Source organism: Dama dama, chromosome 19 (genome assembly GCF_033118175.1).
Source record: "Dama dama isolate Ldn47 chromosome 19, ASM3311817v1, whole genome shotgun sequence".
Classification (NCBI taxonomy): Eukaryota; Metazoa; Chordata; class Mammalia; order Artiodactyla; family Cervidae; genus Dama; species Dama dama.
In genome coordinates, this window is record NC_083699.1 from 76,168,272 (window position 1) to 76,222,066 (window position 53,795).

Below are 53,795 nucleotides of genomic sequence, written 5' to 3' on the forward strand. Positions count from 1 at the left end.
CTTTCCACGGGATTTTGAAGAGTCTTCTCCAGTACCACAGTTCAAAAGCATCAATTCTTTGTTTTGAAAAATCATTAATGTACCAGCTGTGCCTGCATTCTCTGACTCTCTGCAACCCCATGGACTGCAACCCACCAGGCTTCTCTGTCCATGGGATTCTCCAGGCAAGAATACTGAAGTGGGCTGCCATTTCCTTCTCTGAGGGATCTTCCCTGCCCAGATATCAAACCCACATCTACTGCATTGCAAGCAGATTCTTTACCACTGGGCCACCTGCAAAAGCCCATAATGTACCAGCTATTTCATTTTAAATGAATTAACCCCATAAATATTGGTGTTTGAGCCATCATTTTGCTGTGATTAAAGAACCTGAACTCATAATCCCCTGAAAATCCACTGATCACTTGGATCCACTGAACCTTGGAAAGCCAACGTCAGTGCCCCATTAGCTGCTTTTAAGGCTTCCTGGTTTACCAGTTGGATTGGATTCCTTTCCTCCCACACAGTAGCTGACTGTGGGGACTTTCCTGGCTGGCTGCTTTTGCCTTTGCTCTTTGCTCCAAGAAGGAAAGTAATAAAGGTAGGTGCTCCATAGCATCTTAGAAGATAAACAAGCAACCAGAAAGTCATCTGGACATGTGCCTGGCATCTCCTATGCCCACTCCCCCCCACAGCATTTATTAACCACCAGCAGACCCTGTGTTCTGGAAAACCGAGACTTCCTGGTTCTGTCACTTCAATGTTGTCTAGTTCCTTGCCTAGCTCTGCTCCAAACTCAGCCCCATACTTTGGGGTCAACTGCGCCCCAGTCTTGCCTGGAGTGAGGGCCCCTGAGTAGGCATGATTGCTCTTCTAGTTGAGTCTGCCCAGGTTGATGGACCTTCAAGCCGGTGCTGTGGAGCCAGCAGCAGAGTCTGGAGAGGCAGGCTCTGATCCTGGTGTTGCCCTTCATAGATGGAGATGGGGGACTGGGGTGGGGAGACGGGGGTTGCCTGAGCCCCATTGCCCTTTGAGTGATGGACTCACACAGAGTGGACTCCAGGGCTGCCTCTGCTTGACTCCTCAACAGATAGGAGGGGAGACAGTGTACTTCTCCCCTATCGATGGCCAGTCAGGACAGATCTGAGGGATTCCTGGACACCTCACGAAAGGAAAATGAGCACCTTGTGAGTCCCCAGTGGGCTTGTCCCCCCAGGGAAATTCCTGTTCTCTGAAATACTGTCAGCTTTCTTCCCCCATCTGTCTAGGAATCTCTAGGAAAACTACATCAGCAAAGAAGAATCCTTGGCAACTGTGACGCCTCTGTTTCTGGTCGAGGCAGATTCTGCCCTGGGGAACTGGGCCGCCTGATACTGAAGCAGTTACTCAGCTAGCCACAAGGGGGCAGCAGCTCCAAATCGCAGAGCATCACTTATATATTTGTTGTTCCGTCGCTCAGTCGTGTCCATCTCTTTGCGACCCCATGGACTGCAGCATGCCACGCCTCCCTGTCCCCTACCATCTCCTGGAGCCTGCTCAAACTCATGTCCATTGAGTCAGTGATGCCATCCAACCATCTCATCCTCTGTCGTCCCCGTCTCTTGCCTTCAATCTTTCCCAGCATCAGGGTCTTTTCTAATGAGTTGGCTCTTCGAATCAGGTGACGAAAGGATTGGAGTTTCAGCTTCAGCATCAACCCTTCCAATGAATATTCAGGACTGATTTCCTTTAGGATTGACTGGTTTGATCTCCTTGCTGTCCAAGGGACTCTTCAAGAGTCTTCTCCAACACCACAGCTCAAAAGCATCAGTTCTTCGACTTTCAGCCTTCTCTATGGTCCAGCTCTCACATCCACACATGACTACTGGAAAAACCATAGCTTCGACTAAAGGACCTTTGTCAGCAAAGTAGTGTCTCTGCTTTTTAAAATGCTGTCTAAGTTGGTCATAGCTTTTCCTCCAAGAAGCAAGTGTCTTTTCATTTCATGACTACAGTCACCATCTGCAGTGATTTTGGAGCCCAAGAAAGTAATAATCTTGTACAAAAATTCTCGCATTGTCCCAAGCTTTGAGGATTGTGGAATCCTGAGTGTCAGAAGGGGCCAGGGGTGGGGGTGGGGCAGGGGCTGGATGGGAGGGGACAGTGCAGCTAAGTCCACCTCTTCCAACAAGCCGTTGTCCAGCTTGGCCTGGGAGTGAGTTGACAGCTCATGAGGCAGCCACTCCCTTTCTGGCTGGGTGTCTGCCATGTCTCCATGGCTGCCTAGTCCAAGGAGGCCGGTCGGGACTCCACTGTGCTCCTTCTAGGTAACACGTGGTTAACATTCCGCCTTCTCACCTCCCAGACTAGAACAGCATCTGCTGTAAAATCCCCCCAGGTGGGCAGTGACCTCTCTCAACCTAGGCTTTCACCTTTCAGCTCCACACCAGGCATCCAGCAATTAAGCAGCCTGGATGCTCAATCAACATACATTATAAACGACAAATGCCGATTGCTTCACCTTCTGTCCCATTTCTTTAACTTTATTCCGTACTTCCCTTCTAGCCTTTTATGAATAACCCACCACGTTCTTTGGCTCAACCATTCCTTCTGACCTGACCCAGTACAGAGGGCAGCCTTAGCGTCCACTGATTGCTCCACAGATTCCCACCAAACGTCTCCCAAATAAAGAAGGTGTCAAAGAGGGCTTCGTGATGTCACAGTGGATAAGAATCCACCTGCCAATGCAGGAGACACAGGTTTGATCCCTGATCTGGGAAGATCCCATATGCCTAGGAGCAATGAAGCCCAGGCACCACAACTACTGAAGCCCAGGCACCCTGAAGCCCGTGCACCACAAGAGAAGCCGCCACAATGGGAAGCCGCAGCTATAGCAGGGTACAGAGCAGCCCTCACTCGCCACACTTAAAGAAAGCCCAGGTGCAGCAATGAAGACCCGGTGCAAGCAAAATAACAATAAAATAAATAAACATCAAAAAAGAAAGTATCAGAGAAATGTCTGGCAGAAAGAAGTTTATTACACATTGAAGAAAGAGGCTTCGGTATGCATTCACAAATGTGGCACTCAGGCTCCTCAAACATGGGGTGTCAAAGGCTATTACAGAAATTGGAATGACCCTTGTACAGTGCTGTGTGGGGATCAGTAACTGACAGAGGGGTGAGGCATCGAAGGAAATCACCTGAAGCTTGAAGCCAGTGTGCTTATCCACTCAGAGACAGCAGAGACTACGGCTACAGGCTGACCACTGAGGCACCTGTGAAACGGGCAGCTGAGGGCGTGCGGCCGTCGGGGGAGCTGTCGGAGGTCCACCCGCTGCAGACCCGGGGCTGGGCGGAGGGCGGGCTCAGCCCGGGAACTTGGCGAGTCGCTGCCGCGCGCGGGACAGCCGCTCCAGCCGCTCCTTCAGGAACTTCCTCTTTTCTCTGGTGTCGGTGCGCTCCTTTAGCAGCCAGTCGTACTGGTCCTTGTCCTGGAGCAGCTGCAGCATGCTCTTCTTGAGCTGCTCGCCATACGTCCGGAGCATGAAGAACTGGATGGTCAAGGGGATGTGGCTGGAGATGCGGGTGCTGACCTCCTGCGAGGAAGGAAGGCGCAGTTCACACGAGGGTCAGGGGCCGGGGCAGCCAGGAGACCCTGACTTCAGCTCGGCACTCCGGCAGGGACCCAGACCCCGTGGGTGCATAGTCCTCGGTTGGGTTTCAAACCCGCCCGCATCCTGCGGTCTGGGCAGCACCAGGATAGGGACCCACCTTGACTCTGGGCTCCCACCAGCCTCTCCTGACCACTGAATGGTTACTGCTGGTGGAAGAGGGCAAAACGTGCCCTAAGAAGGTAAATGCACGGAGTACTAAAACGACGGAGAACAGACCTGTGGACGCAGTCTGTGGGTGGGATGAACTGAGAGGAGCATTTAAACATATGCATCACCATGGGTAAAACAGATAGCTAATGGAGAGTTGCTATATAACACATGGAGCTCAACTCCATACTCTGTGAGGACCTGGAGGCGTAGGATGGGGGTGAGGTTCAGGAGGGAGGGGACATATGTGTATTTACAGATGATTCTTGTTGTTGTATGGCAGAAATCAACATGACATTGTAAGCAATTATCCTCCAATTAAAAATAAAATTTAAAAACCTACATTTTAAAATTATTTACAACTCTGCCTAGAAGATTCTATAACCTCTTTTTTTTTTTTTTTTTAAATCAAGGCTGAAATTATTTAGCACAAAAGGAGGTGGGCTCTCAAAAGCCACAGAAGGGAGCCCTCTGAGTTCTAAGCACGCTGGAAGTCACTTTCAACTTTCCTTTCTCCCTCTTCCTGAGGGAGTCCTTCCTGAGACAATACCCCCTTCCCACCTCACCCATGTCCTCTGCTCTCTTTTGGTCTATTAAAAAAATTTATCCAAAGAATAAATTTAATCAGATAAATGAAAAAAGGCAGACACCCAAATGAATTTTTTGGCCAACCTGATATTAATCTGCTTTACTTGACTATTTTCCTTTGTTTCTGCTGGACTAGGCAAAGAAAGAGGTTCTCCCTCTAGACCCTCGAGAAGGCACCCAGCCCTGCTAACACCTTGACTTTAGCCAGTGAGGATCATACTTGATAGGAAAAGTAGGGAGTTCTCATTAGTCGGGACAGGGCAAAGCTGTCTGCTGGTCAACTGTGGTTTCAAGTAGCACTGAAGGGACCAGATGAGGCAAAAAAATTTGAGGTATAAAAACTGGAAAGAGCAGGGAGAGTGTAAAACCACCACTCACTGCAGAGGGATGAGTGTTTGTTGGGAAAACTCAGGAGAAACAGATGTAAAACCACCACAGACAGTTTAAGAGAATCAGCATGATTAACAAATGTAAGACAACATACAGAAATCAACAAATGAGATGTCATGGAAGAAAAGTCTCATTGACAGGAGGTACAAAGATGAGAAAAGAAGTAGGAATAAACTCCAGGTGTGTGTACCACCTACACAAAGAGAACTTCAAAACACTTCTGAGACTCCCCAAAAGGATATTTAAGAAGGAACATCAGGGGTCTCCTGATGTTCTTGGATAAGAAATTTTTTAAAGGCACAAAGGTGTCAACTCCTCCACTGCAGGTAGAAATTCTTCTGAGGAAGGACTTTGGCCTGTGGTCTGCAGATTCAGCACCTGCCTGGTTTTCTGCATGGCTTGTCCTACCTACCTCGGACTTGATGAGCCAGCCTCCATAATTGCATAAGCCAGTTCCTTGGTTTATACTTATCGATATAAAACAAGCCCTAGCCTTTCCCCAGATATAATGGTCAGTTTCATGTGTCAGCTTGACTGGGTTGTAGATCCACTTATTCAATGGAACTCTCATCTAGGTATCACTGTGGAGATATTTTGTAGATGTGGTTAATAGCTCCAATCAGTCAACTCTACGTAAGTAAAGGAGATCATCCTCAAGAATGTGGGTGGGCCTCACCCAAGCAGGTGAAGGCCTTATTATTTGTGTATCTGTGTGTATTACTCAGTCTCAAAGGTTCTGCCAGACAGCACTGGGGGCAGGGGGGTGAGCTTGGCTGCAGGAGAAACCAAGGGGGCACAGGGCTGCCCTCTTTACTGGCTTCACACACACCCATGCACATCCCAGGGTCTGCAGAGTCTGACCGTTTGAGATTTGTTGCTCAGAGTGTATCCCCATCCAGCAACATGGCATCCTCTGGGAGCCTGTCAGTAATGCAGAATTGTGCCCCCTCTCAGACCTGCCCCCCACCACCACATCTGCATCTCCGGAAGATCCTGGAGATGTGTGAGCATGGTTGGTGTGAGAAACTGCCTGAAGTGATGGAGACATCTGGTAAACCAGGAGGTTGCCATTTGTTTCCCTGTCCAGACTTTCACATACCCCCAGGCTCTGAGCTGTGCATCCTTCTCTAGATGAATTAGATGGACCCTCAAGTTATTTGAAATGTAGGGTGCATGTGCTACATTGCTCAGTCATGTCCAACTCTTGTGAAACCCTATGAACTATAGCCTGCCAGGCTCCCCTGTCCATGGGATTCTCCAGGAAAGAATACTAGAATAGGTTGCCATGCCCTCCTCCAGGATATCTTCCTGACCCAGGCATTGAACCCATGTCTCTTACATCTCCTGCAATGGCAGACAGGTTCTTTACCACTAGTGTCGCCTGGGAAGCCCAAAGTGTAGGGTAGCAATCAAAGTACAAGTCTCTGTGAGCGGCAGCTTCTCCAGGGCCAGTGGTCACTGCCGTCCACACTCCTCCTGCTGAATATTCACAAGAGCCCTGGGAGGAGGTAATCACTTTACCTCCTTTTAGAGAGGAAAGCTAAGGCTCAGAGAGGTTAATAACTTGACGGAGGCCACAGAGTCAGCCCAAACCAGATGCAAGCGGCTCTAAGTAACAACCCTTCTCATGTCTGATCGAATTGCTCCTACAGAGGCTTACCAAGGGCTGAAAGATGGGGCTGGTAGTCCCCTTACAGAGACAAGACTGAAGAGACAAGCTCTTCATTCTCAGAGAAAAAGAATGGATGAGAAGCACTGTCCCGAGACTAGCAGATTCACCTGGTGGTACGCCGTCAGGTGTTGAAAGATCTCAGCTGCGGAGGGCTCTGAGTGCTGGGGTTGTTGAAAATGGCTTGATTTTTGCTTCTTTTCTTCTTCTGCCTCCTTCTCTCTGACCTGTTGCAATGCACGCCGGTACACCTGGTCCTGGCAGTAGACCAACTGCTCCATTTGGAAATGTAGTCGGATGGACTTCTCAGCTTCTTCTTCTTTTTCTAATCGAATGTCTTCAATTTTGGACTATAGCAAAAGAGAAACACAACAGAATTTCCATCGAGAAACAAATCACTGGGTCACAGGAAGATAGCTCCACTGCAAAGGCCACCTCTAGCAGGTGCCATCTAGAAGAGTTGGTGGCTTTGGAGCAGCCTTCTATCCCCACAATAGCTTCTCTGGGCAGGGAGTGGGGCTTCCCATTCTGGGCCGAGGGTTAGAATTTCCCAGGAAGCATGAGACACACAGATGACCAGACCTTGCATCCCCAGGGCCTGGGAACCTGCATGGGCTCTGTTCTCAGGCCTGATTTCCAGCTTTCTTCCTTTTCCCTTTTATAGACTTTTCCATCTGAGGAGGAGGAATATTTTTCTACCAGAGAACTCACAGGGATAAGATGGGGGCCAGATTCTATCAGTCAAATTCCATATATTTCATGTTCCTGGAGTTTAGAGGAACTGGCTGCCAGAAAGTCAAAGAGGGGACCCTTTACACAGAAAGTTACCTGGACCCCCTGACTTCACTGAATGCCAGAGTATGATGTGTGATGCCAAGTGTGGTCCTAAATCTTCTTCTCTATGTTCCTTCTGACTCAAAGGGCACTCTTAGTCCTATTCTGGACATGAGGAATCAGAGGCCCAGGCAGGTTAAGAAGCCCCAAGACCTCTGGCTTGCAAAAGGCAGAGCCAGCCCTCCCATCTCTGCTGGGTGCTGGGTCTAAGGTTGGCATCCCCACCAGATTCATACATTGAAAGCCTAATCCTCAACAGGATGGCATTTGGAGATTGGGGTTCTTTAGGAGGTAATTAGGTCATGAGGGTGGGGCCCCCACAAAGCGGTTAGTGACCCTCTGCGAAGAGACCCCAGGGAGCTCTCTTTCCACCCCTGCCCCCAGCCTCCTGTTTCGTGAAGACACTAATGAGAAGGCCACCAGCACCTCCATCTGTCTCCTGGACTATGAGAAATAAAATATTACGTGTCTGCAGTGGTATTAACTAGGCAGCCCAAGCCAGGACTAGGGGGAGCCCCTGTTCCTAGATCGGATGAGTCTTTCCTATTTGGTTTCCTCAATGAGTTTCCAGATTCAGGACATTCTCTTCAGCTGTAACAGGGTTCCACACTTACTATGGCTCTCCTCTGTTCCTGGGACTAAATATTTTCCTTCTGAATTCTCTCTCTCTTTCTCTCCCTCTTACTGCCTTTAACGAGACATCACTGCTCATATCTTAAATTCACTATTGATCTTGACTATTTGCTTCTCCAAATACATAATAAAGGTTGAATAGTCTTAATCTAAGAAATCTGTTTTCTAGTGTCAGGCCTACATTTTTTTTTAAAGTAACTTAATGGTCAGTTTTACCTTGGCAGTTCGGTGGAGGTTGAAAAATTCACTAAAGTGTTTTCCTGAAACATCTGTGAAGGTATTCCGGATTATATCTGGTGAAAGAAAGACAGAGATGTCCAGTCTTGCTGGAAGGACCCATGACTTCATAAATTGCAAAAAATAAGAGGATGAAACAGTAGAAACAGTTCCCTGCCTCCCTCTTCCCCACCCCCAATCTTCTCTTTCTTTCTGAAGGAAGACGGTGTGCTTTCTTACTCAAAAACATCCTGGAGGAATTTTAAAAATCTAAATGTCTCCTGAAATATTTATCTGATGTTTAAATTTTCATCCCAAGTATAAATAGTTGCAAAGAATACAATTTCTGTTGCTATAAATAGTTTAATATTTATAGTAAAACACATCACTTTTTAAAATACATCAATGGAATCAAAATAGCTCTGTTATCCACTTGAAAGAAATAGGTGAACAAACTCTCGTTTCAATCAGAAAACTTACATTATTTCATTTTATTTTGAAACTCATATTTCCACTTGACTTCCTCACAGAATGTTATCTTAGTTTGATGTACAGTATCTTTATGCTGGGAAATTTATTTTTGGCCACACTGTGAGGCATATGGGATCTCAGTTCACTGACCAGGGATTGAATCCTTGCCCCTGTAGTGGAAGTACAGAGTCCTAACCACTGGACCAGTGCTAACCACTGGCTGCTACGCTTTGAAATGTTTTGGCTATATATTATACTTTTCTCAACAGAAATAGGTATGTAAATAGAAAGCCTTGAAGAATTACACAAGAATTTCCTTTGGGACTGAATGAAGAATGCACAATTGATCAACAAGACACCATTACAGACTTTAGTTTGTAGTTATTAAGCCCGAAGGTAAAATTTAATTAGAAATACCAGGGAAGCCACTCAGACTTCCCCGGTGGTTCAGTGGATAAGAGTCCATCTGCCAATGCAAGGGACGCAAGTTTGATCCCTGGTCCAGGAAGATCCCACAAGCTGAGGAGAAATTAAACTTGTACACCACAACCACAGGGCCCCTGAGCTGCAACTACTGACCCCGCGTGCTGCACCTACTGAGGCCCACAGGCCCTGGAGCCCAAGCCCCTCAACAAGGGAAGCCACTGAAACGAGAAGCCCGTTCACGGCGACTGGAGAGCAGCCCTCACTTGCCGCACCTGGAGAAAGACTGCGCACAGCAAGGAGGGAGACCCCGTGCGGCCAAAAATAAATAAAAGGTCAAAGTGGGAAAAAAAAACACATGTCTTATCAACTGTGAAAAGGCTGTCCTTCCTTCACCCCTACGAGTTCACGGATCCTCAAGATGATGACTTGAGGCTAAAATGAGGCTCTTGAAATCTGAGTGAGGAGGGTGTTGGCCAAGGGGATGACAGAGAAGAGATTCAGGAAGCTCAGAGCAGTAAATAGGAGACCAGGGAGTGAAGATTCTCGAGGAGAAGCAGGTGGTGAGCACTGTGAGGGACTGTGCTTCTCCTCCACAGAGCTGACGTGGCTTCTGATTGGCACGTGACCACACTGACACTGTCTCAGGTTCAGGCCACACTTCAGAGGATCAGCCCACTCCCATAATGTACAGCTGTTTAGTCAACCTTACTCCTCAGAGATTTCGAATAAACAATAGTGCTTTGAGATTGTGAAGTATGCAAAGTGGTGGAGTCGAGGGAGGTGAGGTATGATAAGAAACATACATCTGGTTCTTGTCCCTGGTTCCTAACACAGAGCTCTTAAACCCCTTAGAATATCCTGGGTGACAGGAGCATCACTTGTTCTAACGAGATGGCCCTAGACAGCTTCACGATGGGGCTGGTCACCAGAAAGACCAAGCCTTTGATTAGAAGCCTGGAACTTCCAACCCAGCTTCCCCCTTCCCAACTTCTGGGGGCTAGAGGAGGGGCTGGAGACTGAATTAAAAATTGATTATGCTTCCATGGGATAATTGATTGTGTGTGTGGGGGTGTGGGTGTGTGTGTTAATAGCTCGGCCATGTCCAACTCTTTGTGACCCCATGGACTGTAGCCCTCCAGGCTCCTCTGTCCATGGAATTCTTCAGGCAGGAATACTGAAGTGGGTTGTCATTCCCTTCTCAAGGGGATCTTCCCGATGATGGGATTGAACCCAGGTTTCCCTCATTGCAAGCAGACTATTTACCATCTGAGCCACCAGGGAAGCTGGATAATTGATTATACCTTCATAAGAACCCTTAATGACCGGGCTCAAAGATAGCTAGGCTGGTGAACATGACCACATGCCAAAAGGGTGGTCCCGCCTTCACCACTCCTCCAACAGAAGCACATGTGACAGAAGCACATCACACCCTATGCATATCTTTCATTTGCAAACTTTCATTGCAACCTTGCAGTATTTCATATCTAACACCAGTAAACTGGTGTGTGTGTGTGTGCTCACTCAGTGCTGTCCCATTCTTATGACCCCATGGACTGTACCGTCAGGCTCCTCTGCCCATGGGATTCTCCAGGCCAGAATACTGGAGTGGGTTGCCATTCCCTTCTCCAGGGGATCTTCCTGACCCTGGGATGGAAGCCCCGTGTCTTTTGTGGCTCCTGCATTGGCAGGCAGATTCCTTACCACTGAGCAATCTGGGAAGCCCCACTAATAAACTCGTAAAGGTAAGCAAATCCTTTATAGCAAACCAGTAGAGTAGAGTGTGCTCCTGAGTATTGTGAGCTGTTCCAGCTGAGTATGGAACCCCAGGACTGGGTGGTGGGAACTGTGATTTGTAGCTGGTCACTCATCAGTACAGGAGTCTCAGACACGGAGCTGCCATCCACAGAGGTGGGTCTTATGAGCTGAGCCCTGAGCTGTGGGTCTGTGCAAACTCCAGGCAGTTAGTGTCAGAAAGGGAATGAATTGTTGGACACTCAGTTGAAGTCTGGAGAAGACTGATTGGGTTGCTTGTGTTGGAAAACACCCCAGCAGGAAATATTGATAAAATGCCTAAAGTAAAACCAAGAACCCACCTGTCACCGTGTGCAGCATGTCCACAGCAGGCTCTTCCAGGACTTTGACCTGCTTTTTTATGATGATCTCAAACGTCTTGTAATTCACAAACCCTGGCAACTCTCTGCCACGATACCGATTTTCAAATTGCCTGATTTCTTTAAGTATGGCTTCATAACCTACAGAAGGAAAGGATAGGTCTGAATTATTTTGCAGAAATAACCTTGCTGGTTTGGCTGAACACAGTAGCGTTCTGAACTTCCTGAAAATACAGAGGAGCAAGAAAAAAAGCACATCAAATCTGATTTTCAAATTGAAAAAGATTCAAGGATTGCAATAAACAAACAGATTTTGAGAGAACTGTCCTTAGTCATCTCAAGATGGCACGTGTAAGCCAGGGAAGGACATCGAAAAATGGCAAAAGCAGCAACTTACTAAGACAGAATTTTAAAAAATTTTGGCTTCACCCCACAGCATATGGGGTCTTAGTTCCTTGATCAGGAATTGAACCAGGGCCCCCTGCATTGGAAGGTGGAGTCTTAACCACTGGACCACTGGGAAAGTCCCAAGACATTCTGGAAAAGGTAACTTGAGTAGGAAATTTGGTAAGTTAAATTTGATTTTGTAAAGAAAATTGTATCATAGAATACTATGACCTGCAGACACTTTAAAAAATAGAAATGGGGACTTTCCCGATGGTCCAGTGGTTAGGACTCTGTGGGCACAGTGCAGGGGGCGAGGGTTTGATCCCTGGCTGGGGAACCAGGATCCCACATGCTGCTCGAGGTGGACCCACTGAAAAAAAAAGAAATGACCATAACACCAGCTGGAATCAGTGACTCAGCATATATTCCCAGGTTGCAGCAGGAGCAAAACCTATTTATAAACCAGAGGGATAATACAGTTGGATTATTAATGTGATATGGTATCACTGCTTACCACATAAAGCACTTAATTTTTTCTTTATATTCTTGGAATTCTTTTTACTCTAAACAAACTAGGGTGTAAAGAACTTCCTCCATGGGTTGGGGAGGGGAGGATGATTCAGAAGGACTAAGGTTCCTTCTTTTTGAAGAACTAACCAGGGATGGTAGCCTGGTTACCCTCTTTTGGTCAGGAGATAACTTTCTCAAAGGCATTTAAAAAAAAATTAAGATGTAATTGACATACCATAAATTCACCATTATTAAAGTATATGTTTAGTATATTCACAAAGTGGTGCAAACATCACCACTATCTAATTCTCAAGCATTTCCACCACCTCAGGGAACCCTGTTTCCACAGCACTCACTCCCCATTCCCTCTACCCAGCCTTTGAAACCACTAATCCACTTTCTATTTCTATGGATTTGTATGTTTTGTACATTTCATGTAAATGGAATTGTACATCCTGTGGCCTTTTGTGCCTCACTTCTTCCACTTAGCATAAAGGCCTCTCTAGTACATGTGAGATGGGATCTCGTTGTGGATTTAACTTGCATTTCAGATGGCTAACAATATGTGTGTGTGTGTGCCCAGCTGTGTCTGACTCTTTGCCACCCCATGGACTGTAGCCCCCAAGGCTCCTCTGTCCATGGGATTTCCCAGGCAAGAATACTGGAGTGGGTTGCCATTTCCTTCTCCAGGGGATCTTCCTGACCCAGGGATCAAACCCACGACTCTTAGGTCTTTTGCATTGCCAGACAGGTTCTTTACCACTAGCATCACCTGGGAAGTGAAGTCCTATAAAGACTACACCCTTATCATATACATGATTTTCAAATACTTTCTCCAATTCTGTGGAATGTCTTTCCACTTTCTTGATCATGTTCCTGGGTAGTGTTCTTTGATATGCACACAAGTTTAAATTTTGATGAAATCCAACACATTTTTTTCCATGTATTGCTTCTGCTTCAGGTGTTCTAGCTTCCTTACCTAGAAAAAAGATACGGGTATGGCTAATAAGATTGTCTTCCCAGTGGTTCAGTGGTAGAGAATCCACCTGCCAATGACAGGAGACATGAGTTTCCTCCCTGGGTTGGGAAGATCCCGTGTCAGAGGAAATGGGAACCCACTCCAGTATTCTTGCCTGGGAAATCCCATGGACAGAGGAGCCTCGGGGGCTACAGTCCGTGGGGTGGCAAAGAGTCAGACACAGCTGGGCACGCACACACACATATTGTTAGCCATCTGAAATGCAAGTTAAATCCACAACGAGATCCCATCTCACATGTACTAGAGAGGCCTTTATGCTAAGTACCTAATCCAGTACCTAATCCCAAGGTCACAAAGTTTTAAACCTATGCTTTCTTCTAAGAGATTTACAGTTTTGGCTTGTACACTTTGGTTTTTGATCCCTTTTGAGCTTATTTTTGGATAGGAGGTGCATGGGGGGGGGGTCCAAATTAATTCTTACATTTGGGCACCCAGTGACATGGAACTGATCATTTGTTGGGAGGAATTTATCATTTTAAAGAATGAGCCATTTTTCTCACAGTCTGTCTGCCATAAGCACTTTTGCCATAAAAACCTGGCCAGGCAACGCCACGAGGGAGCTTCTGGAAGCCAAAGTCTGTTGTTTTCTTTGAAAGGGGTTAGCAGGGTGCTCCCCCTCCCCGACATAAGAACACGCTGCATGGCAGGTGTACAACTCTCTGCTCACGGACTCAGCTTCTTTAAGCTGCACAAGGGGGAGGCAGAGGACGAGGTGGTTGGATGGCATGACAGACTCAATGGACATGAGTGTGCGCAAACTCTGGGAGATCATGAAGGACAGAGGAGCCTGATGTATTGCAGTCCACCGGGTCGCAGAGCATCGGACATGACCAAGCAGCTGAGCAATAGCAACACATGGAACAAAGACTGTGGACACGTGACCAGCCCAGGAATGAATGTCCTGGACTTTGGTCCCCAAAGTTCACACCCTGCCCTGCCCTCTGTGCCCTCTGCCAGGGAATAAAGGTGCAGCCTCTGAATTATGCAGAAACTCCCTTGATTTCTCTCCCCATGTTCATTACTCAAAGCCAAGGAGGACCGTCAGTCTGAACCACTGCTCAGTTTAAATAAATCATGAAACCACCACCACCCCCCACCACCATCAGATTGTTGGAATAAAAGCAAATTGAAATTTCCCTCAGCTGCTGCTGTTTTCTCATTGATCAATATATGATTTAGTTTAGGCTTTTTAAAATAGTAAAAAAAAAAACAAGTTTCAGATCACATTTTCTACTTTTCTTAGACTCTTGAGGATTTGATGATGCAAGGTGGTACCCAAGATGTTGTTGTATTTTCTCTTCACCACTGCAACTGTAAGGACTTCCCAGGTAGCACAGTGGTAAAGAATCCACCTGCCAACCTGGAGACATGGGTTTGATCCCTGGGTTGGGAGGTTCCCCTGGAGGAGGAAATGGCAACCCATTCCATTAGTCTTGCCTGGGAAATCCCACGGACAGAAGAGCCTGGCAGGCTACAGTCCATGGGGTTGCAAAGAGTCGGATGACTGAGCAACTAAACAGTGACTATAAGATCCATTACAGGACACATCCGGTTTCAAGGCCTCAGTGGATTAACCAAGATGGAACCTGGGTTATTTCAGGGGCAGCACCACTGGGAACACAAAGGGCATGATACACATGGCAGGCTCACCTGCTCACTGTTGGGGGAAAACTGATTCTTCCAAGAGTCATGATTGACATGGGCCATTGAATCCGCATCTTCTCTCTAGGTGTCCTCTGAAATCTGTACCTGACGCCTGCTGGCCAGAGTTCAGGGACTTGAAACAGCACATGTGGCTTTCAAGCTACCAAGTCCTTACTCTGGCTGTCCTCGACCACTGTCATCACCCACCTCCCCCAGCCTTGGATTCAGCTCAACTTGACGTGTTTACCGTGGTGCCTCAGACTCACCTTTTTGGAAATTTTTCTCAACCACAGAACTCCATTTGCAGAACTCAGCTCGTACTTGGGTAAACAGTCGGGACTCAAGCGGCCCCACGAATTCCTCCCCTTCTATTCTTGAGATGATATCTTTATTAAATGTATCAATTTTCTGCCAAGAAGAAAAAAAGAATCAGCAGAGATACTCTAAACCAAGCAAGGTAGTTTGGTGGTTGTGTGCATGTAGAGAGTGGGTGAGTCCCTCTTTGCTGTATCTCAGGCCAGGTGGGAGGACAGGAGAGAAGAAGCTTGGGCAGCAGACAACCCCAAATTCCCCTCACTGCCTGGGGGGTCTCCAGTGAGGGAACGCACTTGAGGAAGAGCCAATAGCACGCATGGGGTGGTCCACCACTCCCTGCCCTCTGTCCTCTAACTCTGGGCCCATTTTGGTGCTAAGTGGACAGAATGAGTTCGGATCAGCTTTAGGGAAGTGAAGACGGATGAGCGTGGCACCCATAATCTCTGTGGACAATGATGCAAGACTCCCCAGCGTGGCGCCACTGGCGGTTCTCACCTCTATCAGGGAGAGCATTTTCTCACTTTCTTCTTCTGGGATGTCCTTGCCATATTTCTGTAACTCTTCTGTTACTCTCTGGTGAGTCTCCTTTATTTGATTTTCCAACAGGGGCAGAGTTTTCTGAGAAAAACAACAGAAAGACATAAACATGAAGAGAGAATGAGCTGCAGTTGCTGATGGGGAAGGGCTAGGGTTAGGCCAGTGCTTGCAAGAAGCTCATTATAAATTAGGCCGGGTGGGTAGTTTATCAGCGTCCCACTCAACAAGTGGTCCTCTGACAGGCAAGAGCCACACCCCCTGGGAGCATCCCAGGCCACATCCACACCCCTGAATCTGAGCCCACATCTTAACAAGATGTCCAGGAGATCCACGTGTGTCGACATGGTTTAGCTTTGCGCTTGCAAGACTCTGTTCAGAGTCTGTTCAGCTCTGCGTGCACTTACACAAATGTGCATGATGAGTTCACTGGTCAGTCTTTCTGCCAGGCAGGGGACAGTGGCCTTCCCTTCCTCCAGAAGTTCCCTGCAAGAGAAGACAACATTCATGTCCACTTGGGTCTAGCCAGAAAATGCAGGTTGGCTCTCTGCTGCTGGGGAAAGCCAAAGTAAGTACAGTTACTTCCCACTGGATGGCATGTCCTGCAATTGGATCACACAGATTTATGACTGAATTTTTGTAATGTTGCATATTTTGAAAAAACTGTATAGAATGATCCCTTCCAGCTGATATATTAAATGTGTCTTATGACATCTGACTATAAATGGTCTTTATAAAAATTCACATATCACCTAGAGATATGTTTCCATAACATGCATATGCCCTTCTGTATACACAGTGCGTATTGGTATGGGGCTTCATGAAAATATATTGACAGATATTTACATATATGGATGAACCCTGAACCGGGGGACCCACCCTTCTCCAAAATGAGAACTTAAACCATGAGCTGCTTGGGGAAGGAGACCAAGCCTTCCTCTCACTCTTTCCAAATACGTGTTTGCAGAGTGAGTTACTACACAGTTTTCCACATTTTAAAAGACTTTTAGGATGAAGGGCAGCCAGGAAACATGAGCTCACACACATCTTTGCAAGAGTACACTCATACCTAAGTTTCAGCTTCTGTACCTGTCGAATTTTTTAATTGTGGGAAAATACGCATAACATAAAATTCACCACTTGAATAATTTGTAAGCACACGTGTGTGAGCTAAGTCACTTCAGTTATATCTGACTCTTTGCGACCCCATGGAAGGTAGCCCAGCCAGGTTCCTCTGGCCATGGGATTCGCCAGGCGGGAATACTAGAGAGGGTTGCCATGCCCTCCTCCAGGGGATCTTCCTGACCTGGGGATCAAACCTGCATCTCCTGCATTGGCAGGTGAGTTGTTTACCACGAGTGCCACTTGGAAAGCCTGTACACACATATTCAGTGGTATTAAGTACAATTACATTGATGTGTGACCATCACCACCATCTACCTCCAGAAATAGCTCATCTTCCCCACCTGAAATTCTGTTCCCATTATGCATCTCCCCATCCCCTCCCCCAGGTCCTGTCTCTATCAATTGGACCCCTTTAGGGATCTTATATAAGAGGAATCATACAGTGTCTTTTCATGACTGGCTTATTTCACTGAGCATAGTGCCCTCAAGGTACAGCCGTGTTATAGCAGGTGCTAGAATTTCCTTCCTTTCTAAGGCCAAATACTATTCCATTGTGTGGATGGAATTTTTTTATCCATTTTGGATAAATATTGTGTTTATCTATCAATGGTCACTCAGGTTGCTTCCATGTTTTGTTTTTTTTTTAGCTATTGTGAATAATGCTGCTATGAACACAGGATTGCAAGTATCTTTTCTGAATTATGTGTCTCTGCAGGCTTCTGGGAACATCAAACATGATAATGTTTACAAAGGGCATGCGTCTCCTCCCACACACACATGTGCACACACAAGGGATCTCAGTGAATGTGTCACTTTTTTCTCAACATCGTGTAAGAATCTTTTTATTGGCATCCCCTCGGCACAGCCCTATAATGGTTGCCAGGATTGTGACCTCTCATGCTAGTTCGTCCATACAAATCCCATGATTTTCAACATGTACATTCCACAGTCTTCACAATTAAAAACAAATCAGTGCTGAGCACGCTTTAGGGGACATTACTGAACACATCTCTGATTACTTGCCTGTATGGAATTCCTAGAAATGGAACTCAGCCTTAGGGGCACCTGGGTGATCTCAGCACACGCTATAGGCAGCGCAGATGCAAGCCCACACTCCTCCTTTCCCACCAACTCTACGCCTTCTCATTATTTCAAAATATCCAATATATCAGTTTTCATTGTTTCTTTAAAAAACTTCATTTTTGGCATCAGGGTTAAAGAGGCCTTTATCCTGGGATTATTAATTCTCCGCCTATATTTTCTTCTGAGAAGTGGTACTTTCTTTGTACTTAATTTTAAACTTCCACTGATATTTGTTTTGGTGTCCCATGTTAAGTAAGGACAAATTTAATTTTCCCCAACTATGAAATGATTATCTCAGTCCCACTGATTGATAATGAAACTGACAAAGCCCAGAAATTTGAAGTGCCACATTGATCACAGGCCAAATGTATGTATTTGACTCTATTTCTGGGTTTTCCACTCTGTTTCCATCCTGTGATACTTACGTTTATATTCCGTTTCCAGAGCTATAATAAGTTATTGCAAAAAGTCTCCGCCTTCCTCTGAAGTTTTACATTTATTTTTTGCCTACTTTGGGAATTCCTCCTTCACTCTTCCAGGCAGATTCCCCACGGTCACAGTAAAGGAATGGACACACACGGATACTCTCAACAGCTGACCTTGAACAGCATGCATTTCTCCCATGAGGAAGGAGGTCCTTAACTTTGGTTCTCCCTGAGAAAGCTCCATGCACATACCTGAAATGTGTGTGATCCTCGAAGAATGCCTGCTCTCTCTGCAGGGCCTTGGCCAGGCTCAGTCGATTCTGTATGTCCTGCTGGCCACGGCACTTGACGATCATGTAGCCCTTCTTCAGGTGGAAGACCAGGTTTCTCACCACGTCCACGACCTTGTCTTCCGTGCCTTTGTCCACCAGATCAGGCTTTGTCAAGATTCCTGTGACCCAGAGACTCTGGTTACAGAATGTTCACATCTTCTCAGGGTGAGGAGTAAGGTCAGCTCCCCTCCTGGGGAGCGAGGTCCCCTGGCCCTGGGCTTGCTCCCATGCTGCTTGGGGCAGACAATGCAGCTCGCCTAGTGAAGGTGTGAGGCTCAACTCCTATGTGCTCCTTAAGTGCACTTCGCCCAGATCTTGGCTCTCACGCCAGAGAGATAGCAGCGTGTAATGGCCCGTTATGTTCCTCCTGACCAGCAGAGGGGTTCACTCATGTAGTGGGTCTCAAACTTCCCTGTGCATCTGAGCCACCTTAAGGCCCTGCTCCAGAGATTCTGATTCAGGAGATTCGGTGGGATCAAGGGACTTGCATTTCTAAAAATTCTTCAGTTAATATTGGTGCAGGTGGGGCCTGGCTCACACTTGGGAAAATAAGGGTCTGACCAGGATCAGCTAGGTCATTTGCAGGACCCACTGCAAAATGAAAATGCAAATGCCTGTTTAAACAAGTATTGAAGATGGCATCATCAGAACATTGTGCCGAGCAAGGACCCATCTGCACGTGAGCTCAGGATTAACTCTGAGGTTTACTGTGCCCACTTGGAGCTGCAGCCCTGGCTGAGAGAGTCTCATCCCAGGCAGGATGGGCAGCAGAACAAGCAAATAATGAGAACCTGCAGCTAAGGATGGTGGAGCAGAACGTGGAAGGGACTGACAGCATCACTGGTACACAGGTGAGCAGCCTCTGCCCACACTTCTTGTTAGGTGTGAAAATAAATTGCTGTTTGTTTCAGCCACTGTCCTCCAGCTCTCTGCTATTTACAGCCAAATGCATTTTTTCAAACATAACATTTTAACCCTTTTCACATGCACATTTCAGGTGTGTGAAACACTTTCATGTGGTTGGGCAACCTTGACTAGTGTTCATCTTCAAAACCTTTTCATCTTCCCCAGCTGAGACTCTGTAACCGCCACTTCCCTCACTTGACTTCCTGTCTATGAACCTGACCACACTAGGTCCCTCATATGAATGAGATCATGCAGTATTTGACCTTTGGCACTGGTTTATGTCATTGAGCACAATGTCTTCAAGGTGTCAGAATGTCCCTCCCTTTTAAGGTTGGATACTATCCCACTGTGGGCTTCACTGGTAGCTCAGCTGGTAAAGAATCTGCCCGCAATGCAGGAGACTCTGGTTTGAGTCCTGGGTTGGGAAGATCACCAGGCAAAGGGATAGGTTACCCACTGCAGTATTATTGGGATTCCCTGGTGGCTCAGATGGTAAAGAATCTGCCTGCAATATGGGATACCTGGGTTTGACCTGGGTTGGGAAGATTCCCCTGGAGGAGGGCATGACAGCACACTCCAGTATTCTTGCCCGGAGAATCCCCATGGACAGAGGAGCCTGGCGGGCTATAGCCCATGGGATCACAAAGAGTTGGCCATGACTGAGCGGCTAAGCACAGCACAGAACTATCCCATTGTATGGATACCTCACATCCTGTGTCTCCCCTCATCTTTCTGGGACACGTGAGTTTTGCTACATAAAATGCATTGTCAACTGATATAACTGTTTTCTGATTTTGCCCTGCCTCGGAACCCACCACACCTCTTATAAGCAGATAGACAAGGATTACGGGTCAACCCATGGCCAACAAGAGTCAATTGTGGCCCAAGAGTCATCTGGCCTCAATGGTTCTTGAATGGTTCGCATCTGCTGGGTGTCAGCCCCCACTCAGGTGTGCCAAGAAACACCCACTGGATTTAAAGGATGCTCTTCCACTGTCAAGCCACCTGCCATTTTCAGATTCTTCCCTGGTGGCTCAGACAATAAAGAATCTGCCTGCAGTGCAGGAGATTCAGGACACACGGGTTCAATCCTTGGGTCAGGAAGATCCTCTGGAGAAAGGAATGGCAATCCACTCCAGTATTCTTGCCTGGGAAATCCCAAGGACATAGGAGCTAGGAGAGCTACAGTCCATGGGGCCACAAAAAGTCAGACGTGACTGAGTGACTAACAATTTCACTCTTCTCACCTATGGTCCTATCTCCCTGGGGGTCCACCTCCTGGGCCATGCGCAGCGCCTCTGTGGTGGCGATGTCCACGTTAGCAGGGACCACCACCAAGTTGATGGTCTCCTGCCTAAGGATATACTTCCTGATGAGAGACTTGATCTGTAAGAAAATGAGAGGGTATGAGAGTTGAGACAGGTCCTGACCTTGTACTTGCTTCAGGCCTTCCAAGAACCAAACACAGAGAAATGAGCTGACAACACAAGTCAGAAAAACTACATTTTCTGAGGGAACACTGTGAGGTTTTAACTCGTGAATCATCTCCCAAGACCTCAAAGCTGAAGGTCACAATGAAAAACAAGATGCCAAAAGAATTGCTTGACTATTCCCTAAATCTTTAATCCACAGGGTGAGATTCACTGATACAGGAATATCATTATATTTGCTCCTAATACTCTCTCTTCCCACATAAAACTCCTTCCTAATGCATGCCAATTTAGATATGGCACAGAGTGTAACTAACTATAACCAAAAATGAGTCACTGCATAAAACACAAATAAAATGCTTTCCCAACTTTGCCTCTTCCCATAGAAGCTTCCATCCAACTTGGTGGAGTAATTTCGACTGATGCATGCTCCAAATTCCCCACCTCCCCATACCCACTCCTCAAGCTTGGTCCTGGACTCACTGATGCTCTAATGCAGCCCCTCCCCCACAAGACCTGGGCCAGGATGGAGCCTGAAGTTTCACCTGATATTCAATGTCGAGCGGCTGGTTGCCCACAGCAACCCTGGTGATGCCAGGAAGGTCTATCAGGGTCAGATCTGGGACATGAGGGGAGCTGACCTCCAGACTAATCAGCTCATGACTGATCCCCATGCCTTCCCCAGCGATGGCAATCTGGGCTAGAGAAGAGGAAAAAGAAAAACGGAATAGAGCTTGGGGTAGAATATCTCATTACAGTGAAGCCTCTGAAGGCAACATCCACCTGCTGTGATGGAAGGGTAAGGCATATTTGGAGCAGATTCATTTCCCTGAAACAAAAAGGGACATCAAAGGATAATCCCGTATGTGCATTGCCAGTGGCCAGAATAGTCTACCGAGAGAACTAGCGAGAACACCTCTGTAGGTGACACCCATCTGAACCAGTCTTAACCTGGCAGAGCAGGTAATTTCTTCCTGGTGCCACACCTAAATGCCTCCCATTGATATACTAGGAATTTAACAAAGAGGTAAATGAAAACAAATAAAAATAAATGGTGACTCCTAAAACATGACCTGGAAAGTTATGGGTAGTGGTACATGCTTGTTTTGAGCAAGCTGAGCATTAGTCGTTGATATTCCACTAAGAGATTTAATTCTGTTCCTTCCTCCTTAATAATGAAAATTTCAAGATAGGAATTTATTGCACCAAATTTTTAGCTAATACCACTTGACCACTTTGTACATCCAGAACGTCTTTTTGGTATGCTTTATGTAAGTCAAGAATGTAGAAGGAAATAATAGTAACACTGGTATATGTACCACAATCTGCTAATTCTGCATTACCCACCTCCAAATCCACTTCCCAGAGATGCGGTCATATAAAATTGTCTGGCCCATGGGATAGATGTGAAGATGCCATGTGCAACTTCCAGAAAATATGCTTAAGACAGGGATAGGCCATTTGCCAATGACTAACTGGCAGGAATGGGCACTTGACTAAATGATGAAGGGGCCTTGGGAGCAGAGGCCACACAGTGTAGGAATGAGACAGAAGTCTGGTTCATACCCTGGGAACCCTTACATCAGCTCTGAGAGAAATAAAACTGATGTTGTTTAAACCACTGTGTTAGTAACTTGTTTGCACAAATGCCTTCTTATGCCTTCCCATCTCCATATGGATGCTGCTTTATAGAAAGAATGCCACTTCTCCCATCAAAAGAGTTTGCTTCTTGAAATTGGACTTGAGTGCATTAATTTCTTTGGGTAACAGGATGTTACAAAATGTATTCCAGTAGACACTGAAGGGTGCTTACACATCAGAGCTTCGAACTCAGGTCTCTTGGTACTTGGAAACCTTCTACCACCATGTTAAAAAGCCCAACCCAGTCACCTTTGGGGGACAGGCCACTGTCAGACCATGGGAAGGTCTGGTCATTCCAGTCGAGGATTGGGTTGGTACCTGAGGTCATCCTAGACTGTTGGCCCCAGCCAAATCATCCTAGAGGAAAAGAACTGCCCAGCTGATCCTTTGAATCACAGGAAATAAACTGTTCCAAGCCATTAGGCTTTGAGATTGTTTTGTTACACACCAAGGACTAACTGATACACGCTAATTTTGCATTTTCTGCAGGCAACCTAATCCCAACAAACACACAATAACATCTTCATAACATTATTTTTGCACAACATCCAATAAATGGTAGTTAGTGCTTCCACTTTAATAGAGTCAAATTCATTCTTTCCTACTGCTGGGTATCAGTTCATACCATTTTTGTATCTCCCCCAAATGATTAGAACTTAATTATGTGACACACTAGGAAGAAATTAAAGTCAATAAGGAAAAATTGCTTACTCATCTCACTCACACGCAGCAGCAACTGAGTGTATCACTACTTTGTCCCTATCTACATCAAGCGTTAATTTTTTCTTTTCAGATGTTTCAAATTGATACAGTAATCTATGTGCTGTGCATTTACTGAGACCTGCCATATATTATTCTAAGCTGGGATTATTCAAGCACACGAATCCCACTCTTGGAAGAAAAAGACTTCCAGTTCTGAACAGGATTCAGTGATGTTCCAGTCAGCATTTTGGAAAGCTGGTTAACAGGTGAAGGTGTTCCCTGGCTCCACACCCTGACATCAGATCTGTGGAGTGGGGAGGCCTTTGAATAAAGGACAAATACTCCATATTTGAAGACAAGCTTCAAAATTCACATTATGCTCAGATACATACTTACATACTAAGTAGTAAATTACTGAGGTCAGATTCTGTCCAAAGCACTGGTCTTAATGAGAGTAACAAAAGAGAAAATACAAGAGAGCTGGGGTCCTGATGGAGGGAAGGGAAGGTTCCTGAGGGATCAGAACAGGCCTAGAAAGGGGACAGTGGGGACAGTGACAGGCAGACCCCCATCTATTTCACCTGATTGACCAGATATTCAAATAGGCAATGAAGAACAAACATGGGACACTTACCTTCACTGATTTCCTTTTCCACCCGTGAAGCATCTGAAATCTCAATCTCTCTGTCCAGGAAGCTGACTTTGCCTTTCCACTCGCCTTCATTCCCATGTTTTTTCAGCCTCAGCACGAGAGGACATCTTGTAACAATACCTAGGAAACCACTACTCATCAGGTCTATACTCTGCTGCTAACAGTCCTATATGGTGGTCTTTGACCAGTGGTTCTTAAATTTGTGTATAATCATCTGGGAGGCTCCTAAAACTGCAAACTCCCTGTTCTCACCCTTTGACTCTCTGAGGCATGCTATCTGGGGTGACTCATGAATGTGCATCTAGAATGTACATTTCAGATGGAGTTTGACTTGAAATCCCCTACTTTAGATCTCTTGCTTCACCCCAGTGTTTTCCATCAGCCCAGGTGGTTCACTGCAGTGGGAAACCCCAGACTTCTGCAAACATCCTCCACCATCCCCCAGAAGACATAAAGAGAAGACAGCCATCGGTAAGCGGAGGACACAGCCCTCAGGAGAAACCAACCCTGGTAATACCTTGATCTTGGGCTTCTAGCCTCCCAAAATTTGAGAAGTAAACTTCTATTGTTTAAGCCCAAGTCTGAGGTCCTCTGTTACTGCAGCCTGAGCTAACCAAAACAGAAGGCAAGTGCTTACCGCTGCCCCTGGGGAGGGCGACCCCAGACAGAGCCTCCAGCACGGAGCTCTTGCCCGAGCTCTGGTCCCCGATGACGGCGATGGCGGGCAGGGCCAGGTCCTGCTCCACGCCCAGGGCCCGCAGGGAATCAATGAGGTCAATGCAGGGCCGCACCTTCTCCTCGTATTGGCTGTACAGGTTGCTCTTGGACTCCTGGAAGAGGCAGAATGGGAGATCTCTATCATAGCCTGCAGGTCACGTTCCATCAAAGATGTACAACTTCAATCATCCTAATGTATACAAGTGATGAGAGCTCCCCAATCAAGAGAATGAGGGTAAAACAGAAATAAATATTTGAAGAAACAATAGCTAAAATGTCCTAAAACTTGGTGAAAACTGTTAACCCAAAGATCCCCAAAGCTCAATGAGCCCAGAGCAAAGGAAACATAAAGTACCTATATCAAGGCACCCTATAGTCAAATTGGTCAAAATCAGTGATAATGACAGAATGCCAGCCAGAAAATGACATGTTATGTACAGAGGAACAAACATGAGATTTATAGCATATTTCTCAGTAGAAACTATGCAAATGAGAAGACAGTATAGCAACTTTGTTAAAGTACTGAGAAAAATCATCAACCTAAAATTTTCTACTCAGAAAAAAATATCTTTGGACTTTTCTGGATGTACAAAAATGAATGAATTCATCACTAGCAGACCTGCACTACAGGAAATGTTTACGATGCCCTTCAGGCCAAAGGAAAATGATACTGAATGGACATTTTAATCTACACCAAGGAATTTACACCAGAAATGGTGACTACTATATTTTTTTATTACTTAAATATCTTTAAAAGACATTTGGCCATTTCAATAAGAATAACAATGTAATGTGGGGGTTTAAAATATTGATAAAATAAAAACTCATGACAAAAATGGCATGAAGGCTGGGAGGAGAGAAATGGACACATATTATCATAAGGTTCTTATATTATATATGAAATAATATATTACTACTTGAAGGTAAACTTGATAAATTAAAGACATAATATATTCCCTAAAATAGTTTTACTCAATAAACCAACAAAGGAGATAAAACGAAATCATAAAAAACTTGGTTAATTCAAAAGAAAGCAGAAAAAGAGAAAATGAAGAATAGGGCAAATAGAAAACAAATAACAAAATGATCTTTCCAAGTCCAATTATATTAACAATCACAGTAAATCTAAATAGTCTAAATACTCCTAGAATAGTCAAATGACTTTGAAAAAGAAAAGAGTTGGAGGGTTAACATGACCTGATTTCCATAATTATTATTAAAGCTGTGGTAACCAATTTTCTTTAGGATTGATTGGTTTGATCTCCTTGCAGTCCAAGGGACTCTCAAGAGGTTTCACCAGCAACAAATTTCAAAAGCATCAGTTCCTCACCTCCCTTTACCCTTCCCAAATTACTATTGGCAATTCCTTCTCCTCTCCTCTGTCCTGCCCACTTGTCCTTGTATCCACACCAAGTTCAAGCTCTCTCCTCTACTGCAAAGTCTTGAATAAAATCTTCCCCACTATTTTTAAACAAGTGTCCTGTGTGAGTTTTCTCAATAATGACACTTAAGAAAGGTTTGGAGCTTGAATCCCCAGGGAAAGCCTGCTGGTGGCTATGCACATACTTGGCTGTACCTTCATACCCTCAGTGGCCTCTTAGCCCTCCTTATGGGTTCTTTTTGTTTTCATTTCTTTATATCACCCATTCCCAAGAGTTTATAAAACATGAACAATAATTAGCCAAAATGCATGTGCCAACCACCTGGGTTAAGAAAACACATATTCCCTGTACTTGAGATATTTCACCCACCCCTCCCCAGGTACCTTCCTCCTAAAACCCCTTTACCTCTAGAGGGTCCCTCTATTTCCAGGTTTATGATAACTATGTCCTTGCTCTTCATTTGTTTTACCACCCACCCATCTTTCCCTAAAAAATACATGGCTTATGGTTGCCTGGATCTTTATATAAATGGAATGGTACAGTATATTTCTTCTGTGACCTGATTCTAGGGAATTCACCACTGTCTATTTATTGTTATTTACTTTTTTTTTTGGCCATGCCATGTGGCTTGCAGGGGATCTTAGTCCCCCAACCACAGATTGAATCCAAGCTATGGCAGTTAAATTGTTGAGCCCGAACCATACAGCCACCAGCCACACCATTGTTTTTTTAGACCCAGCCATCATGATACCTGGAAGTCTAGCTCATTACTTTTCACTGCTGTGTGGAATTCTGCTGCATACCACAATCTATGTATGCATTCCACTACTCATGGGCACTTGTGTTATTTCTGGTTTTGCTTATAAAAAGTGCTGTACAAACATGGCAAAATGCATCTCAAACTTCAGCACAAAGAAAAATCACCTAGAAGGCTTGTAGAAACACAGATGGTAGGCCCCACCCCTGAAATTTCTAGTTCACTAGGTCTGGGGAAGGATGTGCGAGGGTGATAGTTTGCATTTCAAACTTCCCCAGAGATATTGATGCTGCTTCTCTGGGGATCATACTCTGAGAACCAAGGTCAACACCTAGAAGTGGAATTTCTGGGTCTTAAGATACACCTTGTTCAACCTGGCCAGAAAGGCCAAGGGCCAAGCTACAGTCACCTGATACGAAGAATCAACTCACTGGAAAAGATTCTGAGGCTGGGAAAGATTGAAGGCTAAAGGAGAAGAGTTTGGCAGAGGATGAGATGGTTAGATAGCATCACCGACTCAATGGACATGAGTTTAACTCTGGGAGACGGAAGACAGAGGAGCCTGGCATGCTACAGTCCATGGGGTTTCAAAGGACACAACTTAGCAACTGAATAACAAAAACAACAACATTCACACATGTGGGTGTGAGCATTATGAGTTCCTACTGCCCTATACCTTGCCAGTTACAGCCAGGCAAGAGACAACAGTTATATCATGGTGCTGGAAAGATGGGTGAATTTCTTATTTTTCTGTGTCCTTCGGTGTAGTTTATAATATTGTTTAAAATACTGTTAACCACTGATTATGAAAATGGAGTCAATTGGAAAGAAGCTGAAGATCCACGGGTCAATTGCTTTAAAACATATGACAGCAATAAACTGAGCTAGTTCTAAGTGCCCAGCCTCAAACTCCTCTCAGCAGCTGCACAAAGTAAATACTCTTATTTTCATTTTAGAAATGGAAAACCAGGCTTCTAAAAGGAGGAGTAATCACCCAAGATCTTACAACTGCAAGTGTCAGCAGTGGAATCAAATTTAGGTTGAATTGATTCCAGAAGCCAAGTTTGGTTCCCACCAAAAATATGTCTCATTCCTGGGAGAAAAAACACCACACGTCTTCACTGTCGGGGTGTCAGGAAGCATTTAACAAAAGGCTTCCTGTGTGCTGTTTTGGATCTGTCAGGAACCCTCTGGCCCTTATTGATTCTTGAATATTCAGGAATTGAGGAGAGGCACGCCTTTCCCGGGGCTGAGGAATCCAGGCATTTCTCATTACAGTGTAAGTACCCTCTTCCTTCTTATGAAAAGTTGATCGTTTGCAACTCTCTCTTTGATAGGGATCATCTTGTGTTTTGTAAGTCTGGAATTTTAATCTTTGTCTTGGCTGAGAATAACCACCTTGTAAGACAGTATATATGCCCAGGCCATGTTGATTAAAACACCTTTGCTCCATCAGAGCTTTGGTCCCCGTGTCTTTCTTTCTTCCTTTCTTTCTCTCTCTATCTCTCTATTTCTGGCTAATTCCTTGAAGCGCGGAGGCCCGCTGAGCTCACTTTCTTGCCCGGGCTTCTAAGATCCTCTCGAGAAGGCGCACTGTGCCTTCACCCACTCGAGAGGGCGCCTGGTGCCTACGTGCAGCATCGCGAGCCCTAAGAGCAGGACTCTATTTGGCTTTCCACGTAAACCAGGGATATCAGCCTCTTTCTCTCTCTTACTTTCTTACCGTCGACCCGGGACCAGCAGGTTCCGGTCCATTAAAGGACCAACAAATTATCAGCCTCTTTCTCTCTCTTACTTTCTTATCGTCGACTCCAGACCACCAGGTTCCGGTCCATTAAAGGACCAACAAGTGGCGCCCAGAAACAGGGACTTGGTACATGTGGCTTCAGATGGAGTGACCCCCAGGGCCTATTGAGGCCAGTAAGTATTAAGACACGGGTCAATTGGCTGGAAAGCCCCCTCACTTTTCTGCTTTACTTCAGCACTTATTTAAAGTTCAGGGATTTTCAGTTTCATGCCAGAGAACAGAGGCTTGCCTTCAGACAGTGGTTGAATGTAACCCTTGGTTCCCTAATGAAGGTATTGCCGATAGATTTCTGGCCCCTATGGGCTCTCATTGAAACTGTGAGTCTGCCATTCCAAGGTAATTCTAGCCCTCCTGATATTTGGCAACAGGCAGAACACTTATTACATGAATATAAATTAGACAATGATACCTTAAAAAGACCCAATTAGAACAACAAAAGATATTTCAAGATTTTCCTACCAACCGTGGCCCAGTTGCTCCAAGTGCTCCTCCCCTGCCGGAGGGCACATATCCCAAAGTCTCTCCCTCGATAAAACCTAATGATTTTGGCAACAACTCCCTTAAGACACCTTTTAACATTAAAACCGACAACACCTTTCTGAAGAACAATAATCTACCCCCTTTGCGACAGAGGCTCTCTGAATTGCTGGCTTTGCAATCACAAGTCTCTGAAGTCGATGGTTTTTCTGCCTTTCCAGTTTTAAGAAATGCTGATGCTCAAGGGCAGATAATACCTCAATATGAAGGTATTAACCTTTTTCACATGCAACAAATGAAAAAGGCTGTAACTATGTATGGCTCACATTTGCCTTTTACTAGAGAGATTCTAAATGCTCTGGCATCTTCTATTGGAAACTTTATTCCCTATGATTGGCAAATTTTAATAAAAGTTCTCCTTAAACCAGGAGAATATCTTCAATGGACAATGTGGTTTCAAGATATAGCCAGAGATCAAGCTAACAAAAATGCTCGCGCTGGCGCTCCCCAAAATCAAATTACTTTTGAGATGCTAACTGGCACCGGACAATTTGACGCTATAGAAGCTCAAATACGATGCCCTCCTTTGTTGCATGATCAATTAAAAACAGTGGCCCTTGAAGCTTGGGATCGAATTACTCCTCAGGGGGAGCCTACAGGTAGCTACACTAAAATATTGCAGGGACCTAATGAAAAGTATGCCAATTTCTTAGCTAGATTAGAAACTGCTATTTCCCGTACAGTAACTAGAGAAGAAGCTAAAAGGCAACTAGAAAAATTACTTGCTTATGAAAATGCAAACCAGGAATGTCAAAGGGCTATAGCCCCAATTTGTGAGACAGGGACTATTTTTGATTATTTAAAGGCTTGTCACAATATAGAATCAGAAACTCAAAAGATGCAAATGCTAGCTGAAACAATGGTTGCTGCCTTAAGAATAGGAAAATAATGGATGTTACACATGTGGAGATAAGTACCATTTAAAAAGAGGCTGCCCTAAGAAAACTTAAAAAAAAAAAAACCTCCAAAAAATCTGCCCTTGCTGCCGTAGAGAAATGCATTGGGCCAAAGAGTGTAAATTTAAATTTGATATTGAAGGAAAACCTATTCCGGGAAACTCCAAGCAGGAGACCGACAGGTCCTCTTCAACAAAAACCAGGGGCAAATTCCATCTTTTCCCTCAAACCCTCAACATCCGGCAGTGCTGCCCTCGATAGACCAGCCCTAAACTCCTTTACCCTTAAGCAGCCCCCTCTAGAATACCTACTGGACTTTTTGGGCCCCTACCCCCATAAGCCTTCTGTCTTTTACTTGGCAGATCTAGTTTGACTTAACAGGCAGGAAGGCCAGGGGTCTCCAAATGGAAAAAATAGGCTGCAAGTGTCAGACATTTTTATCTATCTTAAGCAGAAAGAAGAAACTAGCGATTTTTTTTTTTCTCTATACAAATTTAAAAATCGCTTTCTCTTAAAATACTGTGTTGCCATAATGACACCTGGTTTCACTTGAAGTTAACTATTCTCAAACCCTGAGTTAACCAATGCATTTTTCTTATGGAAATGTTTGTCTTAAGCTATGTTAATGTGCATTTACTCCAGACTCTGTCTTCAAGTTGGTTCTGCCTAAGACTCAGAACAGACTTGAAAAACCGGTATGTTTTACTCATGCAAATGTTCTCTTAAGCTATGTTAATGAAACTACATTTGCTTGAAAACCTGCCTTTCTTCAATATTCATGTCAATCATTTTGTGGCCCCGGACAACTCACCTGGTGCTAAGGTTATCTCAAAATGCATGTTGTGGGTGAGGGGCCTGGTGCTGTTCTCTTCAGTTTTGAGACATTTCCTTTCTCTAATTAAGCAGACTGCTGGTAGTTATATGACATCTGGCCAAAGACTAACAAGGGGGCACTCTTTCTGCCCCCTTCTGATGCCTATGTCAAAAGCTTTCTCTATCTCCTTTATACTTTAATAAAACTTTATTACAAATAAATCTCAATTTGAGAACACATTACAAACTTCAACTGATTTCTAATTAGCTGTTCTAAAATATTTTGGAGAAATATCATTTCATTATCCTTCTGGTAAGCTATGGAATTTTCTTCAAAAACTTTGAATTTATTATTTCTCACATTTCTTTTATAAAGATGGGACTAAAAATGCCAAAACTCCATTCTGGTCTCTTAAAAAATATAAAGTATTTTATACTAAATTTCATTCTGCTCAACAAAATAAATCATATGCTCTTATTCAAGTTATTTGCCTATATCCTTACCCCATTAATATAGTCTCTGATTCTATATATTCAGTTTTTGTATTAAAAAATATAGAAACCTCCACCATAAACTCCTAGTTCTATTAAAATAGACAATGACCCTGCCTATATTTCTAGACATTTTAAACAATTTTTATGATCTTTTTCTATTAAACATATTACAGGTATTCCTTATAATCCACAGGCACAAGGCATAGTCAAACGAGCACATCACACACTAAAGTTAAAAATAAAAAAAATTTTTAAAGGCAGAATACACAGGAACACTACTGTCTTCCTTATCCAAAGCAGACTTTACTAGATTCCAACATATTTTCTAAACTCATAATTATTGTTAATACAGCTCTATTTGTTTTAAATTTTTTAAACCTACCACAGGGAAATATTTTAACAAGAGCAGAAAGACATTTCGAGGAATTGAAGGACATTTCTCTTCCTCTGCCCATCTGGGACCAAGACGGGTTCAGTAAACAATAGAAATCTGGGAAATTAATCTCACAGGGAAAGGGATATGCTTGTATTTCCCCAGGTGGATCCAACAAATTTTTCCTCAGAAAATTCGACCCAAGGGGGCCCCCGACATTCAAAATGGAGACGAAACAAGAACTCCAGGAGGAAGAAATTCCAATACAGGCCATGGCGGCTCTAAAGATCTCCAGAAAGCACTGCCCTTGGAGACATCAATCCTATGATATCCCCCCTTGGGGACAAATAAAAACCCTCACTAATCAAGTTAAGAATCTGATTTCTTGTAAATGGGTTGAATGCCCCAACCAAAAGACAAAGACTGGCTGAATGGATACAAAAACAAGACCCCTATATATGCTGTCTACAAGAGACCCACCTCAAAGCAAGGGACACATACAGACTGAAAGTGAAGGGCTGGAAAAAAATACTCCATGCAAACCGAGACCAAAAGAAAGCAGGACTCGCAATACTTATATCAGATAAAATAGACTTCAAAATAAAGGCTGTGAAAAGAGACAAAGAAGGACACTACATAATGATCAAAGGATCAATCCAAGAAGAAGATATAACAATTATAAATATATATGCCCTCAACATAGGAGCACCGCAATATGTAAGGCAAATGCTAACAAGAATGAAGAGGGAAATTAACAATAACACAATAATAGTGGGAGACTTTAATACCCTACTCACACTTATGGACAGATCAACTAAACAGAAAATTAACAAGGAAACACAAACTTTAAATGACACAATGGTCCAGCTATACCTAATTGATATCTATAGGACATTTCACCCCAAAACAATCAATTTCACCTTTTTCTCAAGTGCACATGGAATCTTCTCCAGAATAGATCACATCCTGGGCCATAAATCTTGCCTTGATAAATTCAAAAAAATTGAAATCATTCCAGTAATCTTTTCTGACCACAATGCAGTAAGATTAGATCTCAATTACAGGGAAAAAACTATTAAAAATTCCAACATATGGAGGCTAAATAACACGCTTCTGAATCACAAACAAATCATAGAAGAAATCAAAAAAGAAATCAAAATATGCATAGAAACGAATGAAAATGAAAAGACAACAACCCAAAACCTATGGGACACTGTAAAAGCAGTGCTAAGGGGAAGGTTCATAGCAATACAGGCTTACCTCAAGAAACAAGGAAAAGGTCAAATAAATAGCCTAACTCTACACCTAAAGCAACTAGAGAAGGAAGAAATGAAGAACCCCAGAGTTAGTAGAAGGAAAGAAATCTTAAAAACTAGGGCAGAAATAAATGCAAAAGAAACAAAAGAGACCATAGCAAAAATCAACAAAGCTAAAAGCTGGTTTTTTGAAAAGGTAAATATAACTGACAAGCTGTTCGCCAGACTCGTCAAGAAACAAAGGGAGAAGAACCAAATCAACAAAATTAGAAATGAAAATGGAGAGATCACAACAGACAACTCTGAAATACAAAGGATCACAAGAGATTACTACCAGCAGCTCTATGCCAATAAAATGGACAAGTTGGAAGAAATGGACAAATTCTTAGAAAAGTATAATTTTCCAAAACTGAACCAGGAAGAAATAGAAGATCTTAACAGAACCATCACAAGCAAGGAAATAGAAACTGTAATCAGAAATCTTCCAGCAAACAAAGGCCCAGGACCAGATGGCTTCACAGCTGAATTCTACTAAAACTTTAGAGAAGAGCTAACACCTGTCTTACTCAAACTCTTCCAGAAAATTGCAGAAGAAGGCAAACTTCCAGACTCATTCTATGAGGCCACCATCACCCTAATACCAAAACCAGACAAAGATGCCACAAAAAAAGAAAACTACAGGCCAGTATCACTGATGAACATAGATGCAAAAATCCTTAACAAAATTCTAGCAAACAGATTCCAACAATATATTGAAAAGATCATACATCATGACCAAGTGGGCCTTATCCCAGGAATGCAAAGATTCTTTAATATCCACAAATCAATCAATGTAATACATCACATTAACAAATTGAAAGATAAAAACCATATAATTATCTCAATAGATGAAGGAAAAGCCTTTGACAAAATTCAACATCCATTTATGATAAAAAACTCTCCAGGAAGCAGGCACAGAAGGAACGTATCTCAACATAATAAAAGCTATATATGACAAACCCACAGCAAACATTATCCTCAATGGTGAAAAATTTAAAGCATTTCCCTTAAAGTCAGGAACAAGACAAGGGTGCCCACTCTCACCACTACTATTCAACATAGTTCTGGAAGTGTTGGCCACAGCAATCAGAGCAGAAAAAGAAATAAAAAGAATCCAGATAGGAAAAGAAGAAGTAAAATTCTCACTGTTTGCAGACGACATGATCCTCTACATGGAAAACCCTAAAGACTCTACCAGAAAATTACTACAGCTAATCAATGAATACAGTAATGTTGCAGTATATAAAATTAACACACAGAAATCCCTTGCATTCCTATACACTAACAATGAGAAAACAGAAAGAGAAATTAAGGAAACAATACCATTCACCATTGCAACAAAAAGAATAAAATACTTAAAGAGTATATCTACCTAAAGAAACGAAAGACCTATATATTTAGAAAACTATAAAACACTGATGAAAGAAATCAAAGAGGACACAAATAGATGGAGAAATATACCGTGTTCATGGATTGGAAGACTCAATATTGTCAAAATGGCTATACTACCCAAAGCAATCTATAGATTCAATGCAATCCCTATCAAGCTACCAATGGTAGTTTTCACAGAACTAGAACAAATAATTTCACAATTTGTATGGAAATACAAAAAACCTCGAATAGCCAAAGCAATCTTGAGAAAGAAGAATGGAACTGGAGGAATCAACCTGCCTGACTTCAGGCTCTACTACAAAGCCACAGTCATCAAGACAGTATGGTACTGGCACAAAGACAGAAATATAGATCAATGGAACAGAATAGAAAGCCCAGAGATAAATCCACGAACCTATGGACACCTTATTTTTGACAAAGGAGGCAAAGATATACAATGGAAAAAAGACAACCTCTTTAACAAGTGGTGCTGGGAAAACTGGTCAACCACTTGTAAAAGAATGAAACTAGAACACCTTCTAACACCATACACAAAAATAAACTCAAAATGGATTAAAGATCTAAATGTAAGACCAGAAACTAAAACTCCTAGAGGAGAACATAGACAAAACACTCTCCAACATAAATCACAGCAGGATCCTCTATGACCCACCTCCCAGAATATTGGAAATAAAAGCAAAAATACACAAATGGGACCTAATGAAACTTAAAAGCTTTTGCACAACAAAAGAAACTATAAGCAAGGTGAAAAGACAGCCCTCAGATTGGGAGAAAATAATAGCAAATGAAGCAACAGACAAAGGATTAATCTCAAAAATATACAAGCAGCTCAATTCCAGAAAAATAAATGACCCAATCAAAAAATGGGCCAAAGAACTAAACAGACATTTCTCCAAAGAAGACATACAGATAGCTAACAAACACATGAAAAGATGCTCAACATCACTCATTATCAGAGAAATGCAAATCAAAACCACAATGAGGTACCATTACACACCAGTCAGGATGGCTGCTATCCAAAAGTCTACAAGCAATAAATGCTGGAGAGGGTGTGGAGAAAAGGGAACCCTCTTACATTGTTGGTGGGAATGCAAACTAGTACAGCCGCTATGGAGAACAGTGTGGAGATTCCTTAAAAAACTGGAAATAGAACTGCTGTATGACCCAGCAATACCACTCCTGGGCATACACACTGAGGAAACTAGATCTGAAAGAGACATGTGCACCCCAATGTTCATTGCAGCACTGTTTATAATAGCCAGGACATGGAAGCAACCTAGATGCCCATCAGCAGACGAATGGATAAGGAAGCTGTGGTACATATACACAATGGAATATTACTCAGCCATTAAAAAGAATTCATTTGAATCAGTTCTAATGAGGTGGATGAAACTGGAGCCCATTATATAGAGTGAAGAAAGCCAGAAAGATAAAGACCAATACAGTATACTAAGGAATATATATGGAATTTTAAAAGATGGTAACAATAACCCAATATGCAAAACAGAGACACAGATGTACAGAACAGAATTTTGGACTCTGTGGGAGAAGGCGAGGGTGGGATGTTCTGAGAGAATAGTATTGAAACAAGTATACTATCAAGGGTGAAACAGATCACCAGCCCAGGTTGGATGCATGAGACAAGTGCTCAGGGCTGATGCACTGGGAAGACCCAGAGGGATGGGATGGGGAGAGAGGCGGGAGGGGGGATCGGGATGGGGAGCAGATGTTAATCCATGGCTGATTCATGTCAATGTATGGCAAAAATCACTACAATATTGTAAAGTAATTAGCCTCCAACTAATAAAAATAAATGGAGGAAAAAAAAAAAGAATCTGATTTCTCAACAGGGAATGCCTCAGAGTCCTGAAAACCTTATCGCTATGCTCTGTTGGCCTGCACGACCCCCGCTGGAGCCGGATTAACTAATTTACTTACCCAACCCCCCTTTATTTCAGGTCATAAAATGGACGGAGAAAAGACCCAGGTATCAACCAATGACTCCACCCAAATGCCTCCTCCTTGGAACCCTCACACCCTGGGGAGGAGAGAAAACTAATTAACATTTCTTTATTTTATGAAGTCCTTCCTTTGTGTATGGGCCCAGCAAAATTATGCATAAACGTTGGCCGACAAACTTGGACTTTAGTCCTGCCTCCAAAAGAAGACTTGCAGACATTGCTGCCCTTTTTCTGTCTGTGAACCATGTTTATACTACTGAAACTTTAGGAAAAGAACAAAAAACATTATACATTATGCTGCTTAAGTGGCTAAAAAGGTTACTAACACTACGTTGAAACATTACCATGATGAAGGACTTGTTGGCTGGCTTCCTCCTCCTCCTCCTTCTCCTCCTCGAATTGTCCTCAACAAACAAATTGAGCTTGAACTATGAGACATATAAAACATAAAAACTTGCTGCCAATGTTAGGGGAAGCACACTGATTGAAACCGCCCACCCTGGCCAGGCACCATAGAAACCATTTGCATGAGTTGTTTTATGACGGGAGATCCTGGTAAGGAATACAGAGCTAATAAGCCACCACCAACCGGAAGAGTTCGGGAAAGGTCAAAAGGAGACACTGCATGTCTGTCCACTTCCCAGAATCCCTCTCGCTAGCATCCATCTTGGCTGAGCAATGCGTGTGCCACCAGGAAAGACTCTGAATTAGAATGATTGGCCAAAGACCACCCGGAAACTAATCCCATCACCATAAAACCAGAGACTGTGAGTCACGTGACAGAGCAGTTCTCCTGGGTTCCCTCACCCTCCTGCTCTCCACCCGGGTGCCCTTTCCCAATAAAATCTCTTGCTTTATCAGCACATTTGTCTCCTCGGACAATTCATTTCCGAATGTTAGACAAGAGCCCAGTTTCAGGCCCTTTTTCCTTCAGCAAATGGCGACTCTGGTGGGAACTCTTCTTCGCTGAGACTGACATCCTGACCACTTGGGGTACTCAGGGGCCAGCTTGCCTGCCAATGGACCAGACCCAGCGGCTGCAACTGGGATCCTTTTGTCCCTGGTCTCCTCCTGATACGGACAACTGGCCAGAGTGCCCCGACCGGAAAGGAACAAGAGACTTTATTGACCTCTTTCCTCTCCTTAGCCCTTCCTATCCTTCCCGTTTTTCTAGTTCCCCGGTCCTGGATGCAGGAATCTGGTCGAAGGGCCTCAGCCTGAGCTGAGGGTTGGAGACCGATCACCTCCTCTTGGCAGAGAATTCAAATTCTGGTTCTGGTTTCTGGTAGGGCCGAGTTCCAGTCCTCCCTTCTCTGGAAGCCCAGGGAAAAGTCCCATAACGCCTGGGTGTCTGCAGGTGGCAGGAGATGTCTGCAAGTCCACCCTTTTTGCCCCCCTTTCCTGCCTCCTACTCCTTCTTCTTTCAACCTGGCTTCCTTTCCTCCTTTTGAAATCTTTGAAGACATCTGAAGTTCTGTGTCTCTATAGAAGGTTTTCTGAGAGACTGCATTCTTGTATTTAAGGGAGTGTCTGACGAGGACTGCCAAGTTTATATGTGTGTTTTAACTCTGTTCTGTGTTGTGATTTTCGATGGCCATTTTGCTTTGTCTGGCCACCATTTGATTTAGACCTGCCGCCATTTTGTTAAAACTTGATTTTCTTTCCCTGTGCCTTGAGACCAGGGCTCTCAGTAACACTTATCTAGACCATCTCTAACTCCTGAGACTGAGGGGAAAAGGGGAAAAGCCTTTAAAATTTTTATTTGTTTCAACTTTTTTTTATAAACTAGTAAATTTTATATTGTAATATCTAATTCATGACCAAACTTAGAAAATGAAGCTAGATCTTGCACTGTGTCTGTCTTGGTATGTCTTTGTCTCTGGGTAATATTTTTTAGGTTAATTTGTAAATGAGCTCTATTTAATTGGCTTAAAGAAAGGTAAGTGCTTACAAATCAAATAATTCTAAATTAAACAATAAATTCCAGGTTCAGGTGAACTGGGAAATATTCAGTATTAAATACCTGATATTAATGTTTGTTGGCCTATTTAATATAGACATGTGTTAGAGTAATTAACATCAAGTAGAATATTTTTACTGTACCTAGGTTTAATATAAGTTAAATATTGTATCTGTTACAAGTTTGTCAACAAGGAAATTACCTTGAGTGAAGAAACTTCTAAAAATGTAAATGAGATATGAGTTTGTATATAAACTCTATTACAAATAATTATTCTTTAGGAATATCTGTCTACAGTAGTCTCTCCAGATTGGCGTAAGTTGAATTTTAAAGCATTGTGATAAACTAAGTATTGGAAGTCTATTGAATAATTAGGTCATTTCCAAATAAAATATGATTTTGAAACATTTACTACTAAACACTGATTTCCTTTTACAGAAAAACTAAAGAGATTTGGAACTATAAATGAATGATGTTTGATGCCACCATAAAATGTTTTAAAAAACAAGGGTTTTAGAAATTAGCACTGGTATTTATGCTCACCAATCTATAAAATGCTAATATAAAAGTTAGCTTTTGGTTGCTAAAGGAAAGCAGGAAGTGTGCTTTCAGTTAAAAAAAGGTATGAAAAAAATACTAAAAAGTTATGCATGATCAGGATTTTCTAAAATTGGATTACAATTAGTTAGATAAATAGATTTTGTTAGGAATGACATGGCCATAACAAAACTGGTTAGACAGATCTGAAAGAGACACGTGCACCCCAATGTTCATCGCGGCACTGTTTATAATAGCCAGGACATGGAAGCAACCTAGATGCCCATCAGCAGACGAATGGATAAGGAAGCTGTGGTACATATACACCATGGAATATTACTCAGCCATTAAAAAGAATTTATTTGAATCAGTTCTAATGAGATGGATGAAACTGGAGCCCATCATACAGAGTGAAGTAAGCCAGAAAGATAAAGACCAATACAGTATACTAATGCATATATATGGAATTTAGAAAGATGGTAATGATAACCCTATATGCAAAACAGAAAAAGAGACACAGATGTACAGAACAGAATTTTGGACTCTGTGGGAGAAGGCGAGGGTGGGATGTTTCGAGAGAACAGCATCAAAACATGTATACTATCTATGGTGAAACAGATCACCAGCCCAGGTGGGATGCATGAGACAAGTGCTCGGGCCTGGTGCACTGGGAAGACCCAGAGGAATCGGGTGGAGAGGGAGGTGGGAGGGGGGATTGGGATGGGGAATACATGTAAATCCATGGCTGATTCATGTCAATGTATGACAAAAACCACTACAATATTGTAAAGTAATTAGCCTCCAAGTAATAAAAATAAATGGAAAAAAAAAAAAAAAGAGAAAACTGGTTAGAGCCAATTAGGTCCAAGATGGCGGCGCTGACTTTCACTAGACTTTGAGCCTTGGTATTTATGCCCATTGTGACATATCAACAAGCTAAATGATACACCCATCAACATTGACTAAATCTGACCAAATGTTCTAAACACTTTTAATTGATCTTTTCGATAAAACTTCCTAAATCGAATTCTTTTGAAGTTCCTTTGACCTCTAGCTAACTTTGGGGTGCTTCAGAGGGCCCCTGAAACATCCCAAAGATAGATATTAAACTGTGTTTATTTGGTTGGTTAAATTACATGAAAAAGATTATCAAATAAGTAATAAATCCACTCATGTTATAATGTATGGTAAAATTACTAATACAGATACCCCCAAAATTATATGGTGTTCTTAACATTTTGATAGTCTTGGTATTCTAATGAAAAACCTGATGACTTCACAAAAGTTAACAAAGGACTGAATGAACCAATGAATATGCTTATAACTTTTATGGTTTCTATCTAAAAAATTATAGGTTTGAATCTTGTGTTTTCCAGGAGTAGGGAAAACCTTCCTCTCAAACTAATTATGAAAATAATTTGGTAAAATTATATGTTATAAACAAAACAATTATATTTTCTCTCTATCTGACTCCTCCAGAAATTTGAAACTCTTAGGTTTCCAGTAAGTTTATCAAATGAGCTAGGAAGGTTATCTCACTAACAGGTAAAAAAAATCTCAAGAAATTTTTGAGACCTTAAAAAGGAAAGAGTTCACCTAGATTTGTTAGGCAAAATCTGTAATAAACCTTTGGTGTGAGTTTCCCAGCCCTGTTTTATATTAAAAGTTCAGTCTGAGATTCTATAAGTGTTTCAGCAAAATAAAAGTCTATAATCAATTATGGTTATATAAATCATCAGACCAAAATTAGTGAGAACAGACCTATTTTACAAACAAACTAGGCTTAATTTGGTTATATTTGATAAAAATGAGGGTAACTTTAGGGAGAAAAAGATATTGCAAAAAATGTTAAATCCCAGTTTGTTAATGGAGGTCTGCATGTAGTAAGACTCATTTCTTGGATAGTTCTTTGCTGTTATGTGATATTAATGTAAAATTTAATTGAATTCTTAAAGAACACCTTAAGTTTGTTTCTGAAGCTTATCTCAGTAATCTATCTTTGGATGAAGATCAGATGCCTCATGACCTGCAACCAGGACTGGAAAAAGACATAATTTAAGGGACTGTCTCCAACCTGAATGGAAAGACTTTTTATCAGGTACTCTTAACTAGCTCATGCACAATGAAACTGAAGAGAAATTAACTCAGATTAATTCCCACTTCCAAAGGCCCCTACACTGGATTGGTCTATAGAGAAGACAGCTGACCTGATCTCACCTTAAAATGATGCTCAAACAAGAGAAACTACACTACACCAGGATGAAAAGACAACGACATCAGAGGTAGACAGCTTGCCCAAGATGCTGGACCTGATTCGTAAGATCATTTATAATGTTTTCTTGACTTCTTACACCTTTGCATATAAATCAAATGCTTTTCTATCATAGGTCTGATCCTATGCTAGTTTTAGAAATCAATCCAATTGTTGGGTTTGTGGCCAATTACCTATATCTAGCTCTGGGTTGCCTTAGTAAATTTCTCTACTACAAGGCTCTAACTGGTTGGCCCTGGTAAAATTTACTTTAAAAAAAAAAATTATAGTCGTATTCAGGTCACTGTGATACTACTAGATGGGATCCCCTCACCAGGCCAATAATAATACCTGCTTTGACTCTGGCCATAAATTTGAGCTTTTTTCTATTACTCAAGCTCAATCAGAGCAACAAGAAAAGTTTCAGCAAAGGGAGAAAGAAATCTCCCACGATTATGAGAAGGATTTATATAGATAACACCAGGCTATGGTAATTTAGGTTTAAAGTCTCCTCTGTGTTGGAAACAATTAAATTATACTAAGTATAATCAGTCTAGTAACACTAGAAAACTGGGCTATGTGCCTTATAGATGGTGGTGTCAATGTATAATTTCCCTAAAAGATAAAGATTTGTACACAGTAGACTAAGTCAGACGACCTGGGATATACTGGGCTACATCTAATGGAAGCTCTTAAGTCTTACTTGTGACTTTACTAATTCTGCTGGCTGTGTTCTTTGTATTTCACCTGTTTTACAAAATTGCTGTTTCTTACACTGTCAAATGTGTGACTGAGGCCTCTGATAGAATAATATATAGTTCCCTATGAGATCGATGATGATAACAGTGTAACTCTAGATATGGGAAAAAGCAACAAGAGGGAATGTTTTTCTGGACCAAGAGGCAAGTAAGACAGGTGGTCCAGAAAATTTTGGATACTGTATTATGGCCTAGTCCAGTAACAGCACATTGAGTGGCCTGTCAACAAAAGCTTTGCCAAACCTGAGAATGGACATTCTAAGCACCATGAGATAAAATGGTCATGAAATGACCCCCTCAAAATCATGGTCAAGTTTATGAGCAAAAAGGGGCTCTGCCAACTGAAGATTGACACTTGCCATCTACATCTACAGAGATTAAACCATGGCCACTGCAACTGCTGACTTTCAACGGCCCTGAAAGGAGTTCAGGGTGAAAATCAGGAATGAGGCACTCGGTGCTCTGAGAAAAACTGGCAGAACAGGCCTTCAGATAGTTAGATCTTTTCAGGAGATTTTATGAGTCCCAATTCTTGCATTTTCTCATACCTAGAGAAACACTGACGTCATTAATGGTGACATCTGCTTTGGCTATTAAGGAAAATTTTACAATTAAAAGTCAAAATAGAGTACTCAGCTATGGTTCAGACATCCTAGGAAATAACTAAGTGTTACTATGGGTGTAATTTCAGATTAGACATTGTATTGCTAAACACTTGAGTTTTCTGAGTCCTGTCAGGCTTAGATGCCACCATTCTCAAAACAATGTCTGCTGGAAACTTCTACCTTACTTTTTATAAAACTAGGCAACTGGCCACCTGGCTAAAAGTCTCCCCAAAGTGCCAGGTCCAGACTGGGTTTCAGGCCTATTCTTCTAAAAAGAAAGAGATTTATTTTGTCTATTAAAATTCCAGTTATCCCTCCTCCAGCTATTACTAATTGGGTCTGTTACAACAAAATGGCAGACCAAGGGATTGAGATTTTAATCATACAAGGCTCAGATCTAGGACTTGGAACTCAGGAATACTTCCAATTCAGTGTCTCTTTTCCGAGCTTGGGCAGTCCTATGCCCCATTTTGACAGGAAGTTATCACAGTCATAGTTGCCCTGTTCCCTAAATTAAAACTGAGCAGGACTCTGTGGGGTGGCAACTCTGGAGTACAGATCTGCTGTGTGTTCTCCATTTCTTATCTGTAAGATATAGGCTTCATTCAGCCTCCTTGACCTTCCCTGAGTTCCAAAGGGTGGATTCAAACAATTGCTAATCAGGGAAGGGAGGGAATACAGAAACAGGAGAAACAATCAAATGGTGGTTCAGCCTTGAGACAGGGTCCTGGTTCCTACTCAAAGAAATATGCATAACAATGTCTTTTGAGTTTTCTACGGAACTGGAGCCCCCACCCAGGTCGAGGATGGTGACTTCAGACTAAACACAAGATTCCTGGAGCACAGCTCTGTTGCTTCATCACCAGCCAATCACCCCAAATGTTGCCTCCTGTTTCTGCGGACCAGTGATGACCATCCTGTTAGGTCTCCTGTTTGGCCCCTATCTATCTCATCTCTGAGAGACACCAACAGTTTCAAACTAAATTGCTGTTATTACAAGGGTGAAAGCTGGTTTCAGATGTGGAACACCCCAACTTAGATCAGGTAGAGAGAGACTTCTGCTCTGCTAGGCAGGCTTACACCCATGCACAGCAGGAAGAAGTTACAGAAGAAAAAGACCTCCGCCCCACTTCCCAAGAAGTATGAGTCAGTCTACTGAAGTATGAAGTCTCTCAGGGGGGAACTGTTAGGGGAAGCACACCGATTGAAACCACCCTGGCCAGGCACCATAGTAACCATTTGCATGAGTTGTTTTATGACGGGAGATCCTGGTAAGGAATACAGAGCTAATAAGCCACCACCAACCGGAAGAGTTCGGGAGAGTTCGGGAAAGGTCGAGAGGAGACCCTGCCTGTCCGTCCACTTCCCAGAATCCCTCTCGCTAGCATCCTTCTTGGCTGAGCGATGCGTGCACCACTAGGACAGACTCTGAATTAGAATGATTGGCCAAAGACCACCCGGAAACTAATCCCATCACCATAAAACCAGAGACTGTGAGTCACGTGACAGAGCAATTCTCCTGGGTTCCCTTACCTACTGCTCTCCACCCGGGTGCCCTTTCCCAACAAAATCTCTTGCTTTGTCAGCACATGTGTCTCCTCGGACAATTCCTTTCGGAGTGTTAGACAGGAGCCCAGTTTCGGGCCCTGGAAGGGGTCCCCCTTCCTGCAACACCAACACCAGAGAACTTGGGACTCAGACGGGATATTTCACAGGGATTTTGCTATAATCATATTTTATACAGGCCTGTGCCCCACTTACAATTTAACCTGTAAATTGTATTAATTGCCAATTTTGTGTTAATCCTGTTCATTTCAATCATAGTACCTATAGCTGGGAACAAATCAAATTTCATTTACTTGATAATGCCTCTCTAAATGTACAATTACTGCAAAAAGGAAATCTTTCAAACTTTTTCTAAATGTCTGCCCTCTTCCACTAATTTGGAAACTTTAGCTGAACAAATTATCCGGGCTAGACCCACAAGGATGGTTTCAAAGTATTACCCACAGCATCGTGTCTAAAACTGTAACTTTGGTAATTGTCTTGATAATTGTATTTGTTGTTCGTCGCCTTTCTATAAGGTTGGTTAATAACAAACTCATTTGGTCAGGACCTTTTTTTTTTTTTACAAATATAATAAAATAGGGGAAATTGTCAGAAAACATTTAACAAAAGGCTTCCTGTGTGCTGTTTTGAATCTGTCCGGAACCCTCTGGCCCTTATTGATTCCTGAATATTCAGGAGTTAAGAGGAGAGGCACGCCTTTGCCTTTCCAGGGGCTGAGGAATCCAGGCATTTCTCATTACAGTGTTAAATACCCTCTTCCTTCTTATGAAAAGTTGATTGTTTGCAACTTTCTCTTTGATAGGGATCAACTTATGTTTTGTAAGTCTGGAATTTTAATCTTTGTCTTTGCTGAGAATAACCACCTTGTAAGACTGTATATATGCCCACACCATGTTGATTAAAACACCTTTGCTCTATCAGAGCTTTGGTCCCCGTGTCTTTCTTTTTCTTTCTTTCTTTCTCTCTCTCTCTATCTCTCTATTTCTGGCTAATTCCTTGGAGCGCGGAGGCCCTCTGAGCTCACTTTCTTGCCCGGGCTTCTAAGACCCTCTCGAGAAGGCACACTGTGCCTTCACCCACTCGAGAGGGTGCCTGGTGCCTACAGGCAGCATCGCGAACTCTAAGAATAGGACTCTATTGGCTTTCCGCGTAAACCAGGGATATCAGCCTCTTTCTCTCTCTTACTTTCTTATCATTGACTCCGGACCACCAGGTTCCAGTCCATTAAAGGACCAACAAGTTATCAGCCTCTTTCTCTCTCTTACTTTCTTATCGTCGACTCTGGACCAGCAGGTTCCGGTCCATTAAAGGACCAACATCGGGGATATCACAATGACACTTAGGCGGTTTGAGCTCGAGACTGAATCATGATGTGGGCATGTGATCTCACAGGGTTCCTTGGGCCCAGTGCCTGGGCCCAATTCTTACACCAGCCCATCAGCCTCTTGCCTGGATTTTCCAGACCAAAATTGCACCCCAACCAGGTGGCGGAGATGGTAAAGAATCCTCCTGCAATACAGGAGACCCTGGTTTGACTCCTTGGTTGGGAAGATCCCCTAGAGAAAGGAATAGCTACCCACTCCAGTATTCTTGCCTGGAGAATCCCATGGACAGAGGAGCCTGGCAGGTTACAGTCCATGGGGTCACAGACAGACATGACTGAGTGACTAACACTTTCACTTTCAGCATCAGCTAAGGCAACACACTAATGGCATCTGGCTGCAAGAAGGGCCCAAGCAAAATGAGTCACATCTTTGCATCCACATCCAGCCCCTGAGAGATGAGGAAGTGAGCATCCCCAGGCAGCAAGGGCATCGCTGTTATCAATGGGCAGCCCACAAGTGAACACAGTTCATGTCTACATGGATAGTGATTTTCAGGCATCAACTTACAGTTTCACGTTCCCCCATCATATCATCACTTCCATTTAGACTGAATTCAAGTGAATTAGGTTCTTCGATATCCAAGTCAGAATGAACCATCTTCTTCCTTTATCAGTTCAGCATAAATCAAGCACATAAGGATTAACACAATTCAGGAGCTGGGTACATTCAATCATGGACCCAAACCCACTGTGGGACACACAGGGATAGAGTGGGAGCTCAGAAAGAAACGACAGGAGAACTCCAAGGAACCAAATGTCAGATGAAGACAATGCTCCATCCCTGCTCAGGGGTCTTCAAAGACATGCTTCTGGATGCCAAAAGCTTTTTAAAAACTCTGTATTTCCCAAAATGATTACAGGTTGAACATCAAAAATTTTTTTCACCATAAATTGAAATAGCAACAAAGGATGAAATTTCTAATGCATTTTAAAATTTATGTTTAAAAATAAAATTACTGTAAGACTCTTTCCAATGTAGATGAGGGATTCTAAATATTTGATCATTTAGTACCCAAACATATATATATATATATGTTGCATAGCTTGCATGATCTTAGTTCCCTGACTAGGGCTTGAACTCAGGTCCCAGCAGTGAAAGTGCTGAGTCCTAACCACTGGACTATATGTTAAAAATTTATAATTTTTTTTCTGGGGCCATAAACTTCTAAGTACTAAAACTTATAATATGTAATAATTTTGGATAAAAGTAAATGAAAATATATTTCTCCTAGGACTTGAAATACATGTTATAAAAAGTATAAAGCACTTACCTCCAATATACCTTCCTTTTACCTGACACTGTAGTGCTGACTAGTTGGCAGAAATGCAGAGCTCTCCTCCAACACCGCCTTGGAATCAGGCAAAACATACAAATTAGACCAAAACCCGGTGAATACAATACATAACAGTGCTCATCACCATACATCCCATTGCCGAGAATGGTGAAGATGCAGAGGGGATGTGCTTTGAAGGAAGTTCACAGTCCCCTGAGTCCTTTTGTATACCTTAAATATTTAAATTCTAAGGTTGAAGGATAAAGCAGAGAGACTTGCTGTCAGTGTACTGGATCAATACTTTTTTTTTTTTCCTGATGCTCTTATTGTATCTTCTCTAGGGACTCTCCCCCAAGGCCTATGTGGATTTTGGATCCACATTGAAAGGGCAAGTTGAAAGGTCAAGCTTGCTTAAAAAAAAAAAAAAGTGCAGGGGAGGGATGGATTCTGTTCATTGTATAGTGAAAGGTGATCAATTTTAAAGAATACTTATGGAGTCTGGCAATTTATTTCCTAACCACCACCCACCCCCATGCCTTTGGAAAGATTTCATGTGCCCAGGGGCTGCTAGGCTGGAGCTGGGGCCCTGGGTTAAAGACCACAACCTCAGCTGACTTTACTGTACCCAGCCCAGTCATGTGGCATCATCGATCCCCAGGGCTAGCACTCGATGACCATGGGTGCTTTGAGAACAAAAAAGTCCCTCTCTTTGTTTCATAAAGTGACATTCCGTGAAAACCAAGTCTTGTGAGTTTTGTCTGTACATCTTAAATATCTGTACCTATCTCAGTCTTTGAAAATGAATTTGGATCTTTGGGGCAAGGCCATCTCATTAATAAAAATCAGTGTTTTACTTACTCGTCACATTCAGCATCTGGCTGCACTTGTTGAACAGAACAGCCTAAATAATTCAGTCCAGGTAATCTTTTAAGAATTTATAGTTGCTTTTTCTCATAGAAGTGTTTCACCTTCCAAAAACTCACTGACATTTAAATTGTTCATGATTGTAATAGGGAATAACAAATCTGACACCATATTAGAGCTGTTTCTTTTACTTTTACCTTTATATTCTATTGTTAGGGGAAGAACACTGACTGAAACCGCCCACCCTGGCCAGGCACCACAGTAACCATTTGCATGAGTTGTTTTATGACAGGAGGTCTTGGTAAAGAACAGGGAACTAATAAGCCACCAGCAACCGAAAGAGTCCAGGAAAAGTCGAAAGGAGACACCACGTGTCTGACCACCTCCCAGAATCCTTCTCGCTGGCATCCATCTTGGCTGACCAAGGTGCCAGGAAGGACCCTGAATCAGAATGATTGGCTAAAGACAACCCCGAAACTATCCCATCACCATAAAACCCAAGACTGCAAGCCACTTGGCAGAGCTGTTCTCCTGGGTTCCCTTACCCTCCTGCTCTCTGCCTGGGCGTCCTTACCGGATAAAATCTCTTGCTTTGTCAGCACATGTGTCTCCTTGGACAACCCATTTCCAAGTGTTAGATAAGAACTCAGTTTCCGGCCCTAGAAGGGGTCCCTCTTCCTGCAACAGTATTGCTTTTGCCACAAGTTAATCATTAAAGGGATGTTCCCTACAGCTTAGAGTAAACACAATGGCCCCCAAGCCAGGATGTAAAACTAAAATACTTTTTCAGCTCACAAGAAGCATCCAGACCCAGCCGCCTGTGAATGACTACAGTAAAGAAGAAATTAACACATCCCCTCCTACTTCCCTACTTCCAACAAAACCTTGATTTAAAATTTGACTTATTAATTCTGAGAATGCCACCCACGGCTGCTCTGCCGGTTGCAGGTCTCAGCAACGCCTGGGCTTTCGGTCAGCCCCCAGGACTGTCCTACCTCGCTCCACCCGGAAAACTAACTGCGCCGGCCCTACACATCGCATCCCGCTGCACAAGCTGCCGGAAGCAGCTCTCCATCCCCTGGGCGACTTGTACTCCGCGCAGGGCACTTCAGTGCATGCCCCATCTTCCCGGCCAGCCCCGCCCGGCTTTCTATAGAGAAGCTCCCGCAGGCAAAACCAGTTCGCGGAGACCCTCGGCTCCAACATCGCTCTTTTCAGCGAGACTGGGGAAGATCCCCGGGTCCTTGCGCTTCCAAGGATGCCTCCCCGCTCCCGGCGTTGACTTATTTGACTTGCACTCCTTAGCTCCCTCGGAGCCCCTCTTTACCTGCTCCGCTCCACCTTCCTATTTCTTCAGGCAGAAAAATCGCCAGTGCTTGGAGGACGGGAGGGCCGTCCTGCTGCTTTTGATGCGTCACTCAAGAGCCTCAGCAGCGTGTCGGTGGGAAAGCAGAATCAAGTATGCTCTGAACCCAGCGAACATTGCATTATCATCATCATGTCATCCTCACTATTGCGTGCTAAGTCGCTTCAGTCGTGTCCAACTCTTTACGGCCCCCTGGACTGCAGCCCACCAGACTCCTCTGTCCATGGGATTCTCCGGGCAAGAATTCTGGGATGCCATAACTATTAATCATTTTCATTTTTACTATTACTAGTCTGCGCAATACCGGCACCCCAGAGCGCTCAACTCCCAGCCAAACGCCCAAATGCCCCTACCGGCGGAGGGTGCCCAGACCCAGGAGCGCCACACTTACCCGTCCCCAGCGCAGTGACCCGCCGGCTCCCAGCGCTCGCTCTCCTCGGCTTTATGCAGCGCGAGCGCCGCCCCTAGCTCGCAGACCCCGCCTCCCCGTCCCGCATCTGCTACCCAGCCTCGGGGAAACGAAACTCTTAGAAAATTTTCAGGGCTGCGGATGAGAAATGAAACCGAAACCGAACGGGCGGCGCACTTTCTCACCGGCGCCTCCCGAGGTCCCTGCGCCCCGCACCCTCAGCTGTATCCTAGAGGCACTCGAGGTGCGCCCCGCACCAGCAGCACCCCGAGGCGCTTGAGGGAAATGCAGATTCTCGGCCTGCACCCAGACCTGCTGCATCAGAAACTCCGAGCTTTATCCGGCCCTTCTGAAGTTCCTTGGCAGTTTGAGAACCTCTGTTCAAGCAGCCCTGAGTCATCCAAAGCCGAAGGTAGCTTGGAGCCTAGCTGGTCCCTTAAGCTTTGGTTGTTTGAACAGAGGCATTGATAACTGGGTATCAAACTCCTGCTGTAGGCTCACTGGGAACATTCCAGCACCGGTAGGGATTCTAAAGCATGCTAGGGAGCTACCCCCTTAGCCCCCTCCTCACCCAGACCTACATCAGGCTCCTTTCTCAATTTTCCTTGTCCTCTTCAAGCCCCGCCCCCGCCCCACCACCTTTAAATCTCTTGACCTCTCTGCATGTCATGTGGGATCTTGGTTTCTTGACCAGGGATCGAACCTGTGCCCCCTGAATTGGAAGCAGAATGTTCCCTGGACCACCAGGGAAGTCCCAAACCCTCCCTGAAGTTTAGCTCATTTGATATCTTCAGGATGGAAATGAGTAGAAAGTGGGGGACAAAGGTCAAATACACCCAAAGATGAGCCCTCCCGGAGGACTCTGGGAGTGAGGAGTAAAATTTCATTTTGGAAAGGGCTGGCACCCTACCTCCATTCTCCTTGGCTCAGCTAAACAAGTGTCTTCCCCACAAAGACTCCTGTGGTTATCGAGGGTCTCCTGCCCCCTACACAAAGACCCAGAACTGCTCCTTTTCCAAGTGCTGGGGTCAGATGTAGACTTTAGAAAAAAACTGCACACCTAAAAAAATTGAGAATTATATTTTACTTGGTGGACTTGCTGAGGACTTACCCTGGAAGACAGCCTCTCAGATTGCTCTTAGGGACGGCTCCAAACAGGTCAGAGAGGAGCCGGAATATATAGGAGTTTTTGCAACAAAATCCAGGTAGTGAAAATATTAACAAAGTTACTGTTAATTAAAGAAAAAAACTGACATCTCAAGTTCATAAATTCAGCAGTTTTCTATGTATGGGAAGATGCAAGAGTCTGGGCTCCTTGAAATTATTCCTTTGATGTGCACCTTAGCTGTCTAGGGCCAGCATCCCGCTTTTCCTCATCCTGAATCCCTCAAGCATGTACCGTCACAGGTCAAAAAATGCAGTGGCTGCTGGCGTGATGGCTATAATATCTTTTGTTTACTGATATGGCAAGTGACGTTCTTCAGCCACATCGGGAAAACTTGGGTGGAACCAATTTCAATGTGCTGGCACCCAAAAGAAGGAGAGGGGGCCACACAGAGCAGCTCCCTGGCCTGAAGTGTGGTATGTTCTATGGGGCCCTTTCCTGGGGTCTAATGGGAGAACACAGGCTTCCCCAGCAATTATCAAGGAACCCTTGCACGGCTGCTTACCCATCCAGGCCTCAGTTACTTCCTAGTTACAAAGGAGAAATGGAATATTTCCTGCCGTATCAGTAAACAAGGATGTCACAGTCACCAGCCATTGTAGCCACAGCTTACGGTGAACTGGTGAGCCCTAAAGGCACTCAGGAAGGGGAATACTTGCCATCTAGCAGCCATCATGGCACTCTCTTCCAAAAACACAACAGAGGATGCTACACATGTACATCACCAGACGGTCAATACTGAAATCAGACTGATTATATTATTTGCAGCCAAAGATGGAGAAGCTGTATACAGTCAGCAAAAACAAGACCAGGAGCTGACTGTGGCTCTGATCATGAACTCCTTACTGCCAAATTCAGACTTAAATTAAAGAAAGTAGGGAAAACCACTCGGCTATTCAGGTATGACCTAAATCAAACCCCTTATAATTATACAGTGGAAGTGACAAGTAGACTCAAAGGATTAGATCTGATAGACACAGTGCCTGAAGAACTATGGATAGAGGTTCGTACCATTGTACAAGAGGCAGTGATCAAGACCATCCCCACGAAAAAGAAATGCAAAAAGGCAAAATGGTTGTCTGAGGAGGTCTTACACATAGCTGAGAAACGACAAGACGTGAAAGGCAAAGGAGAAAAGGAAAGATAAACCCATCTGAATGCAGAGTTCCAAAGAATAGCAAGGAGAGATAAGAAAGCCTTCCTCGGTGATCAATGCAAAAAATAGAGGAAAACAATAGAATGGGAAAGACTAGAGATCTCTTCTAGAGAAAATTAGAGATACCAAGGGAATATTTCATGCAAAGATGGGCTCAATAAATGACAAAAATGGTGTGGACCTAACAGAAGCAGAGGATATTAAGAAGAGGTGGCAAGAATATACAGAAGAACTGTACAAAACAGATCTTAATGACCTGGAAAACCACTATGGTGTGATCACTCACCTAGAGCCAGACATCTTGGAGTGTGAAGTCAAGTGGGCCTTAAGAAGCTCCACTACAAACAAAGCTAGTAGAGATGATGGAATTCCAGCTGAGCTATTTCAGATTGAAAAGATGATGCTGTTAAAATGCTGCACTCAATATGTCAGCAAATTTGGAAAACTCAGCAGTGCCCACAGGACTAAAAAAGGCCAGTTTTCATTCCAATCCGAAAGAAAGGAAATGCCAAAGAATGTTCAAGTTCAGTTCAGTTCAGTCGCTCAGTCGTGTCCAACTCTTTGTGACCCCATGGACTGCAGCACACCAGGCATCCCTGTCCATCACCAACTCTCAGAGTTTACTCAAACTCATGGCGATTGAGTCGGTGGTGCCATCCAACCATCTCATCCTCTGTCGTCCCCTTCTCCTGTCACCTTCAATCTTTCCCAGCATCAGGGTCTTTTCCAGTGAGTCATTTCGGCACATCAGGTGGCCAAAGTATTGGCGTTTCAGCTTCAGCATCAGTTCTTCCAATGAATATTCAGAACTGATTTCCTTTAAGATAGACTGTTTGGATCTCCTTGCAGTCCAAGGGACTCTCAAGAGTCTTCTCCAACACCACAGCTCAAAAGTGTCATTTCTTTGGCACTCAGCTTTCTTTATGGTCCAACTCTCATATCCATACATGACTACTGGAAAAACCATAGCTTGGACTAGGCGCATACAAAGAAAAGCCGCTAAATTCTTTAACTTGGGATATATGGTTTTCTGTAATTTATAAAAAAAAAAAAATTTTGGCATTCAAACTACCTGCTCTTTGTTGCAAAACATCTGTATAACCTGGCTTCTCCCCAGCCCCCTTCTTCTCGGAGCAGTTTTCTCAGGGTCCCTTGAGATGCTGTCTCCTGGGCTTGCAGTCCTAAAAGTTTCTGCTGAATAACGCATATCTCCCAACTTTTAGGTCGCATGTATTTTTTTTCAGCTGACACAAAGAAGAGTGAAGACTTAAATCTGAGGCATGATCTTACTTCTTCAAACCGCAGAAGGCTCTCCCCTTGACTCCTGTACAGAAATGAACCCAGGAAGAACCACTGGCAAAAGTGAAAATTGGCCAGGGCACAAGTCACTGCCCGGGCCAGAACTAGGAACAGGTGAGTGAGGTGCCTGGAGTTCAGGGTTTAAAGAATCTCACTCTCAGTAGGTCAAGTGCATCCTTAAAATTGGTGCCCAGATGCTTCACTCTCCTCCCCCTCTTGCCTCCTGGCCTGGGATTTTGGTACCTGCTGCTTCCATATGCACCTTAGAAAGTAGTTCCCAAAGGGGCTTGTTTAGGATGTAATTCAATAATAAGACAATAATAGCTTATATGCTGTAGGCCATAGTGTGTGGGTGCCACCCTGAGAAAATAACTCACCTTCACAACCACCCTGTGAGGGGAGTGAGGTCATCACACTCAGGTTACATATGCGGAGACTGAGGCCAACAAGTTAGGTTCCTCTCGGGCCCCTTGACTAGGAAGTAGGGGAGCTTAGACTGCAATCAAGCTTCTATTCTTAAGCCTGGGTTCCCTAGCATCTTCTCTCCATGCTAAAGCTGACAAGATGCCGCTCTTGTTCTTAGAAGTTCATGGCCTTTTACCTGAATTGTGGACTATTCTTCCCCTACTAGAGAGACACTGATGACTCTATATTCTACCAGGTAAGTGTCAAACTCTTAGCCCTTGAGAGTTGCCCTCCAGGCTCAGCAACCCCACTCACCACCCCTGATCACACTTCTGCTGACCTGTCATCCTGGGCTCCCAGATTCTCCTTTCTGGCCAAGTCCCAGCTGTGTGTTTCTTGTCTCTGCAGCTATGCCTGGGTCGCACCTCTTCCAGCCTCCCCTTCCGTGGGCTTAATTAGCTCAGGCAAAGATGCTTTGCATTTCAGATGGATGTTCTGAATAGTGGGGATATGGCCACCTCCTCAT

At 43.7% G+C, this 53,795-nt stretch overlaps 1 protein-coding gene and 1 long non-coding RNA gene across 3 annotated transcripts; one reads left to right on the plus strand and one right to left on the minus strand.

Annotated features, from left to right (window-relative positions):
* Nucleotides 1-2,976: 2,976 nt before the first annotated feature.
* MX1 (MX dynamin like GTPase 1) lies at nucleotides 2,977-49,435 on the minus strand. 2 transcript variants are annotated; one of them, XM_061167548.1, is made up of 16 exons: nucleotides 49,227-49,435; nucleotides 46,603-46,680; nucleotides 45,840-45,936; nucleotides 36,612-36,695; nucleotides 24,480-24,672; nucleotides 23,825-23,962; nucleotides 21,393-21,547; nucleotides 20,665-20,803; nucleotides 18,432-18,630; nucleotides 15,954-16,032; nucleotides 15,508-15,630; nucleotides 14,964-15,105; nucleotides 11,100-11,258; nucleotides 8,110-8,186; nucleotides 6,537-6,776; nucleotides 2,977-3,554 (listed from the first exon to the last, which is right to left on the minus strand). In XM_061167548.1, the coding sequence occupies exons 3-16, from the start codon at nucleotides 45,927-45,929 to the stop codon at nucleotides 3,324-3,326; spliced, it is 2,049 nt and encodes a 682-aa protein (XP_061023531.1). In that variant the 5' UTR covers nucleotides 45,930-45,936; nucleotides 46,603-46,680; nucleotides 49,227-49,435; the 3' UTR covers nucleotides 2,977-3,323. The 2 variants fall into 2 exon arrangements, with proteins under 2 accessions (XP_061023531.1, XP_061023530.1); XM_061167547.1 differs by lacking the exon at nucleotides 36,612-36,695 and having other exon boundaries at nucleotides 49,227-49,305.
* On the plus strand, nucleotides 49,390-53,530 carry LOC133073699 (uncharacterized). The gene is made up of 3 exons (XR_009697035.1): nucleotides 49,390-49,656; nucleotides 52,810-52,978; nucleotides 53,448-53,530. It is a non-coding gene; the product is annotated as an uncharacterized LOC133073699 (long non-coding RNA).
* Nucleotides 53,531-53,795: the final 265 nt, after the last annotated feature.

Excerpts from the sequence above, each read along its gene's own strand:
- MX1 (XM_061167548.1), bottom strand. The coding sequence starts at position 45,929 with ATGGTTCATTCTGACTTGGATATCGAAGAACCTAATTCACTTGAATTC. Across the intron at positions 16,033-18,431 it reads GAGGATCACACACATTTCAG|GGAACTTCTGGAGGAAGGGA; the intron begins GTATGTGCATGG and ends CTTCTCTTGCAG. Across the intron at positions 3,555-6,536 it reads ACCTGACGGCGTACCACCAG|GAGGTCAGCACCCGCATCTC; the intron begins GTGAATCTGCTA and ends CCTTCCTCGCAG.